At 41.4% G+C, this 65364-nt stretch overlaps 6 protein-coding genes across 9 annotated transcripts in view; 2 read left to right on the plus strand and 4 right to left on the minus strand.

Annotated features, from left to right (window-relative positions):
• Positions 1 to 6051: 6051 nt before the first annotated feature.
• ACADSB (acyl-CoA dehydrogenase short/branched chain) lies at positions 6052 to 21791 on the minus strand. Its single transcript, XM_048311551.1, has 11 exons — positions 21699 to 21791; positions 17363 to 17522; positions 16992 to 17092; positions 16308 to 16514; positions 15695 to 15865; positions 15079 to 15204; positions 14602 to 14694; positions 12574 to 12663; positions 10903 to 11040; positions 9995 to 10094; positions 6052 to 9311 (listed from the first exon to the last, which is right to left on the minus strand). The coding sequence occupies exons 1-11, from the start codon at positions 21738 to 21740 to the stop codon at positions 9241 to 9243; spliced, it is 1299 nt and encodes a 432-aa protein (XP_048167508.1). The 5' UTR covers positions 21741 to 21791; the 3' UTR covers positions 6052 to 9240.
• A 114-nt stretch (positions 21792 to 21905) lies between these two features.
• Positions 21906 to 30167, plus strand: IKZF5 (IKAROS family zinc finger 5). Of its 2 annotated transcripts, XM_048311872.1 has the most exons (6): positions 21906 to 21946; positions 24315 to 24381; positions 25227 to 25317; positions 25631 to 25793; positions 26072 to 26254; positions 28922 to 30167. In XM_048311872.1, exons 4-6 carry the CDS (start codon positions 25661 to 25663, stop codon positions 29863 to 29865), a joined length of 1260 nt encoding a protein of 419 aa, XP_048167829.1. In that variant the 5' UTR covers positions 21906 to 21946; positions 24315 to 24381; positions 25227 to 25317; positions 25631 to 25660; the 3' UTR covers positions 29866 to 30167. The 2 variants fall into 2 exon arrangements, with proteins under 2 accessions (XP_048167829.1, XP_048167830.1); XM_048311873.1 differs by lacking the exons at positions 21906 to 21946; positions 24315 to 24381; positions 25227 to 25317 and having other exon boundaries at positions 25767 to 25857.
• A 3674-nt stretch (positions 30168 to 33841) lies between these two features.
• PSTK (phosphoseryl-tRNA kinase) lies at positions 33842 to 37821 on the minus strand. Its single transcript, XM_048311674.1, has 6 exons — positions 37549 to 37821; positions 37090 to 37348; positions 36144 to 36342; positions 35654 to 35729; positions 35421 to 35514; positions 33842 to 34701 (listed from the first exon to the last, which is right to left on the minus strand). Exons 1-6 carry the CDS (start codon positions 37819 to 37821, stop codon positions 34514 to 34516), a joined length of 1089 nt encoding a protein of 362 aa, XP_048167631.1. The 3' UTR covers positions 33842 to 34513.
• A 210-nt stretch (positions 37822 to 38031) lies between these two features.
• LOC125329717 (disintegrin and metalloproteinase domain-containing protein 9-like) lies at positions 38032 to 55478 on the minus strand. Of its 2 annotated transcripts, XM_048312044.1 has the most exons (22): positions 53793 to 55478; positions 52028 to 52125; positions 51110 to 51186; positions 50386 to 50464; positions 49580 to 49656; positions 48571 to 48787; positions 48032 to 48097; positions 47880 to 47951; positions 47065 to 47237; positions 46524 to 46608; positions 45517 to 45638; positions 44482 to 44653; positions 43651 to 43740; positions 43224 to 43419; positions 42996 to 43101; positions 42623 to 42797; positions 42151 to 42231; positions 41370 to 41475; positions 40604 to 40736; positions 40130 to 40193; positions 39748 to 39800; positions 38032 to 39418 (listed from the first exon to the last, which is right to left on the minus strand). In XM_048312044.1, the coding sequence occupies exons 1-22, from the start codon at positions 53860 to 53862 to the stop codon at positions 39340 to 39342; spliced, it is 2391 nt and encodes a 796-aa protein (XP_048168001.1). In that variant the 5' UTR covers positions 53863 to 55478; the 3' UTR covers positions 38032 to 39339. The 2 variants fall into 2 exon arrangements, with proteins under 2 accessions (XP_048168001.1, XP_048168002.1); XM_048312045.1 differs by lacking the exon at positions 42151 to 42231.
• Positions 55479 to 55563: 85 nt separating this feature from the next.
• C8H10orf88 (chromosome 8 C10orf88 homolog) lies at positions 55564 to 60583 on the plus strand. 2 transcript variants are annotated; one of them, XM_048311735.1, is made up of 7 exons: positions 55564 to 55797; positions 55903 to 56094; positions 57116 to 57188; positions 57719 to 57731; positions 57819 to 57925; positions 58590 to 59059; positions 60029 to 60583. In XM_048311735.1, exons 1-7 carry the CDS (start codon positions 55640 to 55642, stop codon positions 60255 to 60257), a joined length of 1242 nt encoding a protein of 413 aa, XP_048167692.1. In that variant the 5' UTR covers positions 55564 to 55639; the 3' UTR covers positions 60258 to 60583. The 2 variants fall into 2 exon arrangements, with proteins under 2 accessions (XP_048167692.1, XP_048167690.1); XM_048311733.1 differs by having other exon boundaries at positions 57719 to 57925.
• A 1247-nt stretch (positions 60584 to 61830) lies between these two features.
• Positions 61831 to 65364, minus strand: part of CUZD1 (CUB and zona pellucida like domains 1) — an 18324-nt gene continuing 14790 nt past the window's right edge. The window contains 4 exon segments of the mRNA XM_048311262.1: positions 61831 to 62000; positions 62976 to 63061; positions 63063 to 63239; positions 63560 to 63851. Coding sequence (XP_048167219.1) covers positions 61831 to 62000; positions 62976 to 63061; positions 63063 to 63239; positions 63560 to 63851 — 725 coding nt within the window.

Raw genomic sequence — 65364 nt, forward strand, 5'->3', positions numbered from 1 at the left:
GCAAGATCTGCCCCCTCCTCTGCGTTAAGAACTGGATGGGGAAGGGAAGGAGACTGAGGTGGGTAAAAGCTCACTAAAGCCTTCTCCTTTTCAGTTCTCTATCATCCTCTTTGGCCCACTATCTACTCTTCCCACCCTGCCCCACCACTGGCTAATAATAATAATAATTAGATCCCATTTTGTGATCACAAGTGTCCTGTTAGCGTGTAAAGGGAGGGAGCAGCGCTTCCCTCTGACAGAGGAGGACTCCCTACAGAAACCAGAGCTTGCCCAGGGAGCGGGGCTGGTTCCTTCCCATTCATTGCAGCACCATGTGCAGGCTTCAGGGCTGGAGTTTTTAGTTTCTGGTTGATCTACCTATGCAAAATAAGCAATGCTCCACAGCCATCAGGTGCATCACACCCCCAGAGAAATCTCTGCTGTGTCCCCACACAACTGCTGCACCAGGAGCCATGGGGGGAATTTGTGAATTAGTGTTTATTCCAGACAAAGGCCATGCTAAAAAAAATGCATTATAAGGTGCCACATCACACCTAGAAGAACACTTATGGACTTGTGGGTTACACCAGGAACCGTGCTAAACTTCTGCATTTGGCTGCTGTGAGACCTAAGTGGGGACAGTGTGATGAAGGGATAAAAATTCCAAGTGCCGCTGGAATATTGCCAAGCTCCCCAGCCAGCTTTTTTTACACTGTGTTGCTACATTAAAACAAGAGATGAACAATGGATTTGTCTCCAAAAGGAGAAAGACTCACAGCCTGACACTTTCTCAGAAAAGTACACAAACGTGTTTCCACAAACTCATGAGATTACTTTCTACTTGTTCGAGGGGAGACAAGGAGCTAAACCACAAGTAATTCTGGATTTTCTGAATATATTGGTTTTGATTATAAGCCTGCTCCTTTTTGTAGCCAGATATTTGTAGCCAGAGGCCTTAAGAACATGGAGCTTTTCTCCTGGTTTTTTTTCACCAGTGCAGCCTCTGTGGTGTCCCATCATCAGAAGACCCACAGTATCTGGAACACTCAAGAAAAACTGTCTGGAAACAGAATTTTAATTTCTACAGAAAGGACTTATATTTTCTTTCATTCAGTTTCTTAAAGACGGTGAAGAAAGATTTTATGTTCCAAGTAATTTCATTTGATGTCATAATTACATCTTGATTAATTCTATCCACATTGAAAGTTATAAGGGGTTTTAGTTTTGGGGTTTTTTTCTTATCTGCAGGGTAGATTTTAAAGATTTTGTATTACTACAAGTAATGGGAACTGGGAAGAACTGTGATAATCTGCAAACAAAGCATGCATTTTGGGACTGAGAGGGATAAATGACAGGTGTGACAGGGGCAGGATTGTCCCTGCACTCTCTGCAGTGACATTTTGTGGACACAAAGACCCTGGCAGCTCTTGTGCAGAGAAAAGCAGGCTGCTACTACACATACCTCTGCCACCTCACTTCTGCCACTGCTGGCACCAAACCCACCATGCCTGCTATTCTTTCCTCCTAGGAGAGAAGCTCACCAATTTTCCTTTAAAACTTACCTAGACCCTGGTTTCTATTAGTCCACATCCAATCCTAACCCAACTTGTAAACACTTTGGAGCAGAATTCTTTTTTTTTGGCTTTTACCCACCTGACTGTGGTTTATATGCATCCTGTACCACAGCTAGGGATCCTGGATCAATACAAGTAGGAATGAAAAAAAACACTGTTCTAAACTGCTGGGACTAATTCCTTGTATTAGAAATACCAAAAAACAATTCAATCCATACTGCAGGATTTTATCAGAGGCCAAGCACTAATTCAAAATTTTACCTGCTTTTCCATGGAATAACAGCAAAATGTATCTCCAGTTCTGATTCTGACTCATTAAAACCCGTTGACAAAATGATTTCTTTTGAGAATTAAATGAAAGCCTTTTCAGAAGATCTCTCCTCAAATGGAAATGTGGAAATCAGCCCTCAAATGTGTCATCCCTGGAAAACCCAACAGGACATTGGGAGACCTGGTTCTCCTGCTGCAGTGCCTGTGCAGAACACAGAGCACAGAGTAAACTGACAAAATAATTGGATTATACATGCACAATTCAGACTTTCAGTTACTGGGTGCTTTCTTGCTCCTGGTTTCCACAGAAAAGTCAGGTTTTTGTTCCTTAAGTCCTTGTACTGCTTATTTACATATGAAAAGGTAAGTTTATAAAAGAGCTTTCCTATTTTACTACACCTAATAGTTAATAATTTAAATCTGTAGCCATTATCATCATATAGATTGACACAAATGGCATATGGATCATTCTGGGGATGAGGGTTAGTTTCTTTTAAGAGAGAATTGTTTTAGTTTTTGCAGGAAATTAATCAGGGGAATGGGCTTTGTGGAGCATGGAGCAAATCTAATCTGTTCTTTGTTCAAATTTGCCTTGCTCCAATTCCTAGCAATTGTAGACAACATGCTCTTTTGTTCAGGAGCCACTTGTTACATGCATAATTAGAGACTGCAGTAGCTGTGTTTAAAGAAAAACTGTTTTCCAATGTAATGTGTGATCTTGATAATAGTATTTTCATCAAAGGTAGCAATTACATTCATTAAGCTGGGACTGGCAAGGCAGCAAGGAAATTAAGTGGAAGGTGAATAAAAAGCTCCCCGTTTCTTTTTAAAATCTCTGCCTCTTTATACGTTGAAATGCACCACGTTGAGCTGCAAACTGGAAAATACATACTGAATATAAGGGGGAAAAAAAGAAAGAAAGAAAGGAAAAAATAAAGTCCTCCTTAACCTTTCTGAATAATGATGCAGAAGATATCCTAGGGACACCTACTATAGATGCACTTTTCAAATTAAAGGGCTTTATTCTACATTAATTTCTTATGCAAGTTTTAAACGAGCTCAACATATGATTCAGGTCTTTAAAGGCTCCAGGGCTCTCTAGGATTAATTCACTGTTCTTTTCACACATGAATTAATTGTTTTGTGTTCTCAAAAACAGCAAACAGCACATAAATCAACCAGTTTGGAAAAGGCACAAGGCTGGTGCCTTTTGCAAATCACTGAAGTTTACTCTTTACACTCCATTATTATAATACGCAACTTTTAAAGGAAAAGCTGGAAAAGTAGGACATATGTTCTTAATTCTAACTAGATTTCTTGAATGCATAACTCATTTCAGCAATCTGATTCCTTGAAAGACCAAAGTTGTGGAGCACTGAAAAGCTGTTCTTCCAGCACTCTAATTATATTTTTCCCAATTAATAATTCAATTACACATCACTAATAGATTTGCAAACATTCCCACAAAAAAGGAGCTGTTGTGAGGGGTTTTTTTTTTACCCTCTTTTTGCCTTAAGCCTCAAACGAGTGAGATTTGCAGATGGAAAAATGTGAAAATCTAAAGATGTGAGCGTGGAGCCCCATGAGGGCCATGCCCAGCCCGTGGGCTCCCCCAGGCACTCCTGCTGAGCACACACACAGCAAGCTCATTTTTTACCTCCAAAATACAACCCTGATTTTATTCCAGGCACTGCATCCCAGGCTAAGTGGGAGAAGTATCTGTGCCCTCATAGTTTTGCCCTGTGTGGACAGCAAGGGCAGGGCACCACTGCTGACAAGTTGCTGCTTCAGATCAGGGCTGAGGCACAATTTGGCAGGAAAATCCCCCAATTCGGGGTCTCAGCCAGCACCAACCAAAGCAAGTGACACCTGCAGCAAGAGGGACAAGTTTCATCTACCAGCACTCACAGCAGGACAGGTACTGAGGAGGGTGGTGGCAGGAACTGTGCTCCCTCCTCCGCAAGGATGTCCCAGTCCACTCTCAGCTCAAGGTAAGAGAGAAAATTGTAGCCAGAACCCAGCTGCCCATGACTCCAAAAATAACTGTTTCTCCCTCTGCCCTTCCCAGAAATAGAATCTGAAACCACAGCATCTTGGCCAAATTGGAATTTGCATAGTTCTGCGAAGCATTTCCTTCAGTTAGGAATGATTTAATTATTCTTCACTTCCTCTTCTAGAAATCATTCCTGGATAATGAGGTTAGCATAGAGCAGATATGTTTCAGTCAAGAAATAGATGTAATTTAGTGCCAGAAGGCTTTTACAGTTAAAAAAAAAAAAAAAAAAGAAAAGATTTTTGGACACTTCTAAATAGAAGCAGCAGGATAGAGAAGGTTTGCTATTAAATTAGAACAGTCTGAGACACCAGACCATCGGGTGCTTTAACCCGGTGCTGTGTCAGCCCCTGAAGAATCAGAGCACAACCACCACTCCCCCGCAGCCCAGATTCTTACACAAGGGTAACAAGGCACATTTTAAATAATTATTAAATAATGGCAAGCTGCATTACTGCCAGAGAATTGTTTATCTCTGCAAATTGGATCACTGAAGTCAAAGTACGGTAGAGCTAAAATACTTCCAACCATGAAATGGAAGATCTATTGCTGCACCTTCCTGTGGTCCTTGGAAACTGTGAATCCTGCATGGCAGTCAAATGTATTTTATGACAAATATCCTGCTGAATCCAGCTTTTATTATTCAAGCAACAGTCAAAATAACCTGCCCTATCAACCAAATGTAGGCACTGCTGTAATTAAACCCAGAAAATTATTTTCCTTCTAAAGCCTGGTTGGATAAACATTGAGAAGACCTGAATAATAAGGAATTTAAGAAGGGAGCATAACAGTGTATGTTTGGTAAAAAATGAACAGTGGAACACAAGGAATTTTTCTCTGAACATGAGGAAAACAAGACTATGAACAGAAATAGAGCCTTTGTGCCATTTCAGCATCTGTTAGTGCATCACAGGGAGTCACAAAATGTTTTCAAAGTTCAAAAAGTACTTAAGCTGAAAAAAAGGCTTTGTCCAGTTCTGACGGGAACAGCTGGGGCCAACATCCTCCACCTTAGGAACAGAATGGCTGATGGTCTCTTCCTAAAACAGCACCAGCTTTGGCCCTGAGACACGTTTGCTCTGTAGCAACTCTATCTTCAGCAGCTCCATTGACCAAACAAGTTCTGGGGAGCTCTTCACTGTTTAACTATGCTTCCAGACTTTTAAATTATTCCTGGATCATTTTTATGTCAGTTTAGCAAATTTCTTCTACAGAAAACCTAAAAGTACCCAGAGAAGCTAAGTCTAACATGTAATTATCATGTCTTTGGGTACCATCTAAACAAAGGCAGAAAACCTCAGCAACACAGTATCAAATTAAACCTGCTCTGGTTATACTGAAAAATTTGCATTTAAGTTGCATATTTAGGATGCAAATTAGTGAATAGAAAAATCTTACAGCATGTCCTTGAAAACAATTCAGGCCAAAAATATCCAAGACACTTGTGGCAAACTTGATGTGATGAAAAGGATGATCAGAAAATGGTTCTGTTCCCTGAGGGGTGGGGCATTGCTTGAGACTGGGCTGAATGATCCTGACTGAAGGCAGCAAACAGCCCCTCTTTAGCCTCACCAAAAAAAAAAATCCATAAAAACTTGACTTTTTTTTTAGTTTGTTTAAGTCCTCCAGTGTTAGCGGCTCTACAGTTACTGAGAGAGAGAATAATTTCAGAAAGATGTAAATCCAAATGATCTTGAAAGACAAAATATATAAAAATGCTATTACTGTCTAGTGAGACTGCACATATTTTTGATTTATATTTCTAAATATTTCACCAGAAAAAAACGTTACAGTGTACACTGCATGTTCCTTTGAACATTAAACAAGCTATTAGGGAACACCCTGGTTATTTCTAGTTACCCTGAATACATTTTGGTGCTGAGGAAAAGCGTTTCTTCAGCTTTTGTGTATCCAATACCAGCTCAGGGAAGTCAGACAGCTGCTTTCAAAGCAGACTGGGCTTCCAATCGAGCTTAGCTTGGTAGAACAACTTGAAATGTGTCTCTCACCAAGAGATTTTCAAGTGGAAATGCAATAACATGTTAATTAGAAAAGTCTTTACACAGCAAAAGGCTCCCAAAGAACAATTACTCTGTAGTTCATGTAAGCCTTTTCTAACACAATCTTTACACGGGGAAAAGAAAATATGAAAGAAAGAACAACAGCATAGAAAACATGATATAAAATGTTGTATTTGAGAATCTCCCAAGTAGTGATTTCTGTGGAAATCTGCCTTGATTACCAACCAGAACAGAACCAGAGAAACCCAAGAGATGACACAGTCGTTTTCTCCTGGTACAAAACCTGGAAGATCTTGTAACAATTTTAAATTACAGTTATTAGAAAACATGACCTGATACACAAGATTAGCATTGTATCAAGTCAAAAATAAAATACAGACACTTTTTAATACATTCTCAATACAGGGCTTTTCTTCTAACCAGGGAAGCTCACACGCAACATTTGATACTGCAGCTGCTGTTCCAGGACAACAGACTGGATGGACTAAGGGTGTAAAAAGGGAAAAGTCACTAAGAAAATACATATTGAGTATATAAAGCAGCTTAAAAGCACAGAAAGCCTCCCAGCACTGCCCACACCAGCTCTGTAGCCTGTGCCCACAGTGCCAAATGCAGAATGGCCATTTATGACCACCCAAAAATGCCTGTCCCAAACCACAACAGGAGCTGGGGAGCACAGGCAGCTCTCAACAGCTCCTGGACAAGAGCACAGCACTTTTCATTCCTACCCCAACATCTGAGTTCAGAGCAGCGATGGAATCAGGCTTGAGGGGAGGAAATAATCCCAGGCTGGATGGGGCTTGGAGCAGCCTGGGATAGTGGAAGGTGTCCCTGCCCATGGCAGGGGGTGGAGCAAGATGGGCTTTAAGGTCCCTTCCAACCCAAACATTCTGTGAGTCTCTTAGTTAACTCTCTCCAGAATCCCAGAGTAACCAAGGCTCTCCACACAGGTACCGGTCCTTTTAAAACAACAAGGAAAGATACTCAGGGGTTGTAATTGATTTGTGCACATATTCCTCCATAGAATTTTGTATACAAATACAATAGACACATTTTTTTCAAAACTGTGTACAAAATACAGCATACATAACAACAACATGAAATATTTACAGCTGTAACATTAGTTAAAGGCTTGACCTCACTTTACTGAAAAAAAAAAGCTCATCAGCTACTGTTGAATAGCTGATGAGGATGTTCACGTTGTTTCCTGGACTCAGGCATCCAAGATCAGACTGTGAGGAATCACATTAATCTCATTTTTTCCTGGTTATTTTTTCAAACAGACACCTGACACAGTTCTACACAAAGAGAGAGTCCTTTTGCATAATCCTGGATATCCAGCCCTTACCAGTCCTTCAAAGAGCTTGGCACTTTCCTCCACAAAGGGTTTGTATCTGGCACTGCACTGAATCAGTTAAGCATTGCCAGTCCTCAGTCTCACACAAAACTGCAGATTAGACACAGGCTAAGAGTGTCTCAAACCAGGAGATCACAGCAAAAACTATGAACCAAACCATGTTTTCTGGGGACACTCATGTGAGCAAAGCAGGTTAAACTTCAGCAGCCAAGGGCTGCCTCACCTTGGCACAATTCAGCACATTAATCAACATTAACTCAAGCATTTTGGAGTGTGGTTATGATCATTTCAGATTAACTCTGTGTTGAGCAGAGTAACTGTAGTTAAATGTCGTGGTGTTTGTAGTGTTAATTCTAATTGAAATTTCCCCAGCTGTTTCAATTCAGCTGAAAGCCTGCAAACAAATCTGAAATGTATTAATAATGATAATGATTAATAATAACATTGCTAGAAGAAAACTCCAGAAATCATCTAGTCTACCTTCCTACTCATTTATTTTTGAAAACCTCAAAGCTCTTGATCAAATTGATATGGGAGGGGCTTCTTTACTGGCATAAGGATAATCACCACAATAATTCTTTGCCCATTAACAGGCAAAGTGTGTATATAGGGGGATTAATTCACTAAAGTAGTTGCCTCCCTTTGAAGTCAGAAAACTTTTTAATAGTGCTTTTCATCCGTGCTTGTTTCTTTGTCTAAGGCACTGCTTGTTTTACAAATCCCACTTGTTAAGTGTCACTTGCCCTGGTTTTGCCAGGAAATCATCTGGGAATCTCAGCCTACGACATTCTAAGCTCCACTCAGAGTGAATCATCAGTGAAAAGCAGGCTTTAAAAATGAGATTCTTCTAAGTCAGCCAAAACCAGAAAACCAATCCTTCCCTCCCCAAAACACTTGAAACAGATTGCCAATTACAGCAATTAGGATGATTTTTCATATATTAAGCTTCCTGTCTCTTGATTATTAGTTAATTAGCTCTCCAGCACTGAAGAGGTTTCTGCTGTAAATAAAATGTCTAATTTTAGAGTAAACAGAGACGAATAAAAAAAGCAAATACTTCCCAACCCCCTGCCCTTTTTGTCTCTCAAGAAGAGAAAAACTGTGCTAGAGAATCACTAACTTCCAGGAGCAAGGAATTCTAGGCTGCAAATTAACAGTTCCTCCCTTTAAAGTTTGTAAAATGCATTGAATGTGGAAAGGCTACTGTGAGGTAGTATCACAGCACTCCCATTACCCAGCTTGTATCTGTCCTTTTGCAGAACTACTAGAGCTTTTTTAACCCCATTTCAGAAAGATTTCAACTCAACCTTTTATGAAAGGAGAACTATAAATAGGCTCTTAGATTAAAACCCTTACGAGCTGAGAAGGCTGGAAAGGGAGGTGGATATTATCCACCTTTCAGGAGTACAAATTGGGGCTGGAAGGACTTAATTACAAAGATATCCTTAAGAACACACTGCTATAAAGGGCTGCTATAAAAATGACTCCAACTACAGCAGCTCCATCACTCTGCCTGGGAGAGAGGAAACCACCACTTCCCTCTCTTTGCACCCCATGCAGGCAGCACCTCCCAACAACAGCTCCACTCCACACACCAGCTCTGCTGCACGTGGAGAATCCTTCCTCCCAGGTGGATTAACAGAGCCCTTCCCACCAGGCATGCCAGGGATTTGTATTCCTTTGTTTTCACTTTGAAATCTCCAAGCGGAAAAGAACTGCTGGCATGACCTAAGGGAGGTAAATCCAGTGCTTGGAAGTGTCTCAGGAAGAAAGAAGTTTGGATTTGAATGTGGAATTCACCATTACACGTGAATTACTCACTCTCCTGAAACGAGGAATTCATGGTTTTCCCTATGATTTCACTGTGATGATGTATTCTTATTTATGATGCCATTAATGCCTTCTGTAATTACAATAAATGGGTAATTCACAATCAGTGTCCAGGGAAATAATTTTCATATAACAGTCAAGAAAGTTCTTATGGTTTCAGTACTCCTGTGCTAAGAATTTTGCAATTGTGCTCAACTGGATATTTGAAGTTCCTTCATATATTGTACCTGAAATCAGAAGAGAATAAATTAGTGGACTATAAACCCACAGTGAATTTATGAAGAGAGACCAAAATATCATCCTAAAAGTCCAGTTAGAACCTTTACAATTATGAAATGAAGCTTTACTATGCAAGTATTAGTGCCGAATTATAATTATCTATATAATATTATAAATGTTCATATTTTATTATCTGTAACAATTAAAGCACTTTTCAGGCTGGCACCACATAATGCAAAGACATTTTCCTGAAAAGCAATTCTTAAATAGCCAACAACAATGAAGAAGTTCCAAATGCTATTACGATAAAAGCCAAAGGGTAATATTGTTTAAAATGTTAAACTGTTGGCTCCAAGGATTATCCTGATAAACAAGGAAGCCTTGAAAATAAAATTCCACATAGATTCAGATCTTAAAGCCAAAGAAGGCATTTTCATTTTTTTTTACTGAAATTTCCTTAGTAGAATGGGACACAATGTTTGTGTCTGTATTTTATTGGTATCCAATTAAATATTATAACTAGCCTTGCACGTACATACATTTATACCTAAAGTTTTATATCTGAGCCTTTGAATTAGTGCTGATACAGTCTCAGGGAAAAAATATCCTGGAAAAAAAAGCCAGTCCTTCATCCTCAAACTTTAACAGCACTAATGCTACAAGGGATACTTGTTAAGAAAGTGTCACTCACCTATCTTGCAGTCACGATAGTACTTTTCTATCGGGTAATTTTTGGTGAATCCAACACCTCCCATCCATTCAATACATTTACTGGTTGTCAGTGTTGCAACCTATGAAGAGAGTTTTCAGAGTTACAGGAGTCAACTTCAGGACAGGGGTGGTAAAACTTATACTTTGTAGCTAATTAATAACAAAACAGGGAATAAAGAAGTGACTAGAACAGGAGAGAAGAAGGATGGGTATATTGGTATTCATCTTCAGTAAGCCACTTTAGAATAAAAATTACATTTTTCGAAATCAGAGGACACCAGGAGTTCACTAATTGTTACAGCAATAGTTTCTATGCTGCACTCTGCACAAGACCAGCAGTGGTATGCAAGACAGCAATTGCAAAGGGATAGAAGTCATCCAGTTTTGAATCATTTTAAGACTCACAGATGTGACCAGCAGAGCTGAAATGGTCACAAATGAACTCTTTACAGTGTCATTTCTCATGCCACAAAAAGAGATTTCTGAGAAAATCCAATCTTATCTAGGTAAGTGCAAGTATTAATTCACTTTCCTCTTTTAGTGTTGTTGTTTGGTTTTAAAAATTTTATTTAGGGGCATGAGCAGCTTATTCCTTGGTGACTTACTTTAGATTCTGTGCATGGACTGAGAAACACAGAATGGTTTGGGTTGGAGTAGATCTTAAAACTCATCTCATTCCAACCCCCCTGCCATGGGCATGAACACCTTCCACTACACCAGGCTGCTCCAAGTCCCATCTGACTTGGCCTCGAACACCTCCAGGGATGTGACAGCCAAGATGAAAGTACATCCAGAGATTCCACAGCAAAGACGAATTATGAATTACACACTGGATAGCAGCTTTCCCAGCAGTGGAATGAAGCCCTGGAGTGAGGGAGATGCAGGTACCTCAGCAGTGAAGTACTTGGCCATGCTGGCCTCCTTGATGGCCGGCCTGCCCGTCTCCGCCAGCCGCGCCGCGTTGTAGGTCAGCAACCTGGCCGCCTCCAGCTGCGTGGCCACCTGGGCGATCTGGTGCTGCATCCCCTGCAACAGCACCACAGCACTCACACAGAGCCACAGCCCCGCTGGAATTCCCAGCAACAACCATTCTGTCCCCATGGAAATGTGCCTGCACTCTGAAATGAAAATATGGAATCCAGGTGAGACGTAATTCCATGTTACTTCTGTGTTTATTGACAGAGGCTGGGCCACTGAAGTGCTTTCAGGAACTGCACTCCTATTCTCCCCTTCCCTTCTCTTGGATTCAGGAGCACTGGGGTTCATTTTGCCTGACTGGCTGCACAGAAGGTTACCTATTTAAACCCAGGAATATAAAGGAAAATTTTACCCCAATCTTAACATCCTCCTCGGGATTACAAAGACATGAGGAAGTCAGAGCTGCGTTTTCATTCTGCAGCTTTTCATTGAGACAGTAACAAGTCTGGCTCCCTGATGAGCTTAACCAAGGAAGACTTGTAAACAAGTATTCCTTGAATAAAGTGGAGAACTAGCGAGGCGACAACTCCTTCCCATGTCCCAGAGGCACGAGACAAGATTTAGGAGCAGCTTAAAGGTACAGAGGACATGACTGAAGAATGGATTCAAGGGGAAGGAAAGAGGTGATGGAGCTCACATCTGAATGGTATTACAGAAGAATGGGTTTATTTAAGAACACCCAAATATTATGATGATTGAAAATGAACATTTAGTAGTCTAAAACACAATGAAATCTTTCATCTTATTAGAACACTAACACTGCTCCCTCAGATTTGCAGAAATATATAGGCAGGTCAAAATACCAAAATGATTCGGCAATTATAAATTCCATTTCCCATTCAAAAGACGTAGTTCCAATCATTTCCTAGGTATCTATGAGTGCTTCCTAAAATTTGCATAAATTATGAGTAGTGCTAATGTTCCTTCTCTTCAGCTGAGATGTAGGTTTCTTTGAACAAGAAAATTACTATAGTAATTACAATTATGTATCTTCCTTATTAAACTATACATCATTTTTGCAACAAAGAGTTCTCTTTCGTCGTAAGAAACAGATATTATAATGAAAACTAAATGTCTTTGTATACCACAGGAAACCTATAATAATTCAATAATAATTGAATTAAATAATTATTAAATAATTAAATAATAATTCAATCAGTTTTCCTCATCTTTTTATCATTTCTGTTGTCTCCAGAAAAAGCCCTTCCTCTGCACCTCAGGAAAGGGTATAAAAACTGGAACACATTCAGTACAGTGGGATATTAAAATCAGAAGAGAAGGGAGTTCCATGTGTATTATTTTCAAAGAATGTCAGTAAGTTATCAGGCAAAAGGAATATCTCAATAATATTTTAAAGTTTTGCGTTATTCGTGTGGCAGCTGCAAAGGCACACAGCACTGAACTGATGAATTTTACATGGCAGATGAATGTTCATCCAGAATTTTTTTTGAAAAATTCTTCTCAGATATTGAGGAGGAGAGACATGACATGATTATGCAAATCATAATAGTCATTTTTCTGATTACTGTGGTCACTGCTCCTTTCTTAGAGGAAACATCCCTTGTGTCCATTAACAAGTACCTGGAAATCAAACACGCTTTTCCCAAACTGGACTCTCTCCTTTGTGTAGGGAACTGTACGGTCAAAACAGCCCTGGGCCAGTCCCAACATCTGTAAGGAAAAATAAGGATACGGTCAGTAAAAATTGATTAATTGAATGCACCTAATGGAGATGGTAACAGTTGATCTTCTGGTCAGGCAGGTTGATATTCAGGAGAAAAGTTGTTTTCTTCCTACCTAGATATTGCTAAAATTTCTACATAGAATCCTAGGAGCCAGAATTTTACAGTTATCAGACAAATTGAGGTGAGTTTTAATAAAGAAAAGTTTCAGGAACAAACCTATTACATGCCCATTTCTTACCACATGAAAACACTACTACTAATTTTTGAACAATACTTATGGGTCAACTGTAATTGCAAAACTATTAAGTGTTTCTGGGAAAACTCATAATTGCATGAGAAAATGACTGTAAACTGAAGATCTATAGATCTACATTACCCTACTAAAGGAAGAATAATCTGAATGATTAATCAAAACTATTTTCATAATCAAAATAATTTCTCATTTTCTAGAGGACACCAAACTGCCAGAATTAGCAATTTATTTCAGAAGTTAGAAACTTAGTGGAGTGGAAGGAGAGATAACATTTCTTCCACTATCTTCCAACTCTGCAGAACAATTGTAGAAGAATTTAGACCAATTTTGTCTTTCCACAAAGACAAGAGTAGGCAGCTGTCACATCAAGCTGCTTAGAAAAACTACCTTTAATGATGTACAACAGGAAAAAAAAAGATACCTAGGAAAACAATAAAAGAAAATATTGCAGTCTGCTGTTAATCAGCCCCATTATCAGATTTGTTATTTCTTTATATAAACTCATATAAAAGAGCCAAGTACATCAGCTTCAGCACCTCCAACAATATATGCAGCTGCCTTGCACTAAAACCATCTGAAACTGTTTTCAAAGCCACAATTACATTTTATAAGATCTTCATTATCTTTTAAAACTATTACTACTGCAAAACTAAACTCAATACCACAGGGCTTTAGAGCTGCTGTTCTTGTCAAGTCCATTTCTCTTAATTTGAAGGTGTCAAGAAAGCAGTAACTAAGATATAACAACTACCTGACCTTAACTTTTAATTAAGGTGTAACTTGGAGTAATTAAGAGTAAAATCCAGACCATGTATTTTACTGCCAGAGCCTCTATATTATTTATATCTCTGGGAACAATGGGGCCCACAGCCCTTTTTAAATGCCATATCAGACAAAGTTTAATCACAGGTAATCTTTAGAAATGATGGAAAAGACAGCCCAATTATCAGCATAGTGTACTGCCATGTGGAAAGTCTCAATTTCATGCCGATGATTACTTCAAAAATAATTTAAAAAAAAAACCTTATCACAAGCCATTTTATTCTAGGGCTGAACCTGATTCCCACTGAGATCAGCAGCTACCTGAGATTCAAACTGACTTTACAGCAAAATACATTTTGAAATAACTCCAAGGTCAGTAAATATTTTCCCCTAAGATGCCATACAGGGCAATTTTCAAACACAACAATGAAATGGAACAGTTCTGATAGAGAAAATTACATTTATTTTAAAAATAAGTTGACTTTTAAAAATAAGTTGCTGGAAGAACATCAGTCAGTACTAGGTTACATTTGCCAGCCCCACACAATCCCAGTTGGTATAATGCATTTCAGTGTGTTATATTTTCCAAAGTTAGTTTTTTTAATAAAATAAATTTTCACAGTGGAAGACAGGAATGTTGACATAACTCAGTAGCAATAAGTTAACGACCAAAGACAAGCTAATTGCCATTTAATGTTTTCTGAGTCTATTGCTTATGTCACCACGGGAGAATTTTCCCACTGGCAGGTGTTCCTGTCCTCACTGTAACTTTGCTACAGGAACAGTGACATCTAGTGGCAATTGAGCTTTTAATTAAGTATTTTCTAAACAGCTTTAAATATCCCATACATTTCAGTCCAAACTCAAGTTATATCCTGGCTGTGCTCAGTAATAAACCCGATGACCCACCTGTGCAGCAATCCCTATCCTGCCAGTATTGAGCATTCCAATGGCATACTTATATCCTTGTCCAACTTGTCCCAGGATATTGGTCTCAGGAACCTAAAATATAAAACCACCCAATTACTCCTGTTCTATTCTGCTTTGCAACTACTAACAGGGTTCACATATCAATCAGTGTACATATTTTATTAATTGTTCCTCATAAGTGAAGGCATAAAACATAAACCAGATATTTGATTCCTAGGACATCGGATTAGAACATGCCCAGATTCATGTAATTATAAAACTGATGAAAAAAATGCATCAAAATTTAAGAAATTCAACCCCTCTCTAGACTTCTGTGGGAGGAAAATGTTAATATATGCCAAACAATCAGTGTGTCTAAGGGAAAAAAACAGGGAATTTAGTTAATATTCATTCCTTATGTGTGGTCAGGTTCCAGTTGTACCCAAATTTATGCTTTAACAGCTGAACTTACAGTACCTTCACGTTATCAAACGTTACTGGGCAGGTGGAAGATGCTCTGATTCCCAGCTTGTCCTCCTTTTTCCCCACGTGAAGCCCCTCTGTGTTGCGATCCACTATGAAGCAGGTAATTCCCCTGTATCCCTGCGGGGAGTTAAAAATAATCAAAAACCATTTTTCATACTAATACCACTCAAAATCTACTACCTACATCCACACTGGGGACAAACCTGACACTTGCATATTCAGCTATGTAATTTTTTATTGGATTTACTTTGCTATAGGATACTTTTTAGTTTTCCATTTTGCCTCTTAACAAGAGCAACTTGTCAGCTAAGTCAGAAAGGTTGGAAAAACTTAAGACTGTGAGTCCTGTTACTCAGAACACCACCAGTGCTGTGCTCTTCACCTAAACAACCATGATCCTGCCATTTTTATTTTCCCTGGCTGGATGAATTTATTAAATTGTTCGCCAAGTTCTCAATTTTTGTTGGGAAATATTTTTAAAGGTTTGCAGTCAGCTAGGAAAAGGTGCACAGAGTATTAACCTCTAACATCAGATTATTAATATAAAATCCACAGTTTCATACATCAGCAGCAGTCACTGAAATGCAACAATGCTGTAGCAACTTACTAAGGATGGGTCTGTATTTGCCATGACAAAGAAAACTCCTGCATCTTCTGCTAAGCTAATCCACATCTTTGAGCCATTGATAATGTAGTAGTCTCCTTTCTTTTCAGCTCGAGTCTTCAAGGAAAAAGCATCACTGCCAGACCCAGCCTCCGAAAGACAGAAACTCCCTAGCTGTCGAGGGAAGAGAAAAAGCCAATTTAATTTTCACAAATATAAACAAATCCTACAAGGAAAATACTTATAAACCAGCACAAGTCTCTTAAATTCAAACATTTTAACCTATTGCATTAAAGTAACTGAGCTTCAGCTATGGAGATTAAGAATAGAAACACTGTGTAATTACACATCTCTCAAAGTCAACTGTTTTATGGTTCTTTTCCACAGTAAATTAAATTTTAATGAAACTAATAAGTGCCTTTCCACTTTTACCTCTCAGCTACTGATGACAGGATGTATCTATATCACCACAGATCTCAGCTCTAACCAGTGTTTCAAAGTTCACACATATTTTCCAGAGCTGCAGACACACATTAATCACTGAAAAAAAACCCCACTAACATTACTAAACCATAATATAATTTTAATAGTTAAGTAAAGTAAGACTTTGACTCACTGTATCTTTAGACACCCTGGGCAGGTAAGTTCTCTTTTGTTCTTCTGTTCCATAGGTGGTAAACAACTTATTTGTTAGAGTGTTTTGGAGTTCACACACAAGAGCCACAGCTGGATCAACTTTGGCCAATTCTTCTACCACCAATATGATTGAAAAAAATGAAGCTCCAGTTCCTCCATATTCTTCCCCAAGCTCAATACTCATCAGCTGAAATGGAAAAGGTGCAAATACATCAATCTGTTGGTTCTGATAGCAGGAAAGGCTAAAATTGAATCCAAGAATGAACATGAGGATATTGGCAATGTAAGTCCTCATGGCTGCCCAGCAAGGCATAGAAGACTCCTGATACTCTTTTCCATCAACACTTGGAGTCATGGCCTTTCCAGCATCCAATTATGCTTAACCAACTAAAAAAAAAGTGAGGGAGGGAAGACAAGGAACTAAAAGATAAGATGAAGTATGTGGTATGGGGGAGATGGAAAAAAATGACAGTAAAAGATGGAGAGTGATAATGCTGTAAAGAAAGTTGTCTTGTGGTTGACAACTCCAAAATTTTTAACGATGCATTAGTTCATTTGAATTTATCCCTCAAACTTTTCACCTAAAAATCTGAACAGGGCACAGTTAGAGATTCATAAAATGATGTTACTTTCCAAATAAAAGATTAGGTAAAAGTGTGCAGACCCCTTGTTCAAACAGTCCCTGTATGACGGAATCTTCCATTTTTGCATTCTCATCCATTTTTTGTACAAAAGGTGCAACTCGTTCCTGGGCAAATTTGGTCACTGTAACAAAGAGAAGAAAGAAAACCTGAAAGTATTCCAACAGTCTCCTTTGGGATCAATATAACAGGAATGTGGTGCTTCTGACAGGTTATGCATGTGTTCTGACTACTTGACCCAGACAAGTAGCCCAAGCAAAACAAGGCGTAAAGCACAACTCCCCCAACAATCTCAACATTTGACTAGAAATAAATAATGAAAACAAAATTTTAAGCTACAATATCCCTTCTAGTTAAAACATTTCTGAATTTTAAATACAGATATAATAGCTACCCATGTCTTTCAGCATGGCTTCCTCCTCGGTGAACATCTGAAGTGGAGCACAGGCAAGTCCATCACTGGCTAGATTTGGCTTGAGTTCTGATTTGGAGGACCTAAAAACACGGGGAGAAACCCTCCAAGGAGCCAAGTACGCTGGTATGTGTCTTCTCAGCTGTTGGCAACAAATACAGAAGATGCAAACAGTTAGATTTGTATGCAGACAGCAACATATAACTTTACCCAGTGCTTTTATTCAGTAAATGATTAGGAAATATAACTTATACCCAACATTTGAAAGCTTTTAAGATATAACATCCCCTATGTCCTAAACGAAAATATGCTTTAATTACTTTTCTCTTAACATCACACAGTTTTCTTTCTGGGAGTTTACTAATACAATGTTATTCTACAAAGTATGTAAAAACATTAATTTTAGTCAAGTTTGGGGTTTACAGCAAATAGACCCTGCTGTTAGTATTTCTTTTCATAGATGATGCAAGTCTACTGCAATATTCAGAGTGGGGAGTGTATATTTCAATAGAATTAATACTTTCATTAACAAATATGATAAGAGTAAATGTAAAATACACAGAGAATGGCTTTTACAGGCCTGTCAACTTTAATTACTGACTTTAGCTTTCTCCCTGGTTTTCTTGGGACCAGCAATTTTTGTTTCTAAAGCAATTGGACAGCCCCTCATGCGGATTATTGGTATTTTGCTGTGAAAGGGCCTAACTTTTAACTGCACTGTGGATTTCTGTATTCAAACTGAATTCTTATCCACCACTTAATGATTTTCAGAACAAGCACACATTTTGTAGACAAAGCCCTGGCATTTGAATGCTTCTGTGACTTAATTTCTATACAGTTAAAATCCTACAGTAAGTATATTGATAGTGTTATGTAACTAATAATTAATGTGTTTTATTTGGTTGATTTCTTTTGAAAGAACAGGAAGGAACTAAAACTAAGTGATTTATGCCTATGCTCCCAATTTCTCCACAATAAACAACAATAATTTCAAGAAGCATTAGTTATCCAACCAAAAGAGCAGAGGCATTAGTGAACATTTGACTGTGGGGAATAATCTTAAGAATATATGGCAAAAGTCACAAAAATGAACAGAACAGTGGCTTTTGGGAGGAAGCTACACACAGTGATTGTCAGGACACAGATAATGTGACAGTTTTGTCCCTTGGAGACCTAAAAACTTTGTGTTCAAAGACTTAATTACCTCACAGCAGGCTTTAGAAAGGTAAGTTTGGTATAAAAGCCAATATGCTTTCCAAACACAGAATAATTTTTAGGATTTTAAAGGAAGTTGTCACGATATGATCTGGCTCCAAAAGTAATGGGCTAGTAGTAGCTAAAAGATATTCCTGAAAAGCAGCAGAGCTTGACTGTGTCTGAAAGGAGGCAGGACAGAACAATGGCTCTGCTCTCCCAGCTCCCCAAAGCCAGCCCACTCTGGGGCTGATGCCCACAGTTCTGATCTTTGCTACAGATTTCTGTCACTTTTGCTATGTCAGCCTAAAGTGTGGAGACACAAATATCTTACTATGACAACTGCTGACAGAAACCCCCAGGAGAGACACAGCTGTGCCATGAAGTATATGAAAACATGTCTGCCAACACACATTTTTGGCAGCACTAATTCTTAACCCCAGAGTGAGCAACAGACTGGCTGTGCCCTAAGGAGGAGCCTGTTTAGCTCCCAGAACACAGGGCAATTCCACAATGCACATTGTGATAGCAGCATTCCTCTAAAAACAGCAGAAACTCTGGGGTCAGGAAGTAAAAATTCCTTTGATCCTTCTAATAATTCCCCCTCTTTCATGTTGGCTTTCAACACTTGTCATGTCCCTGGCTGAAGAACTGATGTAAAACACATCGATGAACTCTTGGAGGCAAGACGCAAAAGTCTACTGTGATAAGGAAACTCTGATTTTAGCACAAACAAAATCACGTGCATAAAAAAAACCCAACCCCAACAACAACAAACAGTAAGAAGTGGTAATAGAGAAAATAAATATTGCTGTGAACATTCAGTGTTCAGTCACATTCAACACCCCTGGTGACATAAAACAACTACTGGTGAGCAGGGCTGAATTACGACTATAACGTTTGGACGATGAACAATAGCTGCAACACCTTCAAATGATGATGAAGTTACTGGAGTCACTGTGGGTCTTACCAAAAATAAAGAAAACATTGTTTAGTAGAGATTGAATCCAAGGCAACCCCGTTCTGGAAGCAGTCGGCCAGGATTATTTGCAGAACACGCAGCTATGCTGGGGTCACCTGACACCCAGGTGTGCCAACACCCACCTGTGCCAGTGTGTCCTTGGCAAGGTCTGAGAGGGAAAAACCTGAGTATGCACAGGCACATTTCTATTTAACACCGTGCTGCTTCTCGAGCAGTGACAGGCCTGCAAACCACACACACTTCCTGCTCCTTCCACTACTTCATTTCCAAGTACAAAGAAAGGAGCAGTTTTCCTCCATGATGGCATAAATAAGGTGAATCACTGGGAATATAAAATATAAAATTATAGAGTGGTTTGGGTTGGAAGGGACATAAAAGCTCATCCAGTGCTACCCCCTGAAGTGACACCTTCCACTATTCCAGGTTGCTCCAAGCCCTGTCCAACCTGGCTTTGGACACTTCCAGGGATGGGGTGGCCAGAGATTGATTCTCTGGACAGCCTGTGCCAGGGCCTCACCACATTCACAGCAATCTGGGATCATCTCTCCTGAAACCAACCCAGGCTTTCCCTCCTTCCCATCGCTTTTCCTGCAGCCAACCCGCATTAGAATGGCCGGGAATGGTGTCCTACCACAGCAGGAGAAACAAAGGTTCAGACATTTATCAACCATGGCTTGGTAAGCACTTGTTTGAGACATAAGTGGTGCTGCAGGAGCAAAGGAATATTCCTAACAAGGTCACCTTGAAAAGTTTTAGAACCAATGGGATGCATGCCAGGGATGGGATTTATGCTGGCAACACCCACACAAAGAGCAGCAACTCACAGGTAATATCACAGCAATAATAGACCAGCGTGGAAATCATATTTTAGTTCAACATGTAGGTTTAAAAACTAAATAAATAATCAAGCCACTACATTATTGTGTACCTTTTTATTCTTAGAAGCCATGTAGTATCACTAACTTCAGACAGTTATTTAAAGCACATGTACATTACTTAAATCCTTGGATGCTGCTTCCCTGCCTTTTTTTTTCCTCCTCTTCTTTTTCTGCAGGTAGTGATTTATGCTGCTAAAGGATTCAGACTGCTTGCCTTACTGAACACATGCATTTGAGAACTGGTTGCTGGTAACATTGATTTTTTTCTGTTTATCTCAATTCCTACCTCCACCTCAGCTCTTTAAAAGATCAGTTCTCTTAGCTTCCTTCTTTTATTTTACTATCTAAAACAAGATTTCAATGCTGGGCCTGCATTAAGACTGTGTTAAGACATAAACAGAAAAAGACCACAGCAATGTTTTACTCAGCTCACTTTGCTTGCCTTGACTCCTTCTCTTGTATCCATCCTAGCTGGTTTCCACATAGCTCCTATCTCCCAGCAGAGAAGCTTCCAAATGGGAAACTTTCCTTCATTTCTGGGGTTGGTTTTCTTCATTTCAATTTAATTCAAGTGCCACGACACACCCACGAGCTGCACGAGAAGGTCCCAGGCCAGCACATCTTCTCACCCTGCACAGCCAAGGCATGCACAGCAAAAACACAGGGTCTCTGCTTGTTTTGATCACACCTCGAGTGCCACGAGTGTGTTTAGGAAACCACAGAATATTCCGAGTTGAAAGGGACCCACAGGGATCATCCAGTTCATGTCCTGGCCCTGCACAGACACCCCAACAACCCCACCCTGGGCATCCCTGGCAGCGCTGTCCAAACGCTCCCGGAGCTCTGGCAGCCTCGGGGCCGTGCCCATTCCCTGGGGAGCCTGGGCAGTGCCCAGCACCCTCTGGGGGAAGAGCCTTTCCTGACGCATAAGTAAAGGAGACCTCGAAGCACCTCTGCTGCCAGGACGGTGCTGCCTCATCACAACCACTTCACAAGACTTACAAGAACTTTTATTTGCAAGAACTTACCCAACACCGCCCCTCCACACACAAATCCACAGGGCAGAAGGAGAAAAGGGCTTCCCAACCCCCCCCTCACGCCTCGCAGAGCTGCCCCTGGAGCCCCGCACCCCGACAGCTCCCAGCCCCGGAGCCAGAGGCCGCCCGTCACCGGCAGGTTCGGGAGCTGCAGCAGTTCGGTAGGACACGGAGTAGCTTTCCCTCGTCCCCATTCCTCTCGCCCTTGGCCCGCCCTGAGACGTCACCTTCGCACAGCCCCTCAGCCAAGCTCCCGCTCCCGCCGCCATTTTCGTGCCCGCCCCGTGACGTCAGGGCCACCTCCCGCGTGACGTCAGAGCCACCGCCCCCGTGACGTCAGAGACAACACCCCCCCTGCGCTCCCGCCGGCGCGCGCGGGTCTCGCGAGACTGCGGTGGGCGGGGCCGGGCCGGGCCGGGGGAGGCACAACAAACATGGCGGCGGCGGGAGGCGGGAGTGGCGCGGGGCGGCGGCGGTGAGTGCTGCCTGTCCTCTCCTTCCCTCTTCTTTTCTCTCCTTCCGTCTCTTTCCTTCTCCCTTTCTCTCCTTCCCTCTCCTTCTGGGGCCTTCCTGTGCCATGATGGGGCCGGGCGGCGGGGGCGGGGGGCAGCACTTGGGGAGGGCCGCGCTGCCCCGCCGGCTGCGGGGCCGGGTCAGCGGCACAGCCCCGAGGCTTCTCCCTTGATCTGAAGCCGGGGGACACAGAAGTCAGAGGAGTCACAGAAATTACCGCATCACAGAAATTTAGAGAATTACAGAATTACTGTAATCACAGAATCAAAGAGTGGGTGAGGTTGGACGGAATCAATCCGGTCCCACCTCCCTGCTCAAGCAGGGCCATCCCAGAACACATGGCACGGGTTCTGGGATGTCTCCAGTGAGGGAGACTCCACACCCTTTCTGGGCAGTCCGTTTCAGCGCTGTCACCCTCACAGTAAAGAAGTTCTTCCTCATGTTCAGGTGGAACTTGCTGTGCATCAGCTCCTGCCCGTTCCTCTGGTGCCGCTGCTGGGCCCCCCGAGCCGAGCCCGGGCCCTGCTCGGAGCCCTCCGTGCGGGCAGGGACACGCAGGGCTGAGGGACCCTCTCAGCTCTCTCTTCTCGAGGCTGAGCAGCCCCGGCTCCCTCAGCCTTTCCTGGTCAGGGAGATGCTCCGGTCCCTTCAGCATCTTTGCTGCCCTTCGCTGGATCCTCTCCAGAAGCTCCGTCTCTCTTGTCCCGCGGAGCCCAGAACGGGACACGCGGGTTTACGGGAGGTTTCGCGTGGCCGTGTCGCTTCCCACCCTCGCGTGGGGAGGAGGAGGCGCGGGGTCGACCGGGGGTGTTCAGGGTTGATGACAGGGCACGGGCGGCCACCGCCGCTGTGCTTCACTCCCCCTTCCCACGGTCAAAACCCCTTGAGGAGGATCGGGCAGGGCTTGAGTGGAGTTTGGGATCCTTTTTGCTTTAATTTATGTGCCCTGAAAAAGATGGAACAGAGAGATGCCTCCTTTTTTTCTTCCCTGGATTCCTTAGAAGAAGGTGGGATGCATACATACGCTTGTAGCAATTTTAATCTCTCACTGCATACATGTCCTCATAGTTACTTTATACTCTTCTAATTACTGCAGGATTAATTCTGGCTGTGTGTGTGAAACTACTGGGTGTACTCTGTATGAACTACTTTCTTCAGCAGCATTATTTAGGCAGAATATTTCATCCTGGCACATTCTTTGACAACAAACTTAGGTCACCGCAGTGCTGTGACCACTGTTCAGCCCAGCAGTTGTGGCCGGGTAGAAAACGAGTAAGCAGTGCTCTGCTCCTCGTTGTGTGAAGCTGGAGGAGGTGTGGTTGTGTCAGCAGAGCTCGAGTAACACACCCTGTGTGATCAGCTCATCCCTGGTGTGTGAAACACAAGCTGGGCTGCTCTGTTTCCGATCATTAGAATTGCATTTTCTGGTTTGCAGGAGTGACACAGCAAGGATCAGATGTGCATCATTCTCCCCTGAGAAGGAGAGCTGCTGGCTGCATAGCTCTAAAAAATACCCTGTAAAATCATAGAAGTGTTTGAGCATACAAATGGGAGCTTTTGGGTCGTGCTTAAATTGTGGTGACTTCCCTACACTGACGTAAAGAAAAGGATGAGTGTTTTCATGTTAAATCAATGAGGTAGAGGAAGGAAGTTTTATGCAGTTTATGAAATTTTATGTCATTTTATTTCAAAATTAAATGTAATTATAAAAGCAATCAGTGCAATCAAGTAAGGCTGAGAGAATTGGGATTGTTCAGTCTAGAGTAGAGAAGGCTTTGGAGTGACCTAATTGTGGCTTTCCAGTGCCTGAAGGGACCCAAAAGAAAGATGGATTTACAAGGGCCTGGAGTGACGGGACAAGGGGGAATGGCTTTAAACTGACAGAGAATGGGTTTATACGGGACATTAGGGAGAAATTCTTCCCTGTGAGGGTGGTGGGGCCCTGGCACAGAGTGCCCAGAGGAGCTGTGGCTGCCCCTGGATCCCTGGCAGTGTCCAAGGCCAGGTTGGACGGGGCTTGGAGCCACCTGGGATAGCAGAAGGTGTCCCTGCCCATGGCAGGGGGTGGAACAAGATGGTGTTTAAGGTCCCTTCCAACCCAACCTATTCCCTGATTCTATGAAAAGAGTTTTAGTGCCTTACCCAAAGGCACACACAGATTCTCCTCTGATTACACAGCCTTTGATGTTGTTTAGAATGGTTTAACTTTAAATCGTTATTTCTTATTATCAATCATGGAAAGTCATCCTGGTCAGGACTCTATGTTACATTGTCCTGATTTTCTCTTCCTTACCTTTAATTCATATCCTGATGTCTTTGTTTTATTGCAGGAGGCACCAACAAATGGAACACAAATTAACATAAGCTTTGCAGGAGGCTGGTGACACCTGAAAGAGGGTAGGTAAGATAGATACATACAGATGTGTTCCAGACTAACTTAAGGGTGATAATAAATGCTGGGAGTTGTGCACACTCAGGTAAGATGTGAAAGAACATCCTCATCTCGATGCCAAAAATGAACAAAACACTTGTAAGCAGCTTTGGACACACAGGAACTGAGAACTTGAGTTTCTGTAGGCCACCTAAGTAGCTATTAAAAAATAAAGAATATTTTTATTGAAATGGTAGCATTGTTAATTATTTCTGATTATAATCTGCAGGAATAATGTGAAAGACTCGTTGTTGTCCTTCCAACTGTATCCCAAGTTGGGAAGTTCTGTCTTCCCAAATTCTGTGAATTGAGACTTAATAGAGATTTGTTATTTACAAACCCAAAACAAGCCTGGCCACTGATTGCTGGGGAATATTTTAATCGTTCAGTGCAAAATAATGGACTGGATTAAGACTTTTTCTCAGGATAGGAAAGTAAAATTTTGGGAGAAGTATGAAACAGTGCTTTCTCTAAGGCTTCTTTTCAGCTTTGCTAATCACCAGCATTCAGTTGTTTCCCAGTATTGTAGTTCCCATAATTGACTGACCCAAATCTGGGACTTTTTTGGAGCCAGATGTTCATTGGAAAAACAGTCAGTGAGACAGAAATGTCCTTCAGGTGACGTGCCGGAAGCAGGGGATGCAGCCTTTGAAAAACTTTTACTGGAAGTGTGATTGTTTTAATAAAATTCAGAGCAGCACAGTGTTAGAGCCTTGTCTTTCAAACACAAATATTTTTCAGGTTTCTTTCTTATAACTCATGGGGGTTGGGAATAGTAATGGACTCACATTTCCTTTTTATTCCTTCTAAGGAAAGTGGAGGAGCCACCCTGTGCTGTTTATCTGACGTGTTGGGGTACATTTTGGAGCATGTTTGCTAGTTAGCAGGGAACTAAAATTCAGGTATGATCCTTTTTTTTTTTTTTTTAAAGGCAAGTTGATTTTTATTAATGTGTAATTTTTTTGGTTTTAAATTTTATTTATTATTTTATTATGTCATTTACCTGTTGCTGAAAGCAATGTCCCCATAAATTGTATTTGGTGATCTTTTATGGTTAAAAATTCAAAACCCAATATTCTTATGGTTGTCAGTTTGTGCATTTACTGTGTGATAAAAGTAATCCTTCACTTAAAATCAACACCAATCCCAAGCTTGTTATAGTGAATTTATTTAAATTCAATGACACTTGTATTATGAAAACATTTTTCCTTCTAGGCACAAGAGGTTGTAAATGAAAGAGTCAGTATGGGGGAAAAGAAGGCAGAACCGTTGGATTTTGTGAAAGATTTTCAGGAATATCTGACCCAGCAGACTCACCATGTCAATATGATTTCTGGATCAGTTACTGGTGACAAGGAAGTAGAGACTCTCCAGGGAGGTGAGCTGATTCCAGTACCATAACTTTGATTTTTTTGAGAGTGACTTCACTGTTCACATTCCAGGTAATGTTGCAGCTGTATGGAAGCATTTCTCATGGTCATTTTCATGTCACAAAGGGTGTGTATGTACCTTGTTTTAAACTGGGCATGTTTTTGTAGTTCTCTATATTTAAAGACCAAGGGCAAAGAGAAGCAAAAGACATTTGGCATTTGCTCACAGCATGACAGATGGTGTCCCACAGATTCTTCATTAAAATCTGTGTTGCATTGTTCCCAGCTGGGACAGAAGGGGATCAGAATGGTCTGGATCATCCTTCTGTTGAAGTTTCACTGGATGAAAACTCAGGAATGTTGGTGGATGGGTTTGAAAGGACTTTTGATGGAAAGTTAAAGTGTCGATACTGCAACTATGCCAGCAAAGGAACAGCACGGCTCATAGAGCACATCAGAATTCACACAGGTATGGAACTATGGAACTATGGTTCTGCTCTGCTTGGCTGGGACACCTTGGGGTGTTCACCAACGTTGGGATTTGCATGTCAGGAGTTGGCAAATTCAAGCAGTGTGAGTTCTTAACAATAACTGGGTATTGGTGGGGTTTTGTAGTCGAATTTTGCAAAGGTGTGCTGTGCAAATTCCTACTGACATTTATGATTATTAATAACTACAGGAGAGTAAAGTTTAGCATGAAAGCTTCCATGTAAATTGAAGGGCGTTAAAAATACAGTTTAGTTTTTCTGTGCTGATGAGAAAAGTGACAAATGTACATGTGGCTACATGGAGATTTATAGGGGCTTTTCTTCCTCTGGTGTTCAGCTATGAAAATATTCGTGTTCTGCACAACGTTCTAGATGTGGAAGTACAAAGCATAGTAATAAGAATAAAGTTATTGGTAGAATATTCAAATGTGAGGACATATCATCAAATAAGTGATTGATATCAATTGTGAACAGAAAAATTATCATCTGTGGCTTGTTAAGGAGCGTTTGCCACTGTTGGGTGTATATACCTGAAAAGCAGAACTCTCAGTAAAGGTTAGAATATCCTAAACTGTTCCAAAAGCTCCAACTTCATGGCAAATGAGAGGAAAAAAAAGAAAGGTGCTTCTGAAGTCTGTCAAGTAAATTACACCAATACAGAAGACTTTAGGACTGTTAAGTAGAAAGAATTTGTCTTCAGCAAAGAATGAAAGTTTTTACAAGTTCCCAGTCTGGTATGGACTGTCCCGAAACTTCCAAGTGTCTCTTCTCAGTGGTCTTAGGTGGCATTTTGGGACTCACCTTGAAGGAAACATTGTTGAATCTGGGATGTCATTGTAGCTCTCCTCCGGTACAGTTAGTCAGATTCTCACTTTGCTGAGAGCCATTCCTTCCACACAGTAACTGCCTGGGTGGATTTTGGGGAAGGTGGGGCTCCGTGCCCTGGCCCTGCAGTGTTGGTGTGTGTTAAGAGGGCATAATGGGGTAGGAAATGGCAACCAACCAGAAATCAGAGAGTTCTGAGGTTCACATTCTGAAGTGCTGGTAAATTCTTCTCTTGTGTCTTCCAGAACAAAAAAAAAGAGTTATTTTGGTTTTTCTGGTTTGGTTTGTTTTACTTTTTCACTCAGGGGCAAGGAGATCCAAGGCCTGAGTGTTGTTTGTTTGGAAGCCTGGCAGAGGGCCAGGAGATGGATTACTTATGCTGTGAAGGCTCAGATGAGTCAGCATTAAAACAGGGAAGTGGCAGCTGACTCATAGCCTCAGAGCAGTGTACATAAACAGGTGCAGCATCCTGGACATTGGCCAAAGTAATTGTGACCCAGGCATGATCATGCAACTGTTACTATTATTTTTAAGTGCAACCTACTCTGGGATTGGCTTCGTGCTGAGTCTGATAGTAGATAATGAGTAGTTCACCAGCTGTGTTGTGCTGTGTGTGATGCAAAACTTTTATCTCTCTGTAACCAGTTCAGAATGAAATAAGACCATTCAGATTGGCAAATTCTGTGGGAATGCAGGGAGTTTATCAATCTTCTCCTACCATTGTACCAAATCTCCTGATCTTTACACACCTTTGTGTGTATATATATATGAATATAGAGAGATGCTCATGGACAAATCATGGTTTCATTTGGTGCAAAGAATGAACTTAGAGGTAGCACCTGAAATGGATTTCTTTCCTCTTGGAGAGCCAGTGATATAGAGAAAAAAAAATCTATTTGGTATCCCAGGTTGTGATTCCAAACTGTGGGATGCTCATCAGTTACATGACAGGGATTTAGAAATTGAGGTGGTGTTCTAGAGAGGACGAGTAAGATGGTCTTTCATTTCAGCACCTGAGCACACATCAAATCCTTTAGGCACTTCTGATATTGCAGACTTGGATCTATAACTCCTAGAAGATCAGTCTATCAAGGGAAAATCAGAAGTCCTGAAGTGCTGTGTTACAAATGTGTTGGCCTGTAATTACGTTTGAAAGTTTTCTGAGTATTTTTTAGAATGTTAATTTGAATACCTATAAATTCCATTTAATAGAAGAGCAAAGTTCTGTGCAAAAGGAGGTGATGATCACCCTGATCATCATCCCATCTCCCATCTGGGAAAGCACACAGCTCTCCAGAGAGTACCTTGCTATTGTTACAACTCTTTAGCCGCGGGACCCTTTCTCAAAGCTCAGTTCTTGAGTGGCTACCTGTGTGCATAGGTTATTTAGGTGGTAGTTCTAGGATGTTTAAAAGTAGGGATATTGGAAGGCCCCAGAAGGATACCCTCCATCGCAGTTTAGACACAGTTACGAAGAACAGTAACATTTTGGTGGTACGGACATTCCTGTGTTCCCCTGTGCACTCCATAGGTGAGGGAGAGGTTGGATCCAGGTAAAGGCACCACAAACATCGCTGGATTCAGTCCTTGACATTCCTAGGGAAGTTATGCTAATTCCACTCAGGTTTTTCCCTGTGCTGATGATCCCTTGGGTGAGGCAGACCTGTCCCAGTGTTCTCCACTCTCCCAGGATACTCAGCTGAGCTCGAGCTGGCAGTGACTGAAGTTTGACGAGCAGCTCACAGTGAGCCACTCTGTGTCCCACACAAGGCCTTTTCCAGGCGCTCCGAGGTGCTATGGGATAATCTATTCTGATTTTCCAGGAGAGAAGCCACACAGGTGCCACCTGTGTCCCTTTGCTTCGGCCTACGAGCGTCACCTGGAGGCTCACATGCGGTCCCACACCGGGGAGAAGCCCTACAAGTGTGAGCTGTGCTCCTTCCGCTGCAGCGACCGCAGCAACCTGTCCCACCACCGCCGGCGCAAGCACAAGATGGTGCCCATCAAGGGGACGAGGTCTTCCCTAAGCAGCAAGAAGATGTGGGGGGTTCTGCAGAAGAAAACCAGCAATTTGGGGTACAGCAGAAGGGCATTAATTAATTTGAGTCCACCTTCCATGGTGGTGCAGAAACCAGACTACCTTAATGATTTCACTCACGAAATCCCCAATATCCAGACTGAGGCGTACGAGAGCATGACAAAAACGACTCAGAGCAGTGGCTTGCCAAGAGATCCACAAGACCTCATGGTGGATAATCCTTTAAACCAGCTCTCCACGTTGGCAGGACAGTTGTCCAGCTTGCCGCCTGAAAACCAAAATCCAGCCTCTCCTGACGTTGTTTCCTGTCAAGATGAAAAGCCTTTCATGATACAGCAGCCTGCTGCACCTGCAGTAGTTTCAGCTGTGTCAGCAAATATTCCTCAAAATTCCTCTCCAACCAGCCCCGATTCCCGGCCAACACACAATCAAAGGAACTATAGTCCCGTGGCAGGGCCCAGCAGTGACCGCAGTGCCCACACCAGTACGCCCAGTATCAGTAACAGTCAGCCAAGCACTCCAGCTCCAACCCTGCCAGTTCAGGACCCTCAGCTCCTGCACCACTGCCCACACTGTGACATGTACTTTGCGGACAATATCCTTTACACCATCCACATGGGATGCCATGGGTTTGAAAATCCTTTCCAGTGTAACATTTGTGGGTGTAAGTGTAAAAACAAGTATGACTTCGCTTGCCACTTCGCAAGAGGCCAACATAATCAACATTGACTGAGAACATGCTTTCGTTTAGTTTTTTAACATATTACAGTCTATTTTTCATACTTGCTGATGGAAAGCTTGCACATTCCCATAAGGAATCTTCACATTTAGCAATTCGACAAAGGAGGCAAATCGATTTCCGTGTTCTAGTAAAACTTGCCAGGGAAATTTTGTATCAGAGTCGGTTGTTGTTTTATATGTAGCCTTTCAAAAAAGCCAAGAGTGCTGTAAGGGTTGGAATGCATTTACACGCTGTGGTTGCTAAATTTAAGTTGCTTGCACTTAATCCCAATAAACATTCTGCAAATGGAGAAGCAGAGTGTGTGTCCTGAACCATAGGATGTAATTCCCAGATTGTTTACTAGGCGAGACAAGACATATTATCCATAAAATACGAAAGGTCAATGCACTGACACATCATGTAGTGACAGGGCAAGGAGGAATGGCTTCAAAGTGACAGAGGGCAGGGTTAGATGGGGTATTGGGAAGGAATTGTTCCCTAGGAGGGTGGGGAGACCCTGGCACAGGGTGCCCAGAGCAGCTGTGGCTACCCCTGGATCCCTGGAAGTTTCCAAGGCCAGGTTGGAGAGGGCTTAGAGCAATCCGGGATAGTGGAAGGTGTCCCTCCTTTAATGTTCCTTCCAACCCCAACCTTCTATGACTTTGGAGAAATCCTTAAAAACTTGGCTACTCAAACAAACAGAAGCAACTTTCACATACAAATTCAATTTGATGTAAAAGTTGCTTTAATCTGAGGAACGTTAATAGCAAGTTTTTGTTTAGTACAGTCTAAACTCTTCATGCTAGGACTTAAAACACTAATTTAACTATTAGCACAGAACTAGGAGATAACAGGTTATTGTGAATAACACTCTGATAGGAAAAAAAGAGCTAAATGCCTGTCATTCATGAGTTAGAGAAACGTAAAAGTAAGATACCTTATTTTACCTACACTCTACCAAAATTTTACATGTCATTCTTTTTCAGAGGAGGCAATTTTTAGAGACATAATGAAGAGCCTGTAGAACTAATATATATTCTGTGAGATTTCTAACTGCCTTAAACTGAGTTGTACAGATATTTAAAATTTGCACAATTAGACTTCTGTCCTGCTGATGGAAGTTCTGATAGAAACAAACAAGAAGTTTACAACTTTAAACTCCTTTGTTCAGTTTTATGTTGGGCCAGGCTACAACTGAGAGGTTGCCTGTATGTTTGAGAGTTGTATAATCCAGTTCATTGTAAACTTCAGCTGACTTGGAGGCCTGGTTTGTCCCCTCTCCTGTGTTTGATGTCCTTTGGGTGTGCTGGAAATAAGGGGAAGGACCTCTGGCTTTTTCTGGGCTCCATGTAGGATGCAAAGGAAAACCGGCTGACTACATGAAGTTGTTTTTAGGAATTGTAGGTGGCAAATGGTAACTGAAGTTGTTTTGTTTCACACTGTACATCGTTAGAAGCCCCCGAGCTAAAGGACAGGCACTTTAATATAAACCTGAATAAAACATGAACAAAATTCATAAGAACTTAATGTGCTAAATAAGAATTTGAGACATTAAAAATAAAGGAAGAACTGTTACGTTTCCCATATTTAGACATGCACTTTTACCTTGGTTTGTCTTACTTGAGACAAATTAAAGCTTCCCTTATATATTCCCCTTTTTCTATCAGCAAACCATGTTTTGTTAAAAGCAAGAAGATTTTAATGTTCCACAAATCAGAGATTGGAATCTGAATGGCAAATGTGTGGCTTATTCAAATTTATATTGTTATGGGGACTGAACCTTCCTGAAGCCAATGGAAAAACTTGCAGTGATCAGGGTGAGATCGATGCAGGAAAACCACCTAAGAATTTTAGCTGCAGAAGTAATTTTGACTCTAATTAAATAGAAATTTGGATACCAGACATGTTTCTCTTCACCTGACTGACCTACTGTTGAATTTCTGTGCTTGAGGAACTGGATTCTTGGCTGTGCAGTCTTGTAATAACGAGGTCAGAAATCTGCCTCTGAAGTGGTTCCAGTGTAGAGAAGATGAACAATAACACTGTCACTCCTAAAAACTGTTTTGTTTTCAGACCTGGTTCAGAATTCATTTTGCCAAATTTGTAAGACAGAATGTAATTGACATTTTTCATCATGATGCTAATTCCAAAATATTTCATTGTTGCTTTATACGTTTTAGATTTGTAAGTAAAACTGCAAGTCTGTGTGCATAAACAAACTTTATTTTAAGACGTAAAAGCTGATTGAACTGGAATCGAGTTGGAAGTTACTGCTGCTGGGAAAGTTTTGGAATCAAATTTTTTTTCTAGTCAGTGAGGGCAGAAATGGTGGCTCTCTTTGGATCACACATTGAACAATTCTACAATTTAAATTTGGCTAAAATACTATAGTATTTTAGGAAATAATATTAGAATAAGAGACATTTCTCTTGGAGACCTTTACAATTAGTAATTTGTAGAAGTGGTTTTCCTTGCCTGTTTGATAGATGATGCAATCTCCTATTCCTATGCTCTTGCAAGTTTTCCAAGGAAATTTGTGGAATGGTGGTGCTCCAGGGAGCACCTAACAGTGCTGAGTGATGACAGCAGCCAGGTTCTCCTTGGCTTGTGGCTTTCTCCCTCCTGGTATCGTAGGGAGAGTAACTTCCATGTGCACAGATGTGATTTCTGACCACTGGGGCTTCTGCTGGCAGTGTTAACATTGTTAGAGGCTTTTCTTTGTCTCATGATCTGGTGATTTAGAGAAATGACTCCTGAACCACGATGGCATGAACAAAACTAAGGATAGGTCACTAATGGAGCAGTTGGGAGCAAGAGGAAGCCTGGAAGATCTTATGGAAATGGGGCCCTTGTTTAGGAGGGGATCCCATTGTGGGGAATGTATGTTATTAGTAACAGATCTCAGTATGGAAAAATCTATCCCCAAGCCTTGCACATTGTTGTTTGGGAGGATTTTCCTGCTGCTGCTGCCATTGGTTCTGCTCTTGAGTAATTAAGGGAAAGCTTAGTTGGGACATCTATGGATGATTGAGGAATGAAAAAACTCTTTTCCCTGTTTCCTTGGGCAAACTCCTCATTGCAGGGGGTTCTTGGGCAGCAGCAGCAGCTTTGGTGTCCATCCCTCGGCTCTGCACCCAGATCCCTGGGGTGGATCCCTGTGTCCTTCCCAGGACTAGGACTGTTCATGTTCCATGATCACACTGCGTTGTTCAGTTGTTCCAAACGATGCCCTGACCTCATTATCATCTTTTGTCAACTGAGGAGCTTTGGAAGGTGTATTTTCCTATTTTTCATAATTTGTACACGTTATTGACTATAACTTAAAGAGAGTTTGTACTGGCAAATTGTTTCAGAGTATGATCCCTTGCACAAGCAGGCCTTACCCAGTCAGTGAGGGAGATTTGTCCAGGATTCGGGGCTTGAGTCCTTAGGCAGAGGAACTTTTCATATTGAGTCCTCCATGTGCTACACTACACTTACTTGTTTGGTTTTTTTTAAAAACCCCAAATCCTTATCTTATAAGGTGGTGGGTGATTAGCATTTTAACTGTTATTAATGGAAGTTTGGGAAGAAGATGGAGTTTTTCCATAGCTTGGTTCTGTTAAGTTCTGTAGTTGCAAAACATGAACTTTGTGGGGGCTTTGTTTTTATTGTCATAGCTTATTTTATAGCTTTGTGGACATTTTTAACATGCACTATTTATAGCACTCTTCATACATATTTACTGTTTTGAGACTGAATATTCCAATGGACATGCAAGTATTTGAACATCTTCATTATCTCAGTTAATGCTTCAACCGTGAAGCAGTCAATAGTTGTTTTTTCACAGACACGTGTTTAGATGAAGAGGATTTAGACATAAAATGTTGATTGGCATTTTAATATAAAACCCAGTGCTGGGAAACACTTTCCAGCAGTGTTTTCCAGCCAAATAATCTGTTACTGTTTGTTTTGTTCTAGAATGTTTTGGAGGTTTGCTTTTTGTTTCTTTTTGACGAAGGGAATGTAATTTAGAAGTCTTCACTGGCAAGTTTTCTACTAATTTTAAGCTTCTTTGAAAATCTACAGCAAATGGATGTTCTGCTGCAGGAAATCTCTCCTGCTGAAGCATTTTTCATTGAGCATTCTTTGTGTATGTGCTTCTAAGTACCTACTTTGTTAATAATATGTATTTCAGTGTAAAGAGCAGATTTTATGCAAAAATGAAACCTGTTAGAGTTGTAAAATAAATTTTAATGTTAGTGAATGTTTTTGAGATGACACGGTTAATTCTGAAATAACTCTATCTCGTGTAGTTCATGTTGTGAAGCTTTGCTTTTGTAAGATATGAATAAAATAACACTTTCTAATTAGGTCTCATGTCAATTCTTAATTGCATATGCTTCCATGGGTGGAGCTGGTGATTATCCAAGTGCTCCTCCTGGGTTGACTCTTTCTGATTCCATGAAATTTCTGTCTCAGGATGGTTTGCTCTTGGCCTGATCTCCACAGCCAAGAACAGCTTGGTTAGACTGTTTCTCTTCCGTATCAGAGGAGGGAGAGGAGGCACAGAGGCTCCAGGGAAGGGAGCTGTACCTCAGATCTCTCAGCAGCAGCACTCAGAGCACTGCATTTGAAACACTTTGGATTCCTGAACACCCAACATTCTCTACATCATTATTTACAAATATATTTATTTACTACATTGGTTGCCTCATGTTGGAATGAAGAAATTACACGTGTAGCAGGATCAGAATATTGGGTTTTCAAAGTCTTTCCTTGCCTCACGTCTTCCAAAAATTCTGCTTTCAGTCTGTTGAGTTCTTCTGCCAGGCTCTTCATCTCACTTGGGAGAATGTTTTTACCTAAAAGAAAATTAAAGCTGAACTTTTAACTCCATGCTTACAGACAAAATCACAGAACCACAGAATATCCTGAGTTGGAAGGGACCCATCAGGATCATCCAGTCCAGCCCCTGGCCCTGCACAGACACCCCAACAATCCCACCCTGGGCATCCCTGGCAGCGCTGTCCCAACGCTCCTGGAGCTCTGGCAGCCTCGGGGCCGGGACCATTCCCTGGGGAGCCTGGGCAGTGCCCAGCACCCTCTGGGGGAAGAACCTTTTCCTGATATCCAACCTAACCCTCCCTGGTACAGCTGCAGCCATTCCCTCCTGTCCCTGGTCACAGAGAGAAGTCTGAACACAGGCACAGAGCTGAGCTTTTCAGTTAAGGACACTGAGTTGCTCCTCATATAAATCTAATGAGCAAACCAGTGCAGACTGCAAAGCCCCTGTCCTTCCTGACATGTGTCCCAAAACAGTATTAAGATCCTCTTAAAATGCTGCTCTGTACTAAGTGGGTTTATTTAAGCTGTATTTAATACAATTAATAAATATACTGGTTTTAAAATCTACAAACTTCCACAAATAACACTGACTAGAGTTGTGAAGGCCATTGCCTCAGGCACACCTGCTGGGATAGAATTTCTGAACAATCTACCCCAGGGGAATTCCAGGGACTGTTTTCCATTGCCAGTTAGCACCTAGGGTAGGTAGGATAGGTAGGATAGGTAGAAGAGGTACCTTTGGCATCCCTCATTGCCTGAGAGATGACCCTCCTGCATGCCTGGTCAGCCTGATGGACAGCACTGGCTGCACAGATGGCTCGAGCTGCCTCCTGGCCAGGGCCACCAGGAAGGAAGAAAACAAGCAAACTCTTTAAATTTACTTGACTTTTGAAGTGCTTTTTGAAAACAACACATCAGCAGCACCTCAGTCAGCACCCAAGGCTGTGCCCTGAAGCCCAGCAGTGCTACCTTTTGCTCCACGTCCTCCTCGTTTGGCCTCTCTGGATTTTCCAAAGCAGTGGTCAGCAAATTCATGATCTGCTCACTAAGAAAACAAACAACAGACTAAACCACAGCAATCAGACACTGATTTTTTTCTTCTATTTTGTAATAACGATGCTACAGAAAAAAAAAAGCAAGTTTTCAGTTAAATTTTTGAGGCAATCAGTGAAACAATCTGAGATGAAAAACAGTTGCAACTCACATTATTTCCAGTCTTAGTGTTTCAGACAATTTACAGAGATTTTCAATGAGAGGGCAGGAATGCAGTGAGTTTTGAGGTTAATTCTACAAGGGATGGTGGCTGTGAGCTCCCAATGAGCCTGAATTCTGTGTAACTGCCTGGTTCCCAAAAATCACCACTGGGAATATTTTTTACACACTCTGTAGATACAATAAGAAGCTTCTACCACTGAAAATAGCTCTTAGGGAAAACTCTAGGATCAATCCAGTAACATACTTGTCCTCTGAGATGCAATCAGAACTACTCAGAATGAGGCTGTGCTGCTCCCAAGTGTTTTTCCTGAGATCTGGCATTTCTATTTTCCTTGCCATTAAATGTATTGTCTGCTCAGGCACAGGATCACTTCTGAGGCGATTCCTCTGCAGGCAGCATTCCAGTGGACACTCTAAAAATAACTGGCAGAAGCCCAAGGAATCTAAAAAGAACAGAACCACACAATTTTATCTTTAAACAGTTCAAGTAACAATTTCTGAGAGCAACATGCAGGAGAAGAGCTCTACATGAATGAGGAGCTTCTGCACTGGTTCTGAGCATGACATGAAAACAAATCTAGGATTTGTTTCCAAACAAACAGGGAACATACTTTTACCTTCAAGGCTGCACAAGCAATGTCTGAGATCAACACACGGAACCATGGAATGGTTTGGGTTGGAAGGGACATTAAAGACCATCTCATTCCTCCTCCTGCCATGGGCAGGGACACCTTCCACTGTCCCAGGCTGCTCCAAGCCCCGTCCAGCCTGGCCTTGGGCACTGCCAGGGATCCAGGGGCAGCCCCAGCTGCTCTGGGCACCCTGTGCCAGGGCCTGCCCCCCCTCCCAGGGAACAATTCTTTCCCAATATCTCATCTAACCCTGCCCTCTGGCACTGGGAAGCCATTCCCTTTGTTCTGGCACTCCATGCCCTTGTCCAAAGTCCCCCTCCAGCTCTCTTGGAGCCTCCTTATGTACTGGAAGGTGCTTTAAGGCTGCTCTAGGAAGGATTTTACATGATCTACCAATTTATAATAAGACAATAATAAAGTTACACAGATTGCTACTATATTACACATATCCAGCAATTCAGAATAACCAACGCTCCAAGAGAGCACTTGAAAGAAAGCAGCTGAAGTGCACCGAATTCCCTACAAACAGCCCCATGCCGAAGAACAAGGAATAATTACATTTGCGGGCCAGCTGGTACACCTCGTACCGCATGCTCTGGTAATAGAAGTTGTCATCCAACAGGAGGACGAGCGGCCGGGAGGCGGCTCCGGCGTCCCCCTCCGCGGCAGGCAGCAGCCCCTCCCGGCGGCAGCAACCCAGGAAGCGCTCCCAGCCCGGCTGCGCGGGGCCGGGCAGCGGCGCCCCGGTGAGCAGCGCCCGCAGGAATCCCTCCAGGCACTGCAGCAGCTCGCGGCGGCTCCGCTTCCAGCCGGGCAGCTGTGGAGAGAGGAAGGGGAGAGATCACGGCCCCGCATCGCCGCTGCTGAGCGCTCCCGCCCTCCCCGGGCCAGCCCGTGAGGGCCCCGGCCCAACCCCGGCTCCGCGGCGGCCGCGTCCCGTTGCCTGGCAACGCCGGTCGCATACTGGTGACGTAACCGCGGCGCGCCCGACCGGCCAATGAGCGCAGCGGCACTGACCAACGGGGATGGCTCGAGCGGGCCCGCCCCCGGCGCGCGCGGCCAGAAGGCCTCCGGCGGGATGAGCTCGTCGTAGGCGAGGAGCGCGCAGGCCCAGCCGGGGCGCTGCGGCAGCCGGCGGCGCAGGGCGCGGGCCAGGCTGGATTTGCCGGCCGCGGGCAGCCCGCACAGCAGGCACAGCCCCACTCGGGCGCCGCCGCCGCTCCCCCGCTGCTGCTGCTCCGCCGCCGCCAGCGCTGCCGCTCCCGCCGCTTCCGCCGGCGCTTTGCGCATGCGCCCTCGCGTCGCGCGGCGCCCCCTGGCGGGCTCGGCTCAAACGCAGGGCCAGAAACGGCCCCTGTTACGCGGCTCTGGTTTTACCCTTTTTTTTACCCAATTCTGGTGTCACAATAAACTCAAGAATTTGCTTCAGTAACCCCCGAGCGTCATCCCCGCAGCGACTTTTGTGGTGATCACAAAACAAAGATATAACCAAGTGTGCTGCCCCTGAGGATTTATTTTAAATTGTAATGTAGTAAATAAAATCAATGTAATAGGATACTTGCGGTCTAAATGATAGGGATATTTAATAATAAAAATTGAAGATTCTGAGGGATTAAGGAAGAGGACACTTCTTTGGAAGACACAGACTTTTTGCCAGCAATCTCTTTTGGGTTCTTTTGTCCAGCCCTTCAGTGATGTGGCCATCTGAGGGGTTGGAAATATTTTCTTGGTGAGGCAATCCTATCATTTATTCACTCTTTTTTCCCAGTTTATACTCCCAAATTTGCATGAAGACAAGCCGGGTGTGCTTTACTCCCCAAGGACAGGTGGACCCATATCCACAGCTTTGTTCTTTTGGTCTCTGCACTGCAGCTGCTTCTCCATTCTGGTGGAGACTCTTTTCCCTGGATTTCCTGGATCCATCCTACATGGAGACATTTGATGGGAGGCCCAGTTGGACAAACAGTGTCACTCCATACATCCTCTTTTAAATCGGTGCTGGTTTCTGACTGTCCCATTTAGAAGGACAAAAGTTAATCTGTTGCTTTTGTAGTAGAATCAGTTTCTAGGGAAAATCTCAAGCTGCAAAACCCAGTAAACGCTGAACCACTGTGGGGCTGTACAGTGTATTTCCCAATATCCCATATTTTCTGTAACAACAGAGAGGGATGGGTTCTTTCAGACTCGGAGACATGACCTACAGACCTTCTGGTGTCCCCATGTGAAGTTCCTTTTACAGACTACCTGAAATGGAAGCTGACTCGGCTGGTGGGAGGTGAGAGGTGGGCTCTGGGCCCCAGCTTTGGTAGGGCTGGTGGCAGGCAGGTGTCAGAGCAGGGCACAGGGACTGTCCCCAAGCCTGGCTCCGCAGGCCCTCGGAGTTCCTGGCAGTGTCCTGAGGAGAGGACAGCCCAGGAGGGGAAGAGCAGATCTCCCATCTTTGAATTATGTCTGTGAATAACTGAATTCACCTCTCTGTGGCCTGAGAGTGAGGCAGCACCGTGGGAGAGTCCTGTTCTCTGACACTCTCACAGGTTCAATCCTGTGCAAGTTGAACTTCAGGTTCTGATTTATGAAACCAAGAGGTGAGGTAGAGGAGGCACAAACACAGCCAGCAGCAAGTAGCAAAACACTGGGATATCACCAAATCTGTGTTCAGTGCCTCTTGGCACCCAGTCCTTGCCAGAGGGACCTGCTTTCCAAAGGCATTTTGGCTGCACAAGGAGAGCACTGGAGCATTGAAATCCTCTCATTTGTCTTTTGGGTCAGTTACTTGTCAGCACTGATTGAGGGTTCCCAAGAAACATTTCAGACAACTGGTCTAGGTGGGACTGGGGGTTGTTGAGGTCCTGAGGAAGCTGCAGGAAGCTGGGTTTGGACTGGCTGCCTGAAGTATGGAAAACACACTGTGTTTAGTATTTCATGCCTCGAGACACCTGACATTGCTAAACTGGTTCTTTACCATTTTTAAACAGTTTCTAGCATTTACACCTAACTCTCTCTGCCCCTTTCTCTCCCTTGCAGCATTTACCTGCGTTTATGCTGTTATCTAAACAAGCAGTAAACCAACATTTCTCCTTCAAGCCTTTAATCTATTATAGCTCATGATGCTGCATGAAAAATCCCCCTAAGCAGGACACAAAACATCAATAACTTCACTTACAGCAACATAAACATAGGAAAGATGAAGTGAAGAAGGTTTTAAATACTACAAACCTTGTACCAGGAAAATGCAATATGGTAAAAATATTGTGACTTGATGGGGTAGGCTGGAAAAGACATTGCAGAAAATCAGGTTAGCAGAAAACACAAAGTGTAGATAATTACACAGTATTAAGCTAATGTCATTTTAGAACTAATTCTCATTTGCTGGGACTTTCTTCATGTTCTCTTGCAACACTTTGTTTTGATAATTTTTATTCAGTTTTAGCAGAACTACACCCACAGCCTGGCTAAGCAGCATTTCCAGTGTTTGGCTGAAGAATTAATACAAGTGGTGTCAATGTATCAGGAAGTCATGGTTAACTGTGATGGAGAAAAGGCACTGTGCAGTTTGGATCACCCAACATGAAACAATGCAAGTTTGCATCTATCTTACCTGATTATTTCCTGTGTCATGACTTGCTCTGTTGCCTTGCTTCGGCTGCTCTGCACTGTTATCCCTGAAACAGAAATCACATCAAGAAATCCCTTCAGGGATGCAGAGTTTTCCAAAGACAAGGCTACAGCTCAGAGATCTAGATTCTGCTTTTGAGGCTATCCTTTTCTGTACCTGACAAGCAATTTCAATATGCTCTGCCCCCACGTCTGTGCAATACAATTATCAATAACAATTAGGAAAATGCAATGTATTTGGGAAAAAATGCTTGAGAACTGCCAAGAGGAGGATCTGGACTGTACTACCAAGGAGCAGGGGTTGAGCTGTTAAACTCCCCAGTACTGCTGTTAGCAGGGCAGTTTTGTCTTTAAGGAGGTGTGGAATTCTTTGTGTAGATAAAGCATCCCTGGTTTGCTGCACTGACCTGCAGCACACTGTCATGTATTGGAATAGCACCTGTAAGAAGGGAAATACCTGTGCTGTCCTCTGCTTTTCCTGCAAACTTTTCTCCTTATTGCATCACGCTTCATTACTGCTGCTGCAGCAAGGATGGCTACTGGCAGCACGAGGAAGAAGAAAATCAGCAGTCCATCCCGAAGTGATGTATCTAGGGAAAAAGAATTGAAATGAAGGAATTTAAAATATTAAAGCCTTTTTTTTGTTGTTGTAAAATGTACAATCTTCACATTGTCGTAGATTAAAATCAGTAACTTCACTGAAATTTATAACATGCTACAATCAGAAAAGTAGGATTTGGCCTTATGGTATTACAAAAACTTTCTGCCTTATCCACCCTATATATATATGCAACATTTATCCTTTTCCATAAATTTTTTTCAGTAATTCTAAAGCAGACAAATTCATTTTGTATTTTGGTATTTGCTTACCTACAATTGATCTTCACGTTTGCTTTACCTCCCTAAACTTTTAATAAATACAAAACATTTTCTCCCTTTCCCAAAGTACAAATTTAGTAAAATTCAATAAAGTTCCACAGAAAGTAACACAGATTTTCCTCAGAAAGCTATGGATTATGAACTTTGCTTTTAGACAAAGAGATGGAAAACATTTCATGTGTAAAGGCCAGCAAAAGCTACTTCCTTATCAAATAATAATGTTTGCTCTTCAAGTCAGTTCATGACTAAGTGTCTCATGTGGTAAACAGTTGAAAAGACACTGTTACTAGCAGATTATTTTATCAGTCCCTGGGGCAGAATGAGGGCCAGTTTCAGTGTCCTACCTGTGTGAGCTGGACCACTGTCAACACTGCCACCGTAGCCAGACTGGTTACAGAACGGAGGGGCCCATCCCGGGTTGCAGTGGCAATTCCCATTGTTGTTACACACCTACAGCCCGAAGAACAGGGAGTCATGCATGAGTCAGGCAGGGACAGTTGCCGTTGTTGTCACACACCTACAGCCCAAACACAGGGATTAGTCAAACACCACCTCCCTGAGAGTGGCCACTCAAACCTTCCGTACGGATTTGGAGTTCCACTCTGTAATCGCACGTGGAACCAAGAAATACTGCAGAGTATTGCATAGAAATACATGGAATATTAACTGGGAATAAGCTCTGCCCCTCCATAACATCCCAAACCACTGAGTCATACTGATGCCCCATGGTAATTCTCTCTAAGTTAACATTTGTGTTATTTGCCTGCAATAAATCACAGTCCAGAGACCTTCTCAGTTTTACAACTTTTGGACTCCATTTTGATTTTTCATAGTGACGTATATAAATCAGGAATTACTAGACTGTCATCCTCAAAGGAATATTTTCCTTTTACAATTCACCAGCTCAGTAATATTAAAAAATTCCCTTGGGAAATTCAGAAGAAATGCCTCTCAGTGTTAGTGCAAAGAGGTTTGCAGTGTTCTGGCAACACGAGTTACATGTAAAAAAAGTGGATTTAACTTTTAATACAGATCCGGAAAAAGGAAAGCCACTTGCCTGGTTATTGCTTTAATGCAGGGAATTTGCACAGTCTAGAAACAGGACATGAAGCACCAGATACTCACCCCATTCTTATTACACTTCTGCTTTACATCACAGTTGTAGCCCAGATATCTTGCATCAACACATTCAAAACCTACACAGGCCTGGAACAAGTAATTAGTGCCTTGCAAACACAGAACTTAAAAAGTCCCATCCTTTTATAAATGTAAGTGTGTATGTTTACAAGTCTGCAGCTTTCACTTACATGTTAAGAAAAAGGGCTGATACAACAGCCAGTATTTCAGAATTTTATGACTTTGTCTTGGGTTTGCTTACCTCTGTGGATGCATTTTGATGGAGTAATTTGAATAACTGATAATGTAGTTCACTGTAGCATCCCCATTTTTGAAGAGCTAATTAATGGTTTGTATGTATTGATCTGAAAAGATTTTTATTTTATTATGGCATATGAACAAGAGAGCCATGTAATGCTTTTGGAAGTTCAGAACTTTCCAATCAGACTATATTCTGTCATGCTGCTGTGATTCCTCTTACCTTGTTCTCTCCACAGGCTGTCCCATCGTGAACTTGAGCAGGATCAGGGATATCTGATCCTAAGTCAAAGTCAGAGGACCAGCACAAAACCCCGGATGCGTTATTGACAACGCTCCAGGCAGGAAGGTTTTGAAGACTGACAGATGTGCACTGGAGCTTCCCACACAGACTGTGCCTGAATGGAATGAAGGACACTCAGAGACAAGGTGAACAGATAAAAATCAGTATTGGTGCAAATACACCAAACATTCCAACCTTTTAGCTTGCATTTCATGAAAATATACTTTTCAATCTCTCACTTTAAGGCTTTGTAACAGAATATATTTTTTATATTGAAGATTTTAGGATTGGTATTTATTTGGTGGTGACTTACTGGACAGGACATTTCTTGTACACTCCACCTTTCATTCCACAGTTTCCAAACCTATCTCCTTTAATATTTGCTTTTTCAAAGCATATATCAGGTGCTTTTCGTGCCCCTGTACAAAAAACCAGTGAATCTCAGTAAGCCACTACATTGTCTGAAAAACATAGGAAAAAGAAAACTTGGAAATGTCTATCAGGAGACTACAAATGGGTTTACATTAAATGAGAACCATACCTTTCCCATATATAGATTCACACTGTGAATCAAAGCTCTGGCACACTCCATAGTAGCAATAAGCCTTGCTGTTGCTGCATGGGTGACCATTCATGATGTAAACATCATCTGGGCAGTAGGCAGTGCTTCCATTGCAGTATTCAGGGAGATCACAGACACCTTGTTTTGCTCTGCACTCTGCTCCTGCCACTTTAAACTAGGACCAGAGAGGGAGGACACTTTTAGTTTCCAACAGAGGAAGCTCTAGTGTGGAACAATGACAACTGGGAACATTTAGTTGTTTTAAGGAAGGCAAATTCTCCTCTTACATGCTGTCTTACTGGTGAATGCCATTTGAAAATATGTCAAGAGGACTAGGACAGCTCTTTTCAAACATTAAAAAATCCTAGTGAATAGTAACAATTTAGTTAAATAAAGCACTGTGTACCTTGCAGTTTTTGCAGCACAGTCCTTGAGCACACTGTGAGCCAGGTGTGAGTTTGCAGGTTGCAGCATCACAGCAGGGGTTGGAGCACTCCTGAGAACAGCCATGGAAAGGGGACACTATTTCAATTTTTTTCTATAGCTAGGAAAAGTACCTCATCAGTCCACGTTGGATGGACAAGCCAAACTTTAAATAACTGTCTGTGTCATGTTCTCACGTTCTTCTGCCCTGAAAGGAACCAGCAGACACTGTTGCTGTGTTACTTGTACAAGTCATCAGAAAAACACCTGTTTTGATGTGTTGTGGCACAGGGATGCCAAGGGAACCAGGGTTTGCTGTTTGATTTATTGATTTTTGAGACACTTTTACTTTCTGAAGAGTGAGCCAATACATTCTTGGAGGGACATTTTGACAATGCAAATGTGACTCTCAAAAGTCATTTTGTGTGGGCAAAGCTTAAGGGTTACAGTTAACAAACCTGTACGTGTTCTATAGATAAACAGTCTCTGTCATGGAACAGAAATATCCATGATGCTAAAACCAAACAAAACAGACTCTGCTCTGAATCTCACTTCTTTCTCAGCAGTGCCTCAATGTTCTGTGAAGTCCAATAGCCCTTAACTGAGTCCACATCAGAATCAAAGGATGATTTTAAACTTTTACTAAAATTTATCTCAATACTGCTTGTAAAAATGCGAAATTACAAAAAAACCTCCTCAGATAATATTGCAATTAGGTATGTCAAAAGGCCAGGATTATACAGAAATAAACATAACATAACATAACATAATATATTAATATACAACAAGTATCCAGCTCAATTTCATGCATTACCTGTGGTTTGCCACAGTCACATTCTTCATTGTTATCAACGACGTTATTACCACAGACAGGTTCTTTGTACACATTACTTGTTTTGGGAGGATTTCTGAGGCAGTTTCCTCCTCCATTTAGAATAAAGGCCTCAAAATCATCAGCGCTACAGGTGCTGAAATTCCTGGACCCACTGGAAATCATAATATTTTATTATTATAAATATTTTGCTTACAGGAGAACATACAACTCAAGCTCTTAAAACATCGTTGTTCTATCATAAATATTATATTTCATAATGCTAGGAGATCATGAGATAGTTAATTTTTATTTTCCTTTGCATCAAAGTGCAGTACTAGAAGTTTAAAATACTACTATAATATGAATGCTTTTAGAATCAGAGAGACCATCAGAGTATCTATTCTGGTGTCCTGTAAAAAACAGGCCTTAGAAATTCCTTTTCTATACTGAGCCTAAAAATGTTTGATTAAAAAATATTCTCAGAAAGGTATTCATCTTAACTTGGAGTCCTAAGAACTGAAGAATGCACCTTCCTAGAGTAGTTTTGTCCAGTGTTCAGTTACCCTGATTTATTAATACAACTGTGGATAAATAAAATATTCTGATCTTTTTCTCTTAAGGGGAGCCAAAGAACAAATGAACTGAGGGAAAGATAAGCCAAGAAGGTTTTTTTTAATTAACTGTTAAAAAATTTGTTGCATATTTGCACAAACCCAATGAGTATACGTGAAACATTCTCAACAGGCTGAAAAAAACCCCAGCAACATGCTATGATTAAAAAAAAATTAATAAAATCCAAATATATTTTTAGGAATGTTACAAATATAGAACGATTGGGTCAGGAAACAGTTAACATTTCAAATAAATTAAAATTACGTCAAATCCTAAATCAGTGAATCCACCTTTGTGATTAAATTTTTCAAACAACTCCCCATTCACTAAAGTTCTTCCAGATTCATAGCAGTTTCACAGCTTGTAGGGCATAGTCACTGCAAATAAAATAAATTATTAAAATGAAATAACTGGAAATCTTACTTATCTGTGCTGTGCATGATATAGGATGCAGGACACCTCTTATCATCATGTTTCATTCCGAGATTGTGCCCCAGTTCATGTGCAACTACTGTGGCATGACGTAACATTTTGTTATGATTCAGCTAATAAAGAGAATCAGGTTAAAAAAAAAAAAGTGAAACTAAAGAAAATGCTGTTTGGACCCAGAGATCTACTCCCACCACAAGCTCTCAGGGACTATGAAGGCAAAATACTAAATTGTACTGCAAGGTGAAAGAAGCAAGGATTGACAATTTGTCACTTTATTTTCAGGGAGGGCCAGATTCTGCCAACCCTTCCCTGAGGATCATATTCTGGATAATAAATTGTTCTAGATCACCACTGCAGGTTTCTCCCAGCTGAAATTATTCTGTGTGATTCTATTCTATTGTAACACCATTAGACACCAAGTTTAAAGGAGTCTTCAACAACAAATGTACTGTTAAAGAACAGAATCTGCTTCTGAGATTGTCCACAAGGTTGTGGCATCCATACTTTAAGGACAGGAATCTCTGGAGTTATTGGTTCTGCCCCAAGGGTGGAGAAAAAAATAGTTTTGTACAAATTTTTTTAGATTTTTTGCCTGTTTACAGCCTGGTTGTCAGGAATTCCAGACACTTGAGACTATGGTGCATTATGTTCACTTTCTATATATTTAAAGAGTGAAAAAACCACCTTATTTTGTAGCTGCATTCCCCTCCCAAAACCCCTGTGGTTATGAACTTTAATGGTATAAGGATAAAATTATGCAACACTGAGTTAGATAAATCACAAAAGATGACCCAAAGAATTCGTTGAATGAGTCAAGTGGGCTGCAATTTGACAAAGAGAGAAATTGGGAAAGTACTTGGAAAAAAGAGGTGTAAAATGTGCACAAGTCTTTACATAAGAAACCCCATGAAAGAAACCATCCAACTCCAAGACCAGGGTGATTTGGCCAAGTAGGTCCAGGATCAGTTTCTTCCATACCCAAATTGTGATGTACTTACAGTGCTGATCGACCCTCCCTGGACATGTGAGCACACAGTACCCACAAAAGCCATTCCAATGGATCCACTGAAAGAGCTTCTCCCTCTGCAACAGAAGCAGTTTGGAGGTGGTGTTAAGATGGGTTGAAAGTTCATGATTTCTACTAAAAGACACTGATGAGTTTGAAAGAAATATTGCAAGGCAAAATTTGGTCTTCCTGAAGTCAGGAAGGAATTTATCACCACAGCAGGGTTTCACTCCAATTAATAATGGATATCTGAATAAAAGCTTGAAAATAATGATCCATCACCTAAGTCTGCTGTGTCAGTGCACTCAATTACTGAGCGGCTGAGGTGGGAAGGGACCTCTGGAGGTCACCCAGTCCCTGGAGTTGATTAACTCTTAAGAATCCATTATAGTTTCTTGTCATTTTTCCAGGTTAAACCAGTTTGGAAGTGCAGAGAATTTTATTCCAGGTATATTTTAATTAATACACAACCCCCAAATCATATACATTAACCCTGCCAGCATGGCTGGTTTTCTCACCTAGTGCAAACTCACATTATGAGGTGACCAACGTCATTTCTTGAGCGCTTCAGAAGATCCTTCTGTCTCCAAGAAACAAATCTACTCAGCACATCTCCAGCTGAACCATTCATTACAGATATGTGGTTGGCATCTGTCCAAATCTCTAATCCAACCAAAACAATCTGGATGTTTAATGCTCTATACATCTGAAAAAAAATAATGATAATTAATGTCCCTTGGCTGTTCTGATGGAATTCTGAAAGATGACTTCATTACAACTGAGTAAACAATAAGCTGAACATAGTGACCAAGACATAACTTCAGTTTCTTTGAAACTAAATATATATTTGTAATTATAAGCGAAATATAAAATATTTATAAAATGTAAATGAAATAAAAATATTAAGAATATAAAACTAAGTGTAACTGAAAACAATCTACTTTATGAAAGTACCTAAACATATCTTTGGGAAAGACCATGTCCATTTCTTTCCTTAGCTAATTGTCTTGAGGAGAATCTGGGAACAGATCAGAGAGCTTATGGAATTGTTCATAGCACTGACAGTTTTCTTAATAACAAACGACAAACATGAGAAATACTCTTCCAAAAAATGTAAAACATACTGAAGGCTTCATGTTCTTGGAGAACAGAAGTGGTTTAAAACCATCTTGCAACTCTCCCCCTGCTTGCACCTCTACAAGGCTTGTGCAGAGACTGGTGATGTGCCTTAACTGTGTTACGAATTGTTGTATAACTTTCAAATACAGTTTCGGAACTCCATTAGCTGCTCTTCTGAAAACTATGATAAAATAGAAATTACTGAACCCAGGCAATTTATCTGACCTACCCCATCAACATAATTAATCAGCTCCACTGTTTCCTTTTGCACTGCAGCAGGATCAGAATTCTTCAGCAAAAACTGTAAAATACCATAACAATGTCAGAGGAGAAAAATTAGCAAAATAATAAAATGTATTTAGTGTTGGATGATATAATTACCCTGTTGTGATCCACAACCACAAATAATTCTACATAACTTTTCTGGGGCAGGACAGCTCGCTTCTCCTGCAAATTAGAAAGCACAGTAAGTTAACATAACAAGTTCGAGGTATTTTACTTATCTTTCTCATGACTTTCACTTCATGTGTTTATAAAGCAATGTTGCATTTCTAATACGAGCTCAGTTTGTCTTAGATTACCACATAACCATCTCTGCATCAGTAATTCACACCGGGTCAGACACTGGGATGCGTGAGCTGCCATTCAGCTCATGCCTTTTGTGTCCTATCCATGGCTGTCCTGGGCAGACTCTGCTCTTCCACTGCAGGATTGCTTCAAGCTGTGTGAGATCCCCATTGTGCTGCTTTTCTGTTCCAGGATTCCCTTAGTAGGGCTCCCACCAGCTTGGTGTCCATGAAAATGAAGGCCACAAGGAAATGTCCTGCCAGGTCAAACCTACCTGCAGTGATGCTGTCCAGAGCAAGAGCTCTGGAGATGCCTTGGACTGCAGCTCAAGGGAGAAACAGAAATGTATTTACCCTGAGGAGCCTGTCCCTGCTGGAGGTACTGTTTGATGCAAATGCATATTTCACAGACTGCTTCACAAACATCTCGTGCTCCAGGCTGCCATTCAGCACCCCACAGTGGAAGGGGATACCCTGCACATCTTCCAGTTCATAAAGCTCATGTTCAAATGTGCTGGATGTGCTGAGCGGCTCCATTCCGTACCATTTGCCTCCAATGTAGAGAATTCCCCTAACAATCATAAAAGAATGAAATGTTATTCCATCATTTTTCCCTCATGGTTATGACTAGGTGAATGAGTAACAGCTGTATACTTAAACACTATGTTGAAATAAATTATTATTTTAAATTCTATGAATATGGGGGTAAGTTCAAAAGCCCAGTAAAAGATGAAACAGAACTTATTTAAAATACTCAATGGTGCACTTCTTGAATCAGAAAAGAAGGAGAAAAAAGAGAATAAATCCAAATTGTTAGCAAATGAGTCTGGATTGTGGGTACAGAGCTGATGCAAATGGTCTCTTTTAGCCCTTTTCTCTATTCATTTAAAGGAATGCCAGGAAATGTCCTGATTTATTGTGAGTGATGTCTCACTGCGAAACTTCACCTGAAAGATGCATGGGTGAATTTTATCCCATTTGTGATTTTATTGTATTTGAAACACAAAAAATTGGTTCAAACTTGATCAAAAATTTTTCATGGAAATGATTTGTCTTTTGAAATGTGCCCATTCATAAGACAAAGTAACTTGCAGGAATGTTTGAAGTTCAACAAAACCTTCATCAGGTAAGATTTTTTTTCTACAAAGGTATGTCAGGTCAAGACATTCACATCAACTACTAGAAGCCTCAGTTCATGCCCAGGTTCTGCCTATATTTATTACGGTTTCTATCACTTTTTTTTCTGTGAAGGAATTTTGGAAAAGGGGGAAAAAGTGGGAGTTGAGGAAAACTATAAAACCTGTAACAAGTTTCAGCTTCATCAAAAGGTGAAATATTAAAAAAAAATAGCAAGAGGAAATACCTAAGGCCATCACATGTGCTAAGAGCAAGTGTGGAGTCAGCAATTCCTTCAACAGTGCCGTGATAATAACAGTGTGTCTGAAATGCAACAAACCCACATAATTAGTGACAAAACAAGGTGGTTGCCTTCAACTGCAAACTCATTTTCTAACTAACCATATTATTTGCATGACATCAGGGCTGGCTGTTAGAAATTTACAGAGTTCCCTACTTGGAAAGTAATCCTGACCTTCTTGGAGGAGAATATCACTTGACATGAGTACCTAAAATAGCTTTTGGTCCCTTGGTTCTAGAACACAGCCAGCTTTTTAGTTTAGTCCCATAATCACCATCTGTTATAAAAATATTTTAATATACATTGCTCATCCTGTTCTTAGAGTCCTCTCAAAGGCTGCTCTGAGAAGATCTTTCATGCACAAATGACCCAATTAAGTCTCACTGAGCTTACACGAAATTTAAAGTTGAAATTAAATTTAGAAGTATTTACAAGGCTTGTTTGATACAGGATTTAGAAACTATAGAGCTTTGATGCTGCCATTGTACTTTAAATTGCATATTATGCAAAGGTGGTTTAAATTCAGGCTTGGCATAATCTCCTGGCAAATCCTTTCACACCTTGGGAAACTGGGATGCTGGGAAACAGCCCAGTCCCTCTTGAACCTCATGTTTAGATCACTGGTAACTGTTAAACAGAAATTCTACACTGTGAAAACCAACAAGTCTCATTCCCAGCAAATATGTTTTTTCTTGGCTTCCCTGGTTTGAGGAAATTCTGACACAAAGGGGAAGGTTTATTATGTACAGTACCTCATTTTTGGATGGTGTTGCCTGCAGTTTCCCATTTTCCCCATATGTGTACAGCTTAAAGTCGTCACTAAGAAGTTTTCTGGAAACAAAAATAAACTACTGCTCTTTTAATGGTCCAGAAACAAGTCAAGAGTCCTGGTAAGTGCTACATTCTGTTAGTAGCACACTCTACACTAAATTATTATTAAAATCCAGGCACAAGAAACAAAATGCCTTAAAATGAGCTGGAGACTTTTGAAAAGAACTTATTTTGAAACTTATTATTACATATTTTAACTAAAATATCTATAGAGAAGAATCTAAGTAGATGCAGTTGCATAAAGCCTGGCCTATTACAGGTTCAGGAATGAGGAACAAGAGAAAGAGAATTTTTTTTTTCAAATACAACAATACATAAAATCCCTACCCCGCTAATAAAAGGCTAATGTTGAACTGAATTCTAATTTTCCCTGAGGATTTTCTGAAATGTGCTAATTTGTGCTGCTTTTAAAAAAACAAGCAAAATTTATTTCTTCATGGCTAGAAAAAATTATTATTCCCTTCTATTTGCAAGATACTACCATAACAGAGACACTATATTTAACACTATTTACCAGAGTCATTTTGTAGTTACTACAATCTGCCATTTAAATGGTTTCTTCTGAATTTTTCCAGCATAAAAATGCTTGTCTGTAAGTAACTAACCCTGAAACAGGACAATTCGTTAGAACACTCTATCACATACTTATTTTTCTTCAGCTTTAGGAGATATGTTCCATTTCTGGTTTTAACTGAGTAAGAAAGATTGTCATCTGAATGCTCCTGAAAACAGAACAAAAGATATCACTTAATGAGGTGATTTTTCTACGTGTTTTTTTTAATTCCATGTTTTGCTTGACAAGACAGGCCCAACTACTGTGTATGTTTTAAGTAAAAAAATACAGATTCCTAACCCCCAGGCTTCCATATTTCAAAGTCTCAGCAGCACACTGAACCTTCTTTCCTCTGTAAAGTTTAAATTCTATTAATCTATATTTTCATTTAGACAGGAGAGCACAGCCCATGAATGCCCTCTTTGCTAAGTACCACGTCATGTTTTGTGACACTCCTTATGTAAATCAGATAAACGACTCACAGTCTTTTATCTCCTAATTGGTTTGCACAAAGATGACTCATGCTATTTCATTAACAGTTACTTCAGTAAATGAACTCCGTATCTGGCACAAAGGTAAGTTACCTCAGAACTGAGGAGTTAAGGCTCAGGTTTTCATCTCTTAACCTGTGCCACTCTTTGGGTGTTACATGGTTGAAATCCTCTGGTTATTTTCCAAAGACCAGAACATGGACAGCATGGATGTTAGCAGAAGTTCAACATCTAATCTGACTCAGAAGAAATGGAAATATTCTTCAATGTTCCTTCTCACTTCTGTCTTACAAGGTCATTAACAGGATTAGAAGTTTGGAAGGCACTTAGAGTACAATCACAGGCCTTTGTGGGGACAAATTTACTTAAAACTAGTTGAAAACACTAAGAATCAGAAGAGAGAGAGTGGGGCACATTTCTTTACAAAAATCTCTATATACCATCCATTGTGTGTGTGCAGTATAGGACAGTACTGGGAAAAGCAGCAATATCAGAAGAAAAGAAATCAGAATAACAAACCTCATGAGAAAATGGGTGATGTTTCTCTCTCCCTGTCAGACTCCGAGGAATGATTATTTCTAATGTAGAAAGTCTGGATGTGTGTTGAGAAGATACACCTAAAAATAAAGTTTGAAATTGGTAAATAATTAGAAAGGACAAGGCATTATGTTGGCATCTGCACAATGGTGATTGCCAAAAGACCATTCTGATCCAGCCAGAAAAAAAGAGTGAAATAGTTCAGGAGTGATCAAACTGACTTTGAAAAAAGTTACTTCAGATTAAAGCTGGGGTCTTCTGGAGCACACAAAGAAAAATTATTACAGTATTTAAGCAAAATCTTAATTCTCTCATATTCTGGATTATTAACTTTGTGACTTTGTCTGTCACTTTTTCTTCCATGACCGACGCTTTTAACCTGATGTACCACAGAAAATTAGTGCAGCTGGCCTTCTCCTTTCGCCATTGTCCTGAATAAGGAATACTTTTAGTTGTCCTCTGGATATAATTTGTCCACCTCCTGTGTGGAAGAAAAGTTGGCTCACCACACTGCCTCCTGCCATTGGCTAATCTTACATTTTGTTTGTTCTAGCAACAGTCAGATCTTTGCAAAAGGTTTGTAGCCCTTTACATGATATCAGAATTATCTCCAGAACAACATGCTAATGCAGGAAGCTAAAGATAAGAAGCCTGCCAAGTATCTGGTTTCAGGTAAATGGTTTTATAAAGACAAAAACAATCTTCAGTGACTTTTAAAAAAATTGTGTAAAGTTTAATTCATCTTCCTTTTTCTTGTCTGCTCATCAACTGGTTTGATCAACAGAGACACAACTATTTGCTTTTAAAAAGAATCAACAATAACATGGGTTTTAACAATGGAAGTGGTTTCTTCCTTATTAAATTGTTCTTTTATAAGGAAACAAAGAGATTTCTCCACACTTAGAGTAGTACAGAATCACCCTCAGCCTCCCACATTCCTATGAAAGGAATTCATAATTGCACAAAAGTCACACAACCAGCCATTCAAAGTGAGGAGGATTCTCCAGTGTAATGATGATCTCTCCCTGTTAGATAACATCAGGATTTTTAAAAGCTAGGTGCAGGTAGCATATGTTTAACAGTACAGTCTGCAATTGCAATCAAAATGTGGAAGTTGCTATTAGCAAACAGTCTGAAAACAATATCAGCACTTGGTATTTACTTCTGATTTTGCTCTTATTCTTCAATAGTTTTATTATCTAAATGAAAAAATCCATTCTGTTTCATGAGTCAAGTGTATGTTGAACTAACCATGGAGATGCTCTTTCAACAATTCAAATTTTGACACCTGAAAGAAGGAAACCATCTTTGATGCATGTCATAAAAATACGACTTTTTAAGAAACATTACAGGTATTACATTTAAATCTAAAATGTGAAGCCAAATCATAGAAATGAGTTAATGAAGAATCACAATGAAATTGTAGGAATTCCCCTCACATGAGTGAAGAAGAAATGTTTTTCTACAGTCTCTACAATTGATGAGAGTGACAGCAACTGCAGTTGTCACAACCAGTGTCCTGCACAGAAAATGATGTATTTACATACCTACTACAGCCTGGAGGAAAAAAAAAACCACAAAGAACTCAACTATAAAAAGTTTCAACCTGTAATCTCTCCCAAGATTCTCTCAATGAGCAAGGCTGCACAGGGAGAGCTGTGACTTGATATCAAAGGTGTCCATCACTCCGATCAAGGTCCAAGCAGACTTGGAGAAACTTTCTGAATATGTAAAATAGAAAGCTTACCTTTTATCCAGAAAGGTTTTCCAGTAAAAGTTAGTCCAAAAGTGAACAAAAATAGGCTGTGCATTAACATGACTTCCTGGAGAAACTACTCCAGCATCCGAGCTGGCTCTGGCTGCTCTGCAGGAAACCAGAAGAACGAGAACCGTCTGCTCCGAAGGTAAACAACAGAAAAAGCTCTCCAATACTGCATGTCTGCTGAGGAAATGGGAAGTAAAATTTAATCCATTAGGCTTGCGAGAAAACTGGTCAGACAGCCTAATGCAAATAAAAAGCAGCACATTCTTCAATGCTGATTGGAGAAAGAGCACGTCCCGTGCCGGGATCAAGCTGGTTTATTTTAAAGGACTTTCATCCCACAGTGAAATCATATGAGATTAGAAACATAAAGTATTGCTACTGACAAATACAGTGTTTAGGATGTTTATCCTGACTACTGCCAGCTCAGTAAAAAACTAGCGTGAATCAATTTACTTTTTGAAATTTCAGCTTCTTGTCTTCAATTTTTTTCAACTTTACTTTAAATATTATGTAAAGAAACACATGAAAATCCCCAAAACAGAGGTTTTACACAGTGCCTTCTATGTTAAACACAACTGTCTTCACCAGAAGTCTGTAATCCTGTGCAGATCATCACTCTTCCACTATCAATCTTCCATGCAACCACATTGCCACCAAAAGCAGAAAAGAAACCCTTCTAAAACTGGTTGAATTTGCAGCGCATTTCAGAAGTATCAAGCACATTTAGAAACACAAAAAGGAGACTGAGACAACACGCTCAAACATTTACATTAATTAATTTTAATTAATTCTTCGATTAAAACAGAGAAAATGCAGTTTTCCATTGCTACTAAATCCTATAAAACAACGTCTTAAGTAACAAAAAGCAGGATGCTGGCTGTATTTGCTATATTAGCTTGTGCAAAGCCCGTTCAGGTCCATTTCCTGACAGTCACATACCCAGAATATCCTGAACATTCCTGCACCAAGTACCTGGTGGAAGCAGAACTTGATACCCTCATGCGCTGGGTCTGTGTCTACCACAGCCTCAGGAGCAGCATTCCCCAGCTCCAGAAGCTGAGATCCTACTGAAAATTAAATGAACCCCATCATTTATTTATGGCCTCATTTATTGATAGCCTCTGTCCTGTGTGGTGCACTATCAGGACACAACTCGGGAGAATCCCGCTGCTCCAATTTTGACGTTGTTACCAAATTTCACAGAATCCAAGAATCATTTCAGTTGGAAAAGACCTTTGAGATATTGAGTCCAGCAGGGGAACCTGTTCAGTGCCCGATCACCCTCTGGGGGAAGAACCTTTTCCTAATAGCCACCCTAATCCTCCCCTGGCACAGCTTCAGGGTCGGTTTCTTCTCCCAGGCAACCAGCGACAGGACAACAGGACATGGTCTTAAACTGCGCCACAGGAGATTTAAGTTGGACATCAGGCGGACTTTCTTCTCAGAAGGAGTAATTAGACATTAGAATGGGCTGCCCAGGGAAGTGCTGGAGTCGGGAGGTGTTTAAGGAAAAACGGGACGTGGCATTCGCTGCCATGGTTTGTTGACACGGTGATGTTGGGTCACACGTTGGACTCAATACTCCCAGAGGTGCTTTCCCCGCGAATTAATTCCGGGTCCCTGGGTCCCTCCGCCACTCCCGGCCCGGGACAGCCGCTCCCCGCTCCAGCCCCGGGGGCTCCCTCAGGCGCTTCCCGCCGCGCCCCAGCGCGCACGCGCGGAGCCCCCGCTCGGCGCAGGCGCGTCCCGGCCGGCGGCCGCCGCTGAGGGTCGGTCGGTGCCGCTCCCCGGCCGGGGTGTCCCCGCCGGGCGCTGCCCGGGGCTCCGCGATGTCGAGCGGCTGCGCGGCGGTGCCGGAGGAGGAGGCGGAGGAGGGAGGCCGGGAGCCGCGCTGTGTGTCGGCGCGGTGCTCCTGGCCCTGCGCCCCGCCGGGCGGCCTGGCCCGGGCGCTGTGCCTGCGGCGGGGCGCGGGGGACGGCGAGCCCGGGTGAGGGCGGCGGGCGGCGAGCGGGGGCGCCGGGCTGGGCCGGGCCGGGCTGGGCCGGGCGGGAGCGGGGCTGGCGGGACAACGCGTGTCGCTTCCCCCCCGCAGCAGCGAGGCCGTGCTGGCGGAGCGCCGGGCGGGCGGCGAGGAGCCCTGCGAGCTGCGGCTGCAGTGCCGGCCCGGCGCCGAGATGGTGTCCGTGGGGATCGTGAGCCAGGCCCGGAACATGGAGGTGTACGTGGGCGAGGAGTACTGCGGCACCAGCCGGGGAGAGAGCCGCGGCGCACGCCCGGCGCCGGGGTGAGTGGTGGGCACGGGCGTTCCTGGGTCCCGCACACGCTCCAGGCAACCTCGTGTTCTGTGTGTGTCTGGAAAGGGCTCCTGCTGTTAAAGACCTCATGCCTTTAATAAGGCTGAGAGAATTGGGGTTGTTCAGCCTGGAGAAGAGAAGGCTCTGGGGAGACCCTAGAGCCATTTCCAGTGCCTAAGGGGGCTGCGAGAGAGCTGCAGAGGGACTTTGGACAAGGGATGGAGAGATAAGACGAGGGGAATGGCTTCATAGTGACAGGGCAGGATTAGATGAGATACTAGGAAGGAATTCTTCTCTGTGAGGGTGGTGAGGCCCTGGCAAAGGTTGCCTAGAGAAGTTGTGGCTGCCCCATCCCTGTGTAAGGCCAGGTGGGACGGGGCTTGGAGCAGCCTGGGATAGTGGAAGGTGTCCTTGCTCATGGCAGGGGCTGGAAATGGATGGCTTTTAGGGTTCCATCCAACCCAACCCGTTCTTGGGTTCTGTGAGAGACCTCTTGTCTCTTTGATAAGTCGTTGTCTCACTCTTCAAAGGACAAGAGAGAAGATTTAAAAAAGAAGGTTTTGTTTTCCCCTTCAGTACTTCCTCCCATTCTCTGCCGGGAGAAATAAAGTAATGTTTCTGTTTTAAGTCATTACATGGCACATCTGCTGCTTAATTAGCTAAATAGAAACCAGCCGACTCAGAGCCTCAGGGAGGATGTGTGAATAATGTAATGAACCTCAAAAGCTTCTCTAGTGCACAGTGCATGCACACATATAAGTAATTTTTTACATACATATTTGATAAGATTCATTACAAGTTGCATATAAGCACTAAAGCTGCTATTAGAAAGTAAAAAACTGCTAAAAACTAGAAACTAAAAGGGCTGTTAGAAACCATAAATCTGCATTAGAAATGTGTTCCAGTCAGTCTTGTTTCTTTATCTAAATATTTACCATGATAGTGTATTTCTACAGAACAGTTAAGTACTTTGTATATTGATGTCACAGCTTGTTTATTTTATTTTTCTAGTGAAACTGAAGAGGTTACTTTATACCACAAGTACCTTAAGTTTGAATGCCCTGCAACCTCCTGTAGAGTTAAGGTAGGGAGTTGACCAGTATTGTTTTACTTTTCTTTGGCTTTTTAATCACTTAATCGAATAAATTGCATTGCTCTTAGTAAAATTATTGGTTGTATACACTTCATCTCTTCATATAATCACTTAAAAATCTGTTGGCAGGTACCTTGTCTTGTTAGCAGAGTTCTCTTTTTGAATTGGTATCAGTTTCCTTTTCATGAAGACTATGGTACAGATAATTTAGTCTTAGAGAAAAAACCCATAAACCAGATAAACTGCAGATCTGTAATTAGAACTGTCAGCTCTAGGGTTAAATAAGCTTGTGAAAATTGTATGACCACTACTCTTAAATGCTTAGAAAGTCACTTTGGGGCTCTGTTCCAGTCAGAATTTTGTGGGGAATACCAGCAAGGAGAAATTGGCTTAATTTTCCTTGAAAAGAGTTCAGCATAGTTTTTCCCAGGACTCAAAGAACAATGCATTGTCCCCTACGTACATAGAAAACATGAAATGTTTTTCCCTAACCAAAGTGTTTTTTTTCCTTCTTGCAATAGCTGCTCTCCTTTGGTGAGAAACAAAGAGTACTCATCAGTAAAATAATTCTAGAAGTGAAAGCAGTGTCTGCAAAACTAGCAACTGATTTTCCTTCACTAGGCTCAAGCATAGATCTAGACAGAGTGCAAACTATAATGGAATCCATGGGATCCAAGTTGTCTCCAGGTGCTCAGCAGCTCATGGACATGGTCCGGTGTCAGCAGAAAGTAAGTCACTTTTCCACAAACATGAACAGTACTGATCTGGCACTTTACCAGTTAGGAATGTTCTAAAATGATTTAATAGTGTTTTTTAATTCACGCTTTCTGCCATTTTAAGCCTGGTTTAGTTGTTGCCACTCAAATGAGTGCAATGAGTAAAGATTGTGTACTCCAGGATTATTATTATTTTATGCATTATTATAATTTTAAGCTTCACTGCCATTCCTTTTGTCACTGCTTGACAAGGATGGTGGGCATGTTCCCTGGAATGTGTAAAGTGTAGATAGGTGGGCTGGTTTGTCTTTTTAAAGGTCATTATAACCATGTCACCTTCAACTAAAGGGAACATGCTCTCACAGAGCATTTATTTCAGATCCTCATCCTGCAAGGTGGGCTGTTTCACCAGAATCCTGAATCCATCTGATGTTAATAATTCGGTTTTGGGGACACAGTGTGGTAAAAATGAAGTCAGTAAAGCTCTTTCCTTACTGAGAGACTGACAAGATAATTAACATTCATATTTAGAAGGAATATAGTTCAAAACTGCTTTTGAAATATTTACATCCCACTAGTAGAATGCTGGGTTATAAAGTAGCTATTGTTATTGCTGTATAATTTATAGTATATTTTAACACTTCAACATTAATGGTATTGTTTTTCTCCCCATCAGAACAGCTTCCCTCTTGGAGACAAACTCAGCTGGATCTTGGGGAAAAATTCCGACTTTGGAGGTGACCTTGCAATAGACGGATTGCACAGTGCAGCTCTTCAGTCATCACTGAGTCCATCAGCCAGTGAACCTTTGCCTGTTAAAAATCATTTAACAAGTGAAGCACTGTATAAAGACTTAAGAATAACTCGTGATCTGAACTCAGAGGTACCTGAAAGAGGGAATACTTTGGATTCTGAAAGACTTCCTACCCAGCAGAATGCAGTTGACCTCAGGAATGATTTGAAAGCCGTGGGATCTTTGCAAGTGCAGGAACAAGCAGGTGAAACTCCAAACGTAGCCAACCCACAGGTGCTTCTTCCTTTTCTTCAAAACTTGTGCACTCAGGTGAATCACCTTCGGCTCAAGGATGGAGAGAGGCACATCGGGAAAAGGGCAGTGGCTAAAGAGGAAGGTGTTCAGTGTGTTGGGTGAGTTAAGTTTGGTGAATCTCTCAAAGTAGTATTGACTATTTATTGACAAATTTAAACAAAATGCATAATGTAAGCATTTTCTTCTCATTAGCATCAGTAGTGAATCCTAGAGTACGTGGTTTTCAAGCCTGTATGGTGATGAACATTGCAATTAATTTTTCAGATGAGCTGCTTGAATATAGGGGTTTTTCCAGAAGAAATCACATCACTTCTTGTTACTAAACTGTCTTCTACCTCCGTTTCAGCTAATTTTAAAAGCATGTTTCTTCATACACATTTAGTTTGTCTTTCTCATCTACTACTACATTTTAATTTTGATTACTTTTACCCCTAAATTCTTATTACATCATCCCTTTTTCACACAATGTGGCACAGTCTTTCTGCTGTACTTGGTTTGTATCATCCCACTGATCTTTCCTGTCCCTCCTCACTTGTTGGTATTTACAGTGCAGATGTCACAGTGACCCAGTTTGATACCTCAGGAACAATAGTGGAACTTGTGAGATGTAGGAATCAGGATTCTGATGGAGACTGAATATCTCAGATCCAGTATTTTTAAAGAATGCAGATGCAAACCCAGAGAGTTGCATAGTTTGGATAAATCTTGAAGCGCTTTTGCTGACAAGGACAGCCTGCCACACTGACAGAATACAAACTGTGTATATTGTTGACTTGTGTGGATTTTGTTTTATGTAACTAAACTCTCTAATGCATAATTGAGCCTTTGAAAAAACAAGGTTGAAAGAAGATGACTATATACAATAGCATGTTTATGAAAAAAAATTGAGATTTCAAGTGTGGCAGACAGAGTGTTTTGCTTGTGCTAAAAACCTAATGCCTTCCAAAGTTCATTGCCTGATAACTGAGATTTTACATATAAAAGATGTTCAGATGCCCAGATCTCTATATTTCTGCTTGTCATTAAGAAATAGTTTATACTTACTCTTATATTTGCTCTTCTTACAGGGTAGAACAACAGCCTATTTGCTCCTATTTGGAAAAGATCATTTCAAAAAATCTGGATCTGATGGAGAGGAAACTAATGGACTATATTGACTGCCGAATGCAGGCTCTTCAGACACACATAGACAATAAAATGTTTCTCTTGATGGACTTGGTTCAGAACTCAAAACCAAGCAAAATTTCACAAGCACACTATGATTCTAATGAGGGATTTTCTAATGGAGAGAGATAGATGGATTCAGAGGTAGGGTTTCAGTGTAAATACTTTAAGGGCCGTTACACTTTACAAAGCTTAGTATTTATGGAGTTAAAACTATAAAGAACCTCAGTGTTGTTAACTTGCATTTTGTTACTGTAATTCTATCCACTGTTGCACACAGTTGTTAGTTTTATGAAAGATCTTAAGAATACGTTTTTTTTCCTAAATATAAGAGTTTTGTATGCCCTTTGTGGCTTATTTATTTAAAGAACATTGCTAGAGGTTGTACGAACAGTTCCCCAGTTCCAGTTTGAGCAATGGAGTACTCTAAATAAACTGAGTTACTGCATATCTTTTTACCTACTTGTCATCAGTTCACCTTTTTTGGTTGTATTAATTTTTGATCTGAAATGTGTTATCAGTAGAACAGAGTGTAGTTGGTTTGTACTTTTGATTTATTGGCACTCCTGTTGAAGGCGTTTGCTGTTTCATCTCTGAGAGGAACGTTGGATTGTCATTGCCTAATTTAGAATTTAGTTCATGGAGTTGTCTTTAGACAGCTCAGGAAATGTGAACCCAGCCTGGCTTCTTCAGAAGCCTTGTTGGCTGTACAGGCACCTAAATTAGGAGTCCAGGCTCCTTAAGAAATACCTATAACAAGTCTGTGATACTTCTTTTCCTCCTAAACTACCTGAGTGTGCAGGAACAAGTGACATGAATGTGTACTCAGCAGACTTGTTTATCCAGGTTTCATTATCCTAAGAAATGCAAGTACTTCATTGTGGTCCCTCTCAAGCAGAATCATCCAGACAGGATGTGCTGGGCTAGCTCCAGAAGACCAGAGTTTTCCTTACTGCATCACACTTCTTTAACCTGTTGGGATCAGTTTTGCTGTCATTTGGGGAAGTAAGAATGTGACTCCAAGCCCCTCTTCTGTGGAAGGTCAAGTTTCAAACTTCATTCTGTTTGTTGCTCTTGGATTCTGGGGTGCACCATTTAAATTGGAGGGTGTAGGGACTTCACAGTAAACCCCTCAGTTGGGTGCCCAGACATTTTTGGCAAAAGCTGTTGATGGGAAGCAGGTGCTGACTCAAATGCAGCATAAGCATGTACAATCCAGTGTCTTTATTTACTCTGCCTGATATTTTCTTCTCCTGGAAAACTGATGTCTTTTGAAGACTGTCAGATCCTGATGGTAGTAAATCCACAGGAGCAGATTTGAAAGAGAGGATAATCTGCTTTGAAAAGACATCTTAACAGTTGTCCCTGATCTTAACTCCTGCCAGGTGCAGTTTCAAAGTGATTCAAAAAGATAAATAGATTTTTATTTTTCTCAAAACAAAAGGACCTTAATTAACTTGTACTTCATGCCTGTAAAGGTGTAAAGTCTATCCTGAGGTAGACACACTCTTTTTTCAACTCAGTGACTTGAGATAGAGTACTAGGTTGAGAGGTTTTTGGGTTTGGATTTTTTATTTGATAACGAAATAGATTTCTGAGCGTTGTTAAGTTCCAATGCTGTTAATTTATTGATTTTTTATTTTTTCCCTCTTTGGGTGACAAATATGAATAGCAGTTGACACTAAATAAAAATCTCCAGAAGTAGTTAAAACGAGCTCTGGATATTTTGATAGCTGTATCCTGCATGGTGTTTGTGATGTTTTAGTATCACAGCTACCACAAGGAGAATGTTTGAAATTAAAATCACAAATGCCAGAGTGGAGTTGTATTGTTGCAGGTTTGGTGTTTTTTCAGCTTCTGCTTCAGTGAGGGATTCTGTGTAGAGAGAAAAAGAAAGTGTTTAAAGTTTAGATTACTATATCATTTCAGTGGAAATTAAATAAGCATTTTTTGAGATATTTTCATTTGAGATGACCCGCACAGCATTCAAATTCTGAATACACAGCACTGAAGAGTTGTAAAAATTGGTAATAAAACAATCCTGCAGAACATGATACTCAATTCTTTGGTACTGCTGCAGCCAAGTTTCTGCTAAGCAGTGCTGTCACTATGAGAGAGATTTGAGACATTTGCTGCAGCAAAATTGGGCAAAAAAAGCAACTTGTGGTTCTAAGCCTGTGCCTTCCAGTGGTTTCCTATCTGCTCCTCAGTAAAACTCATTCTGGGCTTTAGAATACCTGGTGTGACCTATTTGCCCTTGAATTCTTTTCACATTACAGATGTGTCCACTTTCACACATGTGGATGCAAAATCTTTCACTATTACAGTAAGTGGGAATGTATCTAAAATGTTTTTAGAGTTCAGAAAGGTTAATAAAAAAAAAGAAAATACTCTCATTACTATTAAGAGCAAGGTTAATTTTAAATATTTCTTAGATCTGATACCTGAAAGCAAGTGGCCTAATGTGCTTTTCTCAGGTGGAGCTTTGGGCTCCATGAAGGTGAGAACAATGAGCACAGTGGGAGTAGCAATACAAGCTTTTTAAAAAAGCTTTTCCATGTATTTTAGTTTCTGTTGCTCTCAGTACTCTACCACAGTAGATCAGACTGCAAATGGCACTAAAGCTTAGTGGTCTTACAAACACCTCTGCAGCTCTAATTTAAAGGCATGGTGCTTTTGGTTTCTGCTCCCAAGATTGTCCTTTTAATTCCTGTTCTGGCCAGTGCATGCAGGGAAGGATTTAACCTGGCATGGAATAAGTCAGCTGTGTTTATTATCTGGAGTACCAACAATAAAACTGAGTGAAGTGCACACATATGTGTATTTATTTATTTATTTTTTCTCTCTTACTTGAGTACTCAGCAGCCCTGAGATCTCTTTTCAGGTGGATGGGACCTGCTACAGTGTTAGTTTTCCACGTGTATGGAGAAATGTCTTTTCTGCCTGGAGCTGCAGCCTCTGGAACAGTGAGAGCTGGTGGTGTTGCTGTCACAGATCACAACACACTGGAGATAAACTGATGGAAAGCTCTGCAGAAACCTGAAGGCCCTAAATTTGAATCTTCCATGGTTTTCAAATGCTGGGTAGGTTACCACAATGTCATCTTTATTGCAGGTGCAACAGAATGTACAGATCTGTTTAAATAGTCCACTTACAACAATCGTTCTAAGTGCTGTGAACTGTAACTACAGCATTTAACCAGGGCACTGTTGGTACATGTGGGCATAAAATGGTGTGCTTTTTTCCTTTCCCCAGCATGATGTGGTGCATGATGTTTTGCCTAGCTCTGTTTGTTAAACATCTTCAAATTTATCTGTAACTCACTTCCAACCACAGTCTACTAAAGAAGATAACGTGGAAGAGACAAAAGAAGTACAGCTGACATTTAGATTCCATTTCCTCACACATCAGGAGACTAATAAAATTAACCTTACCCACTTCTGATCAAGTCATATGTCAGTGATCCAAAATCAGGCTGTGGAGATGCTGTGCAAGTATCAATGAACGCCTGGAGATTTGGGTCAGTGGAATGAAGAGTCACTTCAGCAAAGAGAGTTTGGTTCAAGTCTACATAGTAGGGGAAGTTTTGTGTGGGCTTGGAGAGCTGATCTGACTTGTAGAAGGCCATGCTGACATTGTGCCTTCCCCCAGCAGGCATGTGTTGGGTGGCATTGTTTTTTGTTGTGTAAATGACTTCTAAGGTTTCATTGTTCTTCATTGTGCATTCTGCAGTGATCTCTGTGTTCTATCGATGCCATTGCCAGCTGGGACCAGGGAGATGGTGTTGGTGTAAGTGATGCTGTGGCCTTCATCCTGGGAAAGGAACCGTGGGAAGGGCTCAGCTGGGATGGCATGAGCAGAGCAGTTGAAAGCAATTGTGACTAAAGTTACAAACCTGCCTAGCTGTGCTTGTAACATGCTCAAGATACCATGGAAATGTGAAACAGGCTGCAACCAAAAAATGTTATCAACCCTCCTCCTGTTTTTTCAAAACACTGAACCAACCCAGGCAGCAAAAAGGTTAGGGCATAGTGCATGGAGTGTGGGAAGTACTAAAGCTGTGCTCCAGTTACTCTTATCAAAGCAGTGTTAGGAACTAGCTCTTGGGAATCTCTTGGGGGTAAATTTGTGTGGATTCTTCCATATTTCTTTTGAAAGGTTCATTGATCATCAGATTCTTAAAGAGGAAAAAATGTTTTTTGTACTTCAGGACAGGAAACATGAGGAAACAAGACAGGAAAGATGAGCTGAGTGAAAGTAAAATCAACTTTCTCACATGCTATTCATGCACTGCTTTTACCAGCTCTTATCTTTCATAAGCTCTTACTGGCTTACTCATATTTTTATCTCACAGCTGGCCAGTGGGAAGGAGAAGATCACTGAATCTGTTATAACTGGTCTGCAAGATGGATCATTCTGCTGCAGGTAAGCTTCACTAAAGCCAAGGGAGGCCAGGTAAGACTTGCTCAGAATGATTCTCATGCTGTTTAAAGAGCATGTAAGGGTTGCTGCCATTGAAAAAGAATCAAAACCAAAAATACGTTAGGACAAACTGCTATGGTCATTTCTCACTTTGTCTAAATCCTTGAACTTGTCTCATGATTTTGGATTTGTCAGTGAAAAAGCTCATGCACACTTGAGGTCATGCAGAAAGTTGCACCAAAATTTCATGCTCAACTTCAGAACTAGAGCAAAAGCACTTAAAACTCATGCTGAAAGTTTAATTTAAAACCCAGTGACACAGAATGGATCTCTGCCTTTATAAAAGGGAAAACGACACTGCGGCTCGCGTGGCTCCGCCCGCACGCGGGAACTGCCTCGCTGCTGCTCGGAGAGCACTCGGTGCACGTGGCCTGGGCCGCAGGAATCAGAGTGCTGATGCAGAATGGAGGGTGAGGAAATTGATTTATGTCAGACATTGAGGCTTTAGAAGCTCCTTTCCACCTCAGTTAATGGGAAGATGGACATGCAAGGATATAGGACCAATAAAGAAAATAAGGCCAAGCTCAGGGGAAAGGAAATTACAACACACCTAAACTCTGACTAACCAGTGCAGACCATTTTCCTGAGTACCTCAGGCAACGAACATTTAACCAGACAATAAGAGTTTATCTTTGCATTTTAGCATGGTAACAATGCCTGTTTTGTCCAAAAGAAAGAAAAACTCCGATTTTAAGTGGTGCTGGCCAAAAGAAAAGGACCCAAAAGTGAAAGAACAGGTTTTCTTTTGCACATGGGT

This window comes from Corvus hawaiiensis, chromosome 8, assembly GCF_020740725.1.
Source record: "Corvus hawaiiensis isolate bCorHaw1 chromosome 8, bCorHaw1.pri.cur, whole genome shotgun sequence".
NCBI lineage: Eukaryota > Metazoa > Chordata > Aves > Passeriformes > Corvidae > Corvus > Corvus hawaiiensis.

What these genes read in the sequence shown, in the direction of transcription:
- C8H10orf88 (XM_048311733.1), top strand. Translation starts at nt 55,640, where the DNA reads ATGTCGAGCGGCTGCGCGGCGGTGCCGGAGGAGGAGGCGGAGGAGGGA. An exon ending in GGCGCACGCCCGGCGCCGGG is followed by an intron (nt 56,095 to 57,115) that starts GTGAGTGGTGGG and finishes TTATTTTTCTAG; the next exon opens with TGAAACTGAAGAGGTTACTT. An exon ending in TGGTCCGGTGTCAGCAGAAA is followed by an intron (nt 57,926 to 58,589) that starts GTAAGTCACTTT and finishes TCTCCCCATCAG; the next exon opens with AACAGCTTCCCTCTTGGAGA.
- LOC125329717 (XM_048312044.1), bottom strand. Translation starts at nt 53,862, where the DNA reads ATGTTAATGCACAGCCTATTTTTGTTCACTTTTGGACTAACTTTTACT. An exon ending in AAAACCTTTCTGGATAAAAG is followed by an intron (nt 52,126 to 53,792) that starts GTAAGCTTTCTA and finishes CTTTATTTTTAG; the next exon opens with GTGTATCTTCTCAACACACA. An exon ending in AGAAGTGTAATAAGAATGGG is followed by an intron (nt 41,476 to 42,150) that starts GTGAGTATCTGG and finishes TTCGGGCTGTAG; the next exon opens with GTGTGTAACAACAATGGGAA.
- PSTK (XM_048311674.1), bottom strand. Translation starts at nt 37,821, where the DNA reads ATGCGCAAAGCGCCGGCGGAAGCGGCGGGAGCGGCAGCGCTGGCGGCG. An exon ending in GTACCAGCTGGCCCGCAAAT is followed by an intron (nt 36,343 to 37,089) that starts GTAATTATTCCT and finishes TGTTCTTTTTAG; the next exon opens with ATTCCTTGGGCTTCTGCCAG. An exon ending in GATTGCATCTCAGAGGACAA is followed by an intron (nt 35,730 to 36,143) that starts GTATGTTACTGG and finishes TTGTTTTCTTAG; the next exon opens with TGAGCAGATCATGAATTTGC.
- ACADSB (XM_048311551.1), bottom strand. Translation starts at nt 21,740, where the DNA reads ATGGCGGCGGGAGCGGGAGCTTGGCTGAGGGGCTGTGCGAAG. An exon ending in CAAATACAGACCCATCCTTA is followed by an intron (nt 15,205 to 15,694) that starts GTAAGTTGCTAC and finishes AACTCCCCGCAG; the next exon opens with GGATACAGGGGAATTACCTG. An exon ending in CCAAGTACTTCACTGCTGAG is followed by an intron (nt 10,095 to 10,902) that starts GTACCTGCATCT and finishes CTCTCTTCATAG; the next exon opens with GTTGCAACACTGACAACCAG.
- IKZF5 (XM_048311872.1), top strand. Translation starts at nt 25,661, where the DNA reads ATGGGGGAAAAGAAGGCAGAACCGTTGGATTTTGTGAAAGATTTTCAG. An exon ending in AGTAGAGACTCTCCAGGGAG is followed by an intron (nt 25,794 to 26,071) that starts GTGAGCTGATTC and finishes CATTGTTCCCAG; the next exon opens with CTGGGACAGAAGGGGATCAG. An exon ending in GCACATCAGAATTCACACAG is followed by an intron (nt 26,255 to 28,921) that starts GTATGGAACTAT and finishes CTGATTTTCCAG; the next exon opens with GAGAGAAGCCACACAGGTGC.